The following is a 72,089-nucleotide window of genomic DNA, read 5'->3' on the forward strand; positions in this document are numbered from 1 at the left end:
GATAACATGTGTGATGAATAACAGTTATTACTTCCATTAATTAGGTTCATGTAAATCCATTATCCCGTAAAAAATTACGCATTCATTATTTTAAATAATTATTACTTAGAAATGAACAAAGTTTAAAAAAAAAACAACTAAATTACAACGACAAACCAGTGGCTGCACGTATTGTATTTGTTTTCACAGAAAGAACATCGAAATAACGAATATCGCACCTTGGGAATAAGAGTGTGCTAACTTAAAAATGTCTAACATCTAATGAGTTAAGTTGACTAACCGATTGACTAACGAATATCGCACCTTGGGAATAAGAGTGTGCTAACTTAAAAATGTTTAACATCTAATGAGTTAAGTTGACTAACCGATATTGTCTAATGTACTTTTTTGGGTAGTAGAATGTTCGAACTCTTAAATTATGATTTTAAAAGTTCAGTATTCCCTTGGCTAAATGCTTTAATGTATTGGCAAGAATACTGTACCAAGTGGAATGGAACAATTTTCTTGTTCAAGTAAAATATGGGGTCAGAATTATTTTTATAATTTGCTGGAAAATTGTTACTTTTGAGTTGGTACACTCTTCTTTCAATAATAACATAGCTGATTATGATTTGGCACCATTAAAAATTATATTGTTATGCTATTGACACGCCACTTGTGTATTGTTGACACGAGATTTTGATTAACAAATTAGTACTTTTTTTATTTTTCTCAATTTTACTTTCGCCGGTTTTTGCACCGGAGTCTTCAATTGAAGTATAAGAGTAGTATTAATTAAAGTAATTAGAAGTACATAAGACGGATTAGTGAATTCGTATGAGCTTGCAAAAGATGAAGTTATTAATAAACCCATTAGAATTTAAAAAATATCACTTATCGCAATATACCTGAATTATCATTTAACATTTACTTTGTTAACTATGATAACTGAAAATAATACAAAATACGAACTTACTCCATTCTATTAAATTTTCTCTACGAAATGAATGTGAGACGTCACTGCTTGGTAAATCAGACACGTCCGTGTTTGTCGTTTTCAATAGAGATCAGCCAATGTCAAAGATATCAAGCGAGTCCGAGTTGGGAGAACGTAGAACACTATCCATTTGTCATATGTCGCTTTAGACGAAATCACCGAGTTCGAACCTCGACCAGCGTTAACTCGGTCTATAATTAACTTTTGTAGTGTTTTGCCTTCGGGCACCGTTCTCAATGGCTTGTATGGAGAAAAAAATGCTGATTGCATCACTTGTGTCTCTATAATTACTTTAATTAATGGACGGTTACGTAAGAAAGAAAACGAAGACGGAGGAATCATTAACAGAACCGAACCATATTCCCATTAACCTAGTCATTGTTTGTCAAATTATTTTAAAGTCAATCTAAAAACAAATTTATCACGATTATACTTTTAGCATACGATTTGCTTAAGTAGATATGTAAATCGGCACTTATAGTCCTTTGCAATAAAAATATTCTTTATGGTGTGAACAAATGTAGCAAAAACATAACCTTTGTTGCGAAAATCGATTATGTTTTAAATCGTTCCCAATTTTCTATATGGTAAGTTTGATTCTAGCACTTTCTTTATTAATTGGTAAAAAGTCCAGTACTATCTAGTTCATGGAGTTTTAAAAAGTACTATATTATTTCTTTCTTCGAAGAATAAACGGCGAAAAAGGTTGATACAGTTTTGCATGGAAGAAGATGGAAATTTGTTTTTATCTTGGATGGATGTTGAGAATGAAAATTTATGAAACGGTTACTAAAACAAAGTTTACGATACCACTCCATCCTTATCATGCCATCACTGCCACGATGTATGCCAAGATATATATATATATATATATATATATATATATATATATATATATATATATATATATACAGGGTGAGTCACAACTAACGAGACGGAAGACTACAGCGAAACGGTAAAATATTTTGAAAAATTTTTAAATGTGTAGTATGTAGGTTGATACAGGCTTAATTATCAAATACATTCAACCAATATCCAACTATTTAGAGATATAACCAATTTTATTAGAATTTCTTAAATAAGTTAGGAATGAGTCTTCGTTTAAAGCTTTACATTTTAAGAATTTTCCACATGACTCAGAACACTAGGTATAGGGAAGTCTTATAAAATTATTCCTTATTTTTTGCCGACAATTAGAAAATGCAATAAAATATAGAGTGTCCCATAAGAAAAAATATAACTTTGATACGCCGCACTTTATTGGGACGCCCTGTATATTTCAAAATAATTTTAAACTTGTAGCCCTTATCAACCTTCAAACTATAGATTTAGATTTTTTTTAAATCTTTTACCGTTTCGCTGTAATCTTCCGTCTTGTTCGTGGTGACTCACCCTGTATATATATAACGAAACCCCTTCACTCTTAGGTGTCGGGTATAGTGTTTAGTTTGTTGCATGCACAATTATTTTCCTCTAGTGCTTGTTATTCTTTGCTTGGTTTCTTGCCTGTTCTTTGCTAATTCCTCTTGTCTCTAGAATTGAAGTTACGTTATGTCTTCATGGGCCTGCCCCTTGGTGTCTTCTCGTTTCTCATACTTGTTTAACTGGTCTTTCTTGATTCATTCTTATTATTGTCAATACCCTCTTAGTTGGGCCTCTTCAATTTTCTTAATAATTAGTTGGACCTTAAGCTGTTCTCTGTCCAATCTGGTTAAGCCCATTATTTTTCTAAGAAACTTCATCCCTATGCTCTATATTTTCGATCTTAATATATCAATAAGCGTTCAACTTTCACTACCAAAAGTTAAAACCGGCACAAACACCGTCTTATAGATGGCCATTTTGGCTTTTTGGGATACTTCTTTTTTGAACAAAACATACTTTTGATTGAGTGGTACATCCCAGCAGCACTTTCTATTCTTGAACTTATTTTAATTTCTTCAATTCCTCTGTTCTCTGCTCGCACTCCCAAGTATTTATTGGTTTCGACTTGTCATTTCAATTTGGACTTGAGTGTATTTCAAATATCACAAGATCGTCTGCATATGCACACTCTGAGATCCATTGTTTCTTATCTACTCTGGTGTTTGTGGAGACTTTTTGATTCTTAAATTCTTCAGCGTTTTGAAGAATAACTTTTGGTTAGTGTGGTAGTCTTCTTTCATCTTGTTTCCAAATTTTTCCCAACTTTTCTGTTTCGCTGCTAGTACCATTTCTTTGACTTTGGTTTTCTGCTGTTTGTATTTTTGGTAGTTGCCTGTTGTTTCGCTTCTTAGATAATTATTCTAAGCTATCTTCTTGGTCATTCCTTTTGCTTTTATTTCCTTGTTCCACCAGTTTGTACACTATTTACTTCTGTTATTTCTTGTTATTTCGCATACTTGTTTATCACCGCTTCTCCTTTACTACTTTCTCTTTTTGCCTATGTTTCTCTTTTTCTTCTTCCATTGTTAAAAACTATGAGGGGTCTGGACGTATCCATTTCTTTATCAAACCAGATCTTATATTAACCATACACAATAACTTAATTCTTTTTAATCCCACCGCTGTCATCAGTGTTACACTTTTTGAAAATTAACAATATTTAATACCAACTTTATTACAATACTTTAACTTACTGACAACTATAAACTTTAAAACTAAAAATACAACTACTGTTCTAAACTATCAAAAACATCTGTTTATATATATTTTCTGACGTTCCAAACTTCACTAGAAAATTTCATGAATTTTCGATGTCATCTTGAATATTCTCGAACTACTTTTTCGTCAAGGGACTTCTTCTATGTATGATAGATCTTCGTAACAATATGAAGGTAGGCCTGACATCCATAAACTATAAATACTGCAGTAAATATTCTTCACCTGCGAAATGTTCAGTTTCATGTCCTTGTTTTCAGGGTGCACTCTTTGCTTTTTTTCATTCTATGGAGAAGTTCTACATTCGTTACTTTGTCAGTCCATAAAATTTTTAATATGTAGCTGTAACACCACCTTTTAAAGTCCACAAGCTTATCTATTTGGGGTTTAAATGGAGTAGTGATGCGCATCATAAGGTGTTGCTTCCAGATAACACCTCTAGCCTCTCCTACTCAATTCCTATTCTCACCTCCGAGAAGTGTGATACGGATCACACGGATGAACTCCGGTAAACCTGAGCAACCCTACTGGAGACTGGGTAACCAACGCCAGTGGAAGGTGGGGTCAGGGCTGACGAGAAAGGGAAAAATGGTCCTCCGAAAAGGTGGTTGGGCATGAGGCTATCTCCCTCATCCCAAAAAAACCATATTGTTACGAAATCTCGAGATAGAAAAGCCGGACTGAATTTAAGACGACGACCCACGCACCGAACTAAGGACAATGATTTAAAGATCAGTACTTGGAATGTAAGAACGCTGTATAGGACAGCGGGACTGAAGCTGCTGCAAGATCAACTCCTAAAATATAGAATAGACATTGCAGCCATTCAAGAGATGAGATGGAGAGGAACCGGCATTATGCAGAAAAAAGAACATGATATATATTACAGCTGCAACCCGAACCGACATGAGTTCGGAACCGCGTTCCTAGTATCAAAGACAATCAAAAAATTTTATTATTGGTTTTAAAGTCATAAATGATCGGTTATCTATCCTTCGAATAACAGAAACATTTTTCAACATATACCTGATCAACACCCACGTGCCAACCGTGGTAAAAGACGAAGAAATTAAAGATCAATTTCATATTTCATATTTCATTAAATTATCTATTATAAGTCAGTACAACGTGTTTTCACTTCTATTATTACTACCCACATTGCAAAAGAAGTATTTATGAAATTTATTTCAAACAATCTATATCATCGAATTATTAACTAAAAGATAATCCACCTCTGGGCAACATATGTACACACATAGTACACATAACAGAGCTCATAAGATCGGGCATAGGGCGGAATGCACAAATATCAAAGATAGCAAACAACAACAAGAGCAGTAACCATTGACTTTGATAGTCGTTCCCCTTTGCCCCTTTTGCTGCTGTAACATGTAACAATTATGCTGAAATTTAATCATTCGAGTAGCGATTATCTTACGCTTCGTGATCACAGTGTACGTCGCGAGGAATGTCCAGACCAGAGCTACGATTAATACAATGCAAATTGTTGACGATTACACATACCGCTCAAAAAATATTCATCAAAGAGAAACACTCCATTGGCAACAGCCCTACGCATAATTCGATTTCGAGTGATACTGCACCAAGAGAAAAATTTTACTGTTACCGTTAGAACTTTAATATTAACCACCTAACTTGAGCTAAACTTCCAATATAGCTAAATCAATTTGAAAACTGATTAAATATCAGAAATTTTAAATGATTGGCTAAGACATAATTACAGGAAAAATACAAATCAACATATGTTGGGATATAATTAATTACAAAGTAAATATTGCAATAAAGAAACTTTAACGTTATAAGAAAATAAATGAATAGATATTAAAAAATGTGTTAATAAAAGATTATTAGCCAAAATTAACGGATGGAATGCTGGAGGCTTATTATATCAAGACACAGAAAAGTAGATTTAAATTAAAGATGATAAGTTTATACACAAGATGACAAAAAATCAATGAAATAAAATATACATTACGCGAAATAAACTAATAAAATGATATAAAAATATACACAAAACACTTTTAAAAATTAAAAAAAAAACAAAAAAATTTATAAAATAAATTTTTATTGTTCTTGTATTATACACTGTGTGTCAGCCAAATGGAATAAATTAGCTAATAAATAAATAAGAGAGTATTCGAAAAAATGGTCGAACACGTCGATTAGTATTTATAGTTGCGAATTTTTTTCCATACAAACTTTTTATACAGGGTGTATCAGGCCAATACCAACTTGCTTATTTTAAACAGAACACTTATATAAGATTATGCAGAAAGCTGTGTTAATTTCGACGTCCAGATGCGTACGAAAATTTTTGGGAGATACACCGACATACCAAGTCACCTAGGACTCGATAACATGGAAAGAGTCCCACCAGAGCTCAATCCTTTTGATACCGTAGGTATCTGAAATGAGTGAATTTTCCCCTTAGAGGGAGTGTGAGCCGTATGGCTAAATCTGGATAATAATAATGGGGATCACCAGGGCACATCTGGAGCCGGCGCTGGACGTGACAGCATGCGGGACGTCGGTGGCAGGGTGCTGAGGAGGCGGGCCCCTGTCATACAATCAGCTACAGCCCAACAACAAGAAGAACCACAAATGAACTAAACAACAACACGAGCTCCACTCGCTGAAGGTGCTGCGCTGGAACATCAGCCGGCGCTCATTCAAGCGGGACGACCGAGGCAGCGCATGAAATGGACTGTGTCTATTAATGAAAACATTTTGCGTTTCTATTACAAGGTGACGAACCTCGGTCGAGAAACGATCAGCTATCGACAACAACTGTATGCCGAATTTTACAGGGAGTACCCAGAGATTCAAGTATCTGAACAGCGAATAGCAGATCAATACCGGGTAATTATAAGAAACAATCTTATCCCAGAGGCTAGCGATAGCATCAGAAGCGAAGTCGAACGGGAGATTCATAACCAAGAGCTAGTTGTGGATCAAGTCCATAATCAAATCCCTAATGAGCAGATTCCTGAGCCCATCATACAAGAAAGTCAACCTGTTAATACGCAGCAGGACAACAACGAGTTGCACGATAGTCTGGTAAGAGAAATGGCACGTGCCGTACAAGAGTTTAATGGTACAAACCCACTTAGCAGACCACCGCTACCAAAAATAAACTCTTGTAAGAAACTAGGTGCGCAGTTACAAATTATGAACACTGAAGTCCTACCCAATTATATCGTGGAAGCCCATACATTAGAATATTTGCATATGCTGATTTATTGTGGAGCAACAGCAATTGCTAATGTTATGGGCATTAAGATCAGAACACGACGGGGAACTAATATCGGAAGGACTGAAAACAGAATTGCACCCTGGGAAAAAAGACTGCTGAGTAAAATTGAATTATTGCGCAGGGATATTGGACAAATTACAGAATACATCCGAGGAGTAAGAAGTCGAAAAGTAATTAAAAGAACTGAAGAAATAATTCTGAACACTCCAAGACACTCACAACATGATCCAGAAAACAACACAGCTCAACACTGCCTAGACACATTAAAACAAAAACTCTCCGTTTATTCAGGTCGCTTAAGGAGATAAAAAAGTTAGTAACAACCGTAAATGCGACAATATACTTTTTGAGAATGCAGAGAAGGCTTTCTATAGAAAACTAAATTCCACCGTAGAAAATGTAAATAAATCCTACCCAAGCCAAGAAGAAATTAATGAGTTTTGGGGAAACCAACTTTCGACGCCAGCTACTCATAACAACAATGCTGGATGGATTGAACAAACGACGAACAACTGTCAACACTACAGTAATATTCCTTATGAACCTTTTACCACTGAAGAAGTCTCGAACATTATCAAAGAGCTTCATAACTGGAAATCTCCTGGACCAGACGGAGTTCAAAACTTCTGGCTAAAGAAGTTTTGGAGTGTTCATGAGCTTTTAACAGCATTTATTAATAATATTATTTCTAATTCACAGGAAATACCATCATTTCTTACTCAGGGAACCACTTATCTAATACCGAAGGATCAAAGTAATACCCAAGATCCAGCAAAGTACCGTATGGCTAAATCTGGATAATAATAATGGGGATCGCCAGGGCTCGTCCGGAGCCGGCGCTGGCCGTGACAGCATGCGGAATGTCGGTGGCAGGGTGTTGAGGAGGCGGGCCCCTGTCATACAATCAGCTACAGCCCAACAACAAGAAGAACCACAAATGAGCCAAACAACAACACGAGCTCCACTCGCTGAAGGTGCTGCGCTGGAACTCACTCAAGCGGGACGACCGAGGCAGCGCATGCAAGGGACTGTGTCTATTAATGAAAACATTTTGCGTTTCTATTACAAGGTGACGAACCTCGGTCGAGAAACGATCAGCTATCGACAACAACTGTATGCCGAATTTTACAGGGAGTACCCAGAGATTCAAGTATCTGAACAGCGAATAGCAGATCAATACCGGGTAATTATAAGAAACAATCTTATCCCAGAGGCTAGCGATAGCATCAGAAGCGAAGTCGAACGGGAGATTCATAACCAAGAGCTAGTTGTGGATCAAGTCCATAATCAAATCCCTAATGAGCAGATTCCTGAGCCCATCATACAAGAAAGTCAACCTGTTAATACGCAGCAGGACAACAACGAGTTGCACGATAGTCTGGTAAGAGAAATGGCACGTGCCGTACAAGAGTTTAATGGTACAAACCCACTTAGCAGACCACCGCTACCAAAAATAAACTCTTGTAAGAAACTAGGTGCGCAGTTACAAATTATGAACACTGAAGTCCTACCCAATTATATCGTGGAAGCCCATACATTAGAATATTTGCATATGCTGATTTATTGTGGAGCAACAGCAATTGCTAATGTTATGGGCATTAAGATCAGAACACGACGGGGAACTAATATCGGAAGGACTGAAAACAGAATTGCACCCTGGGAAAAAAGACTGCTGAGTAAAATTGAATTATTGCGCAGGGATATTGGACAAATTACAGAATACATCCGAGGAGTAAGAAGTCGAAAAGTAATTAAAAGAACTGAAGAAATAATTCTGAACACTCCAAGACACTCACAACATGATCCAGAAAACAACACAGCTCAACACTGCCTAGACACATTAAAACAAAAACTCTCCGTTTATTCAGGTCGCCTAAGGAGATAAAAAAGTTAGTAACAACCGTAAATGCGACAATATACTTTTTGAGAATGCAGAGAAGGCTTTCTATAGAAAACTAAATTCCACCGTAGAAAATGTAAATAAATCCTACCCAAGCCAAGAAGAAATTAATGAGTTTTGGGGAAACCAACTTTCGACGCCAGCTACTCATAACAACAATGCTGGATGGATTGAACAAACGACGAACAACTGTCAACACTACAGTAATATTCCTTATGAACCTTTTACCACTGAAGAAGTCTCGAACATTATCAAAGAGCTTCATAACTGGAAATCTCCTGGACCAGACGGAGTTCAAAACTTCTGGCTAAAGAAGTTTTGGAGTGTTCATGAGCTTTTAACAGCATTTATTAATAATATTATTTCTAATTCACAGGAAATACCATCATTTCTTACTCAGGGAACCACTTATCTAATACCGAAGGATCAAAGTAATACCCAAGATCCAGCAAAGTACCGCCCAATTACTTGTCTTCCAACTTTGTACAAATTGGTCACATCCTGTGTGGCCTGGCGTATCTACCAACATTGTGCTCTGAACAATATTATAGAGCCTCAACAGAAAGGATGCGCTAAGGGCTCCATGGGCTGCAAAGAACAACTTATTATCGACTCAGCCATTTCTAACCAGGCATACACCAAAAAAAGAAACCTTTTTACTGCCTTCATTGACTACAAGAAGGCTTTTGATTCAGTGCCGCATAAATGGCTTATAGATATACTGAAAATATATAAAGTCGATGATAATCTTGTGACCTTTTTGAAGAATATAATGGCAGAGTGGAAGACTAAAATTCACCTTCAAATACCGGGTGAAATTAATATCGAAACTGAAGATATCCCTATTAACCGGGAGCTTTTCCAGGGGGACTCGTTGAGTCCACTTTGGTTTTGCCTAGCAATGAACGAACTATCTCAGCTGCTGAACTCTACTGACTCAGGTTTTAACATCAAAAATAACAACACTGTTGTAGCGAAGCTTAATCATCTGTTGTATATGGATGATTTAAAATTAATGGCTTCCACTCGAAACCACCTAGATGAGATGCTAAAAACTGTAGAAAATTTCTCAATTGATATCAGTATGAATTTTGGACTAGACAAGTGCCGTATACTAAATATAGTCAGAGGAAAGGTTCAGCCCGGAGGTTTCGATATGCAAGATGGCCAAAACATCGAAGCAATGGGTGAAAATTATATGTACAAATATCTAGGAGTAAAACAAGCGCGGAAAATTGACCATAAACAAATGAAAACTGAACTAACTTCGGAGTTCGTGCGAAGAGTAAGACAACTAATTCGGTCATATCTTAATAGTAAAAATTTATTTAAGGCATTAAACACGTACGCCTGTTCCTCGCTGAGCTACTCATTTGGTATTATAAAGTGGTCAAAAACGGATATAGAGGGTCTTCAGCGGAAAGTAAGAACACTTCTCACAAAGGCGCAAAAACATCATCCACGCAGTGCAGTAGAGAGAATTACCGCGGTATCAAGGGGAAAGAGGGCTTATGGATATAGGTGAGCAATTGGATAGACAAATTGCTAATTTAAGAACTTATTTTCAGGTACAGGCTGAGTCATCTACTTTACATCGAGCAATTTGCGCAGTAGATGATACAACGCCGCTTAAACTGAGGGAACAAGAATAAACCACCTGACTAAGCAAGACAAAATGCGCACCTGGATGAGTAAACCTCTGCATGGGCGACATCTTAATGAGATCAGCCAAGAATATGTCGACAATACAGCGTTGAATTATTGGTTGACATCAGGAAAGATGTTTCCCGAGACTGAGGGTTTCCTACTTGCCATTCAGGATCAGGTTATTCCAACTAAAAATTACCTGAAATATATTGTTAAAGACTTCTCCAAACCGACCATCTTCCTTATTATCAATACGTCCCTGATAGAATGCTTTAAAATGACAACTACAAGCTATACTGGGACCGCACTGTGTTTACAGACCAACCATAATAGACCCGATCTCATACTAGTTAATAAAATTACTAGACAAACAACACCAATAATTTACGTGTTAAATACAACGAAAAGATCTCCAAGTACAGAGATCTAGAAATACAAATCAGGAGACAATGGAGAATGGAACGTACCCAGACGATACCCATTATTCTTTCTACCACTGGAGTCATCCCGAAGAGCCTCCTAGAAAACATAAAAAAGCTGGGTCTAAATGAACATCTATATAAGATTATGCAGAAAGCTGTGTTAATTTCGACGTCCAGATGCGTACGAAAATTTTTGGGAGATACACCGACATACCAAGTCACCTAGGACTCGATAACATGGAAAGAGTTCAATCATCAGAGCTCAATCCTTTTGATACCGTAGGTATCTGGGATAAGTGAATTTTCCCCTTAGAGGGAGTGTGAGCCGTATGGCTAAATCTGGATAATAATAATGGGGATCGCCAGGGCTCGTCCGGAGCCGGCGCTGGCCGTGACAGCATGCGGAATGTCGGTGGCAGGGTGTTGAGGAGGCGGGCCCCTGTCATACAATCAGCTACAGCCCAACAACAAGAAGAACCACAAATGAGCCAAACAACAACACGAGCTCCACTCGCTGAAGGTGCTGCGCTGGAACTCACTCAAGCGGGACGACCGAGGCAGCGCATGCAAGGGACTGTGTCTATTAATGAAAACATTTTGCGTTTCTATTACAAGGTGACGAACCTCGGTCGAGAAACGATCGGCTATCGACAACAACTGTATGCCGAATTTTGCAGGGAGTACCCAGAGATTCAAGTATCTGAACAGCGAATAGCAGATCAATACGGGGTAATTATAAGAAACAATCTTATCCCAGAGGCTAGACGCGATAGCATCAGAAGCGAAGTCGAACGGGAGACTCATAACCAAGAGCTAGTTGTGGATCAAGTCCATAATCAAATCCCTAATGAGCAGATTCCTGAGCCCATCATACAAGAAACCACTGGAGTTATCCCGAAGAGCCTCCTAGAAAACATAAAAAAGCTGGGTCTAAATGAACATCTATATAAGATTATGCAGAAAGCTATGTTACTTTCGACATCCAGATGCGTACGAAAATTTTTTGGAGATACATCTACATACCAAGTCACCTAGGGCTCGATAACACGGAAAAAGTCCCACCAGAGCTTAATCCTTTTGATACCATAGGTATCTGGGATGAGTGAATTATCCCCTTAGAGGGAGTGTGAGCCGTATGGCTAAATCTGGATAATATATCTCATAAAGAAAGCCAGTTAGTAAGTAAATATATCTCATAAATAAAACTAGTTGGTAAGTAAAAGGTGTCAAAAGTATTTAACGTTTATTATCAATCGAAAGACTACCACGAGTTTCTTAATTATCATTAAAATCGATTCCAAATAAAGAACAATAATATTTACAATAGTCATAAATACTGTTACTCATAAATACAAAACAGGATTCTTTCTCATAAAAATTAAATTTTTTCTGTCCACAATCACAGCAATCAAAATTAAATAATACGACCGCAACAGCCTGTGGCTATTTTTTTCTAAATGATACCAGGAAAATAATACAAGCTTTTGCGTCAAATATAAGTCTGGTGTATGTTTATTGACAAGAACTGTTTGAATTGTTCCGAGGGTATTGTTTTTACCCCTTATATGTAGCCAGAGCCGACTCTTTTAAACTTAACAATGGTGTTATGGTCTAACTTTTCTACGTAATTTCCATTTATCACTCCCAACATTATTTGTACGCTTAAACAAAGCCACTCCAGTCATTTTGAAAAGATATTTGGGAATGTCTTTTCCATTATAAATTAAATTCCCAGAATAATTAACCTCTATAGCGCTCTGTAATTATTATTTGTGCACTCACCGGCTAAATGAGCACGTCTAAAATGTTACGTAATTTAATATATATTTTGTATTTAAATAAAGAATTTTTTATGTAAACAATAGAATCTACTATTTCGGTATTAGGGCTACTGTAATACTTCTTCATGAGGTCAAGTATTTCAATAATAAACACTTAACAGATTTTTCTTGTTATTTTGCTATCTCCTTTCGAAGATTGACGATTCAATTGGCTGTAGTTACATGTGAACTAACATCTCAAAGATTTCGGATGATATTTCTTCTTGTATATGTACGTGTGTCTGACTCTTATGTGTATATAATGGTGTTACCACGTGACACTTTAAGCATACCATGCGGTATCATCACATTTAGGTAGCTAAGTTTTTTGCGTAGGGCGAAGAAAGCGTGTCTGAAAGTATTTTCTCAGTTGTTTAGATGGTGCTAAATATATCTGTCAAAAGGCTTAATAGGCTATTGATTATGTACTTTAGGAAGAAACTGCAACGTTAAAGGGGTTTTATTGTTTCATATAGTAAATGGACTCTCAAATATGAAAAAACCGCGGAGTGCTACCATTTAAAAGAACGTGTCTTTAATAAAGAGGTGAGTTTGTTCCTATACACTTAACCTCCTTAAACTATGTACAGCGAAGCTATTTTTAAGGAAGCAATATTAGAGGAACAACAGGGCATATCAATAAACAGAAAAATCTTGAACAACATAAGATTTGCAGACGACACCGCTGTTTTTGCAGATAGTCTAGAAGCACTGCAACGCTTACTAAATAGATCAAGTCAGTATAAAATATGAACTACTAATGAATGGTAAGAAAATGGTAAAAGTGCATGATTATTTCTAAGCAACATACAGTAGGAAGACTAGATATCGAGGAAAAACAAGTAGAAAGAGTGAATAACTACAAATATCTGTGAACCTAGGTAAATGAAAACAATGACCAAGGTAGAGAAATAAGGACACGCATTGAAATTGCAAGACAAGCATTTATAAAAATGAAAACAATGTTTGTTAATCGAGACCTTCCTCTGGAGCTGAGGATAAGAACCTTAAGATACTACGTGTTCTCGACTTTGTTGTATGGAATGGAAAGCTGGACAATAAAAGGATAATATAAAGAAGAAGGGTCATTTGAGATGTGGTGTTACAGAAGGAATTTAAAAATACAATGGACCCAACGAGTTACAAATGCAGAAGTGTTAAGAAGGCTACAAAAGGATTGCGAGGCCATAAAGCACATCTAAACAAGAAAGCTGGAATATTTAGGCTACATTACCAGAGATGCGAATATATTATGGCTCATAATGCAAGGTATAATCAAGAGCAAAAGATCCATTGAAAGACGAAGAATTTCCTGGCTAAGAAACCTAAGAGAGTGGTGTAGCTGCAGCTCAGTAGATCTTTTCAGAACAGCCGCCAATAAGGTACGGATAGCTATGATAATGGCCAACCTCTGATAGGAGAAGAAACTACAAGAAGAAGAAGAAGATTTAATTCGTGTTTAAGAAAAATAACTGCAGCTATGCATCTTGGAAATCATACACTCACCGGCAGGAAAAACGGAGCACATTTTTAAAATAAAAGCCTGAACTCATCGGTAAATAAAACGTGCCTCCCATTATTTACAGTAAAATGAGTATGGTTTCTGACAAACTAAAGCCGCGTAACTCGATGGCGCCTGAGAAGTTGTAGGCCTGTTGCAGGTCTGCGATTGCTTAAATTTGCTTCTCCAAGCCTTCGTCTAATTTTTCGTTCACTTACGTTAGTATTTCGGACGTATTGAAGTTGATTTCGAATTTGTACAGCCATGGCAAGACGATCTCGTAGACTTTGTAAGAGCATGAAGTGATCATCACGGGTACTAGTTCTTCGTTAGGGACCGGTTCCAGATCGTCTGCGTAAGCTCCGGTTACCAAGAAACGTGTAAAAATACGGTGCACAGTACTATTGGATATTTGATACTTTTCAGCAACTTTTTCCCTCTTGAGCAACGCAACAATAGCAGCCGCTGTTTCGGGATTTATAACCATAACTCTTGAGGTTAAATCAATGCAATTTAATTTCAAATTGTGTTTGATACTTGACTCGACTTGACAGTTAGACAATAGAATATAAGAGCTACCTTTGCACTTTTAAAAGTGATAAGAATAGTATATTCTTTATTTCTAATTTTTTATTAATTTGTTTTGGTTAGCACTTAAGTTTTATTAGAAATTACTTAAAACAGTTTATTTCGTTTGTGTTTGCATTATTACAATAATAAAAGTTTAAAGAGAATTAAAATTTTAAGTTTTTATTATGAAAATGCTCCATTTTTCGTGCCGGTGAGTGGAGAATAGGATAAAACTCCTCTTCAACTTGGACCATTTCATCATTTGTTTGATTATGTTATATTTATAATGATATTTATATTATATATATATATATATATATATATATATATATATATATATTAATGTACTAATGCACATAACTAATGCACTGTTGTAACAGCTTCTCCTCTAAAAATATGTGATGATTAGGATTTTCTCTATATACATTAGAACATTAATGTTGTGTTGGTTTGACTTTTTAATGATTTTTTTATCCACCAAATTTTATTATATTTTAATGATGTTACTTACCTCTTTCTTATAAAGTTTTATGAAGGGTCAAACTAGGTGAAAAAACATATCTTATAAAAACAAAAGACAGAAATGAAAAACTAAAAATTATGCGGAATAAAACCAAACTAAGACCAACGAAGCCAGAAATATACATTAATGATGATCTAATGCACGAAGAGATGAAGAAACAACAGGAAATACGGAAAATTGGAAAATTAGAAAAACTTAAAGGTAAGAACATCCGAGTTGGCTATCAAAAATTAAATATTGACGGGGACATATGGAAATGAAATAAAGAAAAAAAAGAGTTGGAAAAAGATAAACAAGGGACGTCAAAAAACTGATACTACAAGAAATATCGGATACCCAACAAGAAACAAAATACGAAATTGCAAAGAAATAGGATATGAACTCTCAAGAAAAAATAATGAAACATACGTACATAAATAAACATAACAAAAAAATTAAAAAACACGAGCAAGTAAAAATAAGTACGTGGAATATTAGAACAATGCTTGAACCAGGAAAAATTCAAGAGATTGTCTCAGAGCTGGAAAGATACGGAATTGATGTTGCAGTAATTCAAGAAATTAGATGGGCAGGTCAAGGAGAAATAAATAAAAAAATTACACATTACACTACTCTGGGCATGAAAAACAAGGTCAATATGGAGTTGCATTTATAACTACGGGAAAAATACAAAATAATATTATGCAATTTAAACCAATAAATGAGCGCATGGCATACCTGAGAATTAACGCCAAACCATTTAATATACCCATCATAAACGTATATGCCCCAACTGAAAGTGCTGTAGAAGAGGAAAAAGATAACATTTATGAGAAACTGGAACAAGAAATTGAGTCTTTACCCAAAGAAGACACAATTCTGGTAATGGAAGATTTTAACGCCCAGATAGGCAAGGAAGACTACATTAACCAAGTTGCAGGTAAATACACATTACATAAAAAAACAAATGATAATGGTCAAAGATTATGCAACTTAGCAACTAGCACCAATATGATTGTCAGTAGTACAAAATTTACACACCCTGTATACCACAAAGTAACATGGATCTCACCAGACCAAAAAACATGGTCCCAAATAGACCATATACTGATCACAAAGAGAAAGCAAACATCGATAACAGACGTGAGAACATACAGAGGTGCACATGCAGACACAGACCATTTCATGGTTACCGCAACGTTAAGACAAAAAGTCAAGAACGTTAAAAAACAAGACAACAAAGGACAAATGGTACATAGAAAAACTGAATGCTACAGATAGAAGAATTAAATATGCAGAAGATATAAGCAAAAAACTCAAGGAATACTGTAAACATACAGAGGATGTTGAAACAGAATAGAGAAATATAAAAAAATGTATAAATGAAACAGCTTCTGAACATGTAGGGATAAAGAGAGAGAACAAAAAAGAAGAATGGTATAATCAAGACTGCCATAACATGTTAAAAAATAAGATAAAAATAAGACAAAAGTGGATCAGAACAAACAGACAAGAATATAAAGAAGAATACAACAAATTAAGGACAGAATGTAAGAAACAAATAAGGAAAATTAAACGAACCTGGTTAAATGATAAGATAAATGATATAGAAAAAGAAAACACAAACAGAAACACAAAAGCATTTTATAAGAAAATTAGCGAGCAGAACAAAACCTTTAAAGGAAAGAAAAGGCATGAAAGATAGAACTGGAAAAGTATCAGAAAATGACAAAGAGTTTAAAGAAATCTGGACTGATTATTTTAAAGAATTATTAACAGTACAAGAGGACCAAGACTTAAATGAAAACGTGGAAGAAGAGACCGCGATGATAGAAACCGAGCTAGAAAGACCAACGAAAGATGAAGCTGAGGAAATTATAAACAGTAGTAGCAAAGGTAAAGCACCAGGTATAGACGGTATAAATATGGAACTTATAAAATATGGTGAACGTGAACTCAGAGAAAAAATATACCAATTAATAAAAGTCATATGGGACAAAGAAAAGATGGCAGAAGAATGGAACAAAGGATAAATTATCACAGTCCATAAAAAAGGAGACCAACAAATGTGTAATAATTATAGAGGACTGACATTATTAAACACAGCGTATAAAATCATGTCAACCTTAATACAACGAAGACTGGCCGAAGCGACTACAAATATCATGGGACAGTATCAATGCGGATTTCTTAGGGGAAAGTCAACAACAGATGCCATACATACGGTAAAGCAAATTATGGAGAAAGCTTATGGATATAAAATAGAAATTGAATTGCTTTTTATAGATTTCCAACAAGCATTTGATTCAATAAACAGAGCGAAATTACTTACAGCTATGAGAGAAATAAGAATACACAACAAATTAAGATGATTAATAAAAATGACAATGAGCAAAACTGTAGTAACTGTAAAAACACAAGAAGGAGACACAGAAGAATTTGTTATAACTAAAGGTGTACGTCAAGAAGATTCATTATCTGCAACTCTGTTTAATCTTGCCCTGGAATATATAGTCAGAAAAATCAACAAAGGTACACTTAGAACGAGAGAGGGACAACTAGTAGCAAATGCCGACGATATTGTGTTAATAACAAAGAACAAAAAAACAATGGAAAGTATGTTAAAATATTTGGTAGCAGAAGAGAAAGTAATGGGCTTAGTAATAAATCAAGAAAAAACAAAAATAATGAGATTTGACAAAAAATATGAAAACAAAAGACTAGATTGGGAGAATATATATTTGAAGAAGTAGAAAAGTTTAAGTATTTGGGAATATTAATAACAAACAATGGAGAAAGGGGAAGGATAATTACAGGAAATAAGACATACCATGCAAATAAAAAACTTCTAAAAAATAAATTACCCAGCAAGAAATCGAAAATGAAGATATATAAAACAATAATTTGACCGACTATGATGTATGCTGCCGAAACCCTTAGCATGACAAAAAAACAAGAGGAAGACCTTAGAATACAAGAAAAGAAAATACTAAGAGCAATATTAGGACCAATAAAAATTAATGAAAACCAATATAGACAAAGAACGAATCATAAACTACTAAACGAAATAAAAGAGAGTATAGTTTGTAAAATAAAACAGCAAAGGGCAAAATGGCTAGGACATATATGGAGATCAGGACCATCCACGACAATATTTTCAATATTGGAATGGACACCAGCTGGTAAAAGAAGACGTGGAAGACCAAGATCTACATGGCTACAAGAAGTAACAAATGATCTCAACAGGGCAGGCATACGGCAAGGGAGAGAAAAAACCAGAGATAGGAAACAGTGGAGAAAAATAACAGGAAAATTTAAAAAAAGAAAATGAGGACTGATCTACCTCGTAACATAGATCTAGAGAGCTTAAGTGGCGTAACCCCGTGTGGAGTGTTTAGCCACAATATACTAAATATAATGCACATAACTAATGCACTGTTGTAACAGCATTTGCTCTAAAAATATGTGCTGATTAGGATTTTCTCTATATACATTAGAACATTAATGTTGGTTTGGTTTGACCTTTTAATGATTTTTTTATCCACCAAATTTTATTATATTTTAATGATGTTACTTACCTCTTTGTTATAAAGTTTTATTGAAGGTTCGATCTGTTTAAATTAAAACATAAGTGTATCTTTGTTAAAGAAAAGATTTTAAGGAAATATAATTCATCATAATTCATTCTCTTTCTGTAAACTTTTGAGTGCAGTACATAATTCATTTTTTGATTAATTCTAATTTGAGGAAAACTGAAATTTACACTTAAAGTGGACATTTAATTTATTTAATGTTCACATTCAAATCGATTATGATATCGGGCGTTATTAAACAGACGATTTTATATTGTTAATAATTGGATGGGATAAAATTTATGAGTTTTGACATTTATGATGAATTTTGTCGTTTGAAAATCGTTACAAATCGAATTTTAGCATCGACCTTTTATTTTTCTGTTTGTTTTACCATCCTTTATTGACACATTTAATTTTTAACTTTATCATTTTATGTCTGTATTGTTAGTTATTATTCATATAGTTTTTAATTTAAACCTGCTTAGAGTAAATATATGATGACTAGAAACGAAATGATCGAGAGTAGTGAATCGATGTCTTCTCGTGACACTAGTTCCGTGGCGCTTGCCTCAGCATTTTACTGCAGACAAAAAAATGTAATAAAACGGAAGCTTTACTTTAAAAACCCGAAAATAGCTTATAACCGCGTTTTACTTATCAATTAATATTAAATATCAAGGAGTTTCTTAGATAGTCGTATTGTTTGCTATATAATATAGCTTAAATGCACCAGTTGTTGGCCATGAGTGAGTTATTGGCCCCTAATATGTTTTGATTAAAATTAGTAAAATGTTGGTATTTTGTTAAATCTGACTACTTTTTTTTAGGTTTGGCATCATGTCTGCTAGAGAATGACACATCTAGTTTCAAGGTAACCACCATGTTTTAGTCAGTATTCCACGTTGATTAAGACACTATTCAGTGTCGTTACTTTGCAAGCGATTCTTTGTTATTTATCTAGAAAAACTTGTGTTAGCCGAAAAGTACTATATACTGAAATTCTCTTTCTACTTTATGTTTTATGTTATTGTGAGAATAAAGTGTATGTCCTGTCCGAAATTTCATAATGAATCTAACGCTATTTATTCAAACAACATAAATTTTAAGGTGGCCAATTACTAACGCATGAAATTATCAATATATTTATTATTGGCTATCTAGGCCAATAACTGAGACATTAGTTTTTTGTAAGAATCTAGGGATTGACATATATTAATGACTAGTGTTTTGTGTGTGGCCAATAACTAATTATTATATTTTTTTAGCAACTATGCCAAAACGATCTAAAACTAAAAACACTTATAGAAAAAAGTATTACATAAACTATATTCAAAAAGTGTTATACTTAATTTAAAATGTTATGAGTGAGCTAGAAGCTCACTCATACCATCATCACTCAAGAATTTTCAAAATTCCCAGAGCCACCATAAGTTATCGTAAAAGTGAAAAATTTCACAACAAGATAACGCATGGACCAGATCCATTTCTTTCGAAGAATGAAGAGAAAAAACTTAAACTCTGGATTTTTCATTGTCAAAGTAGAGGATTTCCTGTTCGTGTTGACGACATTAAGGACTCCGTTAAAACATTTTTAGAGAGTAACCCTATAGTGAATCTATTTGTTGAAAATAGACCAGGTACAACATGGTTATCTGAATTTTTAAAGCGCAATCCCAACATTTCCCTAATTACTTCAGAACGAGTGACATCAGCAAGTTAAAACAATAACCAAAGAGACATTACCAAATGGTTTGACAACATAAAATCTTATCTAGATAACAAAGCAATTAAAGCTGTTCTTCAAGACCCAACAAGGATCTTTAATAGTGACGAGACATGCTTTTATTTATGTCCCAAAAATAAAAAGGTTTTGGCTATGAATGGTTCCAGAAATGTCTATGAAATTGAACATAACCCAAAGGTTAACTTAACAGTTAAGTTCACATTTTCTGCAAAGATCTATCCAAATAACACTAAACATTTCTGCAAATATACCTGTAAATACTACAAATAAATCTATTGCGACTTATTTAGTATGGCCAGATACTCCAGCACGAAAAGGCAAGACGCAAACTCAAAAGCTTTTATTTGTTCCAACTTCATCAGATAGAAGATATACAGAAAAAGAAAAAAATTAGACAAGGAGCGTAAAGAAGAACAGTGAAAAATCGAATGAAAGAAAAAACAAATTATAAAAATAAACCAAAATAAAATAAAAAGCTCGGATAATAAAAAAATAATAAAATTAGCTAAAACTTTAAATTAGTCTGAAGGAGAAAGTAGACAACCCATAGAAATGACCTCAACAAAACTAAAAAAATATGTAAATGTTCACTTTCCTATTGCAAAATATCAAAAAAAATCAAAACAGCATTAAAAGTGTCCACAACCTCTACACCAGGAAAGTAGAAGTACACTATTCAGGTTTTTGAGCTTCCACTACCTGAATTTGTTAAAGTTCCTACACCAGTTCTCACAAAAAATCATTAAGCCCTGTAGGCGAGCGGTTTACCCCTATAAGCAGAGCATCAACCTACTAAAATTCTTTTTGCATTTCTAATGCACCAAACCTTTTTTATTCGATTCTATATATTTTTCCAAGATGAAATGTATTTTTTTTTAATTTTTACAAGTGGGCCGGCAATTGTTATTAACAAATAACATACAAAAAAGCAATTTTACCGAATTGCTTCGGAATCAATTTTTTTAGGTGTATCTCATCAAAATAAACACTTTTTCTCTCTTAATAATTTTTAGAAAAATGCTTCCTTTTCGAGTTATTTGCATTTTTTTGTTGAAAAAATGCCTTAATTAGTGATTTTTGGGATTTTTTTTTCTAAAAAACTACTAAATGAATTGCAATTTTACAAATAGCTTTATAATCTTTAAACCGTCGAGTACAAGTTAGAATATTTTGACATGGATAAATGGTTTCTATCTCGCTAAAAACGTGGATCCAAATATTTCGAATATGCCTAAAAAAATTACATTATTATAGCATTGTAAAAAATTAATTTTAATTGTTTTAATTATAATATGTCTATATAAAAATAATTAGAAATATCTTTTTTTTTAATAAATTGTACGTAATATTTGTATTGAATTAATTTTTTAAATTTAACCAAATATTTCCACGCGCCGCACGCCTGTATCGCCGCAACCGCTGTACACACTATTTGGGTCCACGTTTTTAGCAAGATAGAAAAAAAATATCCTTGTCAAAATATTCTAACTTGTACTCGACGGTTTAAAGATTATAAAGCTATTTGTAGAATTGCAATTCATTTAGTAGTTTTTTAGAAAAAAAATCCCAAAAATCACTAATTAAGGCATTTTTTCAACAAAAAAATGCAAATAACTCGAAAAGGAAGCATTTTTTGAAAAATTATTAAAGAGAAAAAGTGTTTATTTTGATGAGATACACCTAAAAAAATTGATTCCGAAGCAATTCGGTGAAATTGCTTTTTTGTATAAGTTATTTGTTAATAACAATTGCCGGCCCACTTGTAAAAAATAAAAAAAAATACATTTCATCTTGGAAAAATATATAGAATCGAATAAAAAAGTTTTGGTGCATTAGAAATGCAAAAAGAATTTTAGTCGTTATATTCTGTTTCTAAGCGTCTTTTGAGGGGTAAACCGCTCGCCTACTGTAAATAACCAAAATAATATTGATATTTTCAAGCATTCACCTACACCAAAAGCGAATTTAAGATTATCTCCAAAAAATATTTCTCGCCCACACAAACGAAAATTATTTGATGATAATACAAAACAGTTCTCAACGAAAATTACAATTCTGTCTGATAATTTATTATCAAATATTACTTTACACTTTGAAAATTGTAACTCGGTATCAAATATTCTTTCGCCAAACTTGGGGCCAATAACTGGTGCTTTTACCCTATGTGTTTCATAATTTCACATTCTCAGCAGATACTTCTTTCTTACTCAGTCTGAACCATAAAATATTTTGAAGTACTACTCTTTTTTATAATATATATACATATATATATATATATATATATATATATATATATATATATATATATATATATATATATATATATATATATATATATATATATAAATCATTTAAAGTGTATAATATACAATATTTAATTCTTTTCGATATTCTTACTTTTATTTTGATGGACTTGCTCTTGATTTTAGATAACACAAGGAAAATAACTAGCCCAAAAAACCCATTCTATTAAATGATAGCAGACGAAGCAGGAGACAATTAATAAGATGTGCTATTAAAAAAATATTATATTATATTCGAACTACGCAATCTTAATGACTACGAGCTGTCTGAAGTTTTAAATGAAAATTTGTAAAAAAATATCTGAGGCTAATTTATTATACAAACAGCAGAAGTCCCATGACTAATTTTATTTGGGGAGTTATCTCGGCGTCGAAAGAATAAATCAACGTTCTCGTCGGCAATAAAAAACAAATATTTTGTATAGGTAATTTAGGGTTATTTATTATGTTTTATTAAATATTAATCCAAATTTAGTCTTCGTTTCACGTACCATCTCCCATGCTGTGACCTTTTATATTGATATTACGTTGCGTTGTAGGTTTAACATATTTTTCTTAATTATTGAAGAATAGTTTTTTAATTGACTTCATTCCAACAGTTTATATAAAGCAAAATAATATTATATATATTTGGAACTATAATTTTATAGTTAGGCTAAACAAAGAAACCAACAGCTAAAAAATGAAAATAATGAAACGAAACAGGAACTAAACATAGTGAAGATGAAGGTGGAGCAACTCCAGATAGAAAGAAAAGCTAACAATGTTGTTTTACGAGGACTGCCAATGGATACAAATAACCCAAATGAACTTAGCAAGACCATAACTAATTTCATGGATTGATTGACATTACAGTAAAAATAGAAGAAGATTACAAATTACGTGACACAACATGGCGTGTGCAAGCAAAAGACAGAAATGGAAACTGAAACTAATACAGAACAAAAACAAACTAAGAACAACGAAACCAGAAATATACATTAATAACGATCTAACATAAGAAATTAAGATATAATATACGGAACGTAAAATTATAACAATCCAAAGTATCTAGAGGTAATGGATTTTCTAAAGATTTATGTCATATCGACTCGAACGGTATAAATAATAATTATACAGGATGAAGCAGTAATTGCGAAACTTTGGCTTAAATGGAAAATTTAATGAGGTTTTTGTTGATTCCGTTGATGACCCTGTATAATTATTGTTTAATAATTATACAGGGTGTTAATACCAGCCGGCTTACTATGACTTTTGTATTTGTAATTCTATCTCCCGGACTATTATTCTTAATGATAAGTGCGTTTTTGCAAAACAAGTTGAAAATATCTGTTTTTGAGGTTCTGTCAGATTTAATAATTTTTGGTTTATTAGAGAAGTTTAAATGTCATTAGTTTTCATTATTTGTACGATCGGTACTGTCATTCAGCTATAGTTGTCACGATGGTTGACAGTATACCTGAACGCGTGGAAATGATTTTCATATTTGCCTCCCAGAACCAGCGTTATTTACGAATAGCTCAAATATTTCATGAAAGGCATCCAAACAAAAATGTAAGTCACGTGTACGTCCGCGATTTAGTAGAAAAGTTTACAGAAACGGGATCAGTGCAAAATAGTGGAATAGATTCATCATGTGATAGAAAAAATCAGCAATGACCTAGAAGGCAAAAGATACTGTAGTGCAGCCTTTTTAGATGTAAGTAAGGCATTTGATAAAGTATGGCATGAATCCTTACTTTACAAAACATAATAAAACAAAACTAACCATACTCCTTCTATAAAATTATCAATATGGGTATGTGAAACTTTTAAGTCAAAATAAACGCAACCCTTTCCAAAAGTTTTCCTATATCTGTAGGAGTACCACAAAGAAGCCTACTGGGGTCAACCCTGTACTTATTATTTACTGCCGATCTACCTGCATCAACGCTAGTTGCAACCTATGCTGATAACACTGTTATTATGGCATTACATACAAGGCCTGAAACTACCTATAGAGGCTTACAAATTGCTCTCGAAAAATACAAAACTGGTTACAAAAACACTCAAAATAAATTTTCAAAAAAAAAATTATGCTGATGATAGGGTATTAGAACAAATATTAAAATAATAGAGATATGATCTTAAAGAAAATGTTTAAAACTTAGTAGGTCGATTTTTTTTAAATTTCATCTCAAATTGAAGTTACTAATAGTAGCTCCTCTCTGGTATCCTTAAAAACCTACTAAAATATTTGATACCGCAAATTGTGCCTATTTCTCTTTTATTCTCATTGCAAATTTTTATTTAATTTTTTATCTGGTCAGTCAGACCTTAATTGATTTGTTTTATTATCGGTATATGTCCGTATCCATATCCAATATAATTCAATTCAACGTCGTGGATTTATCCACTTAACGATCCGACATTGTCCATATAATTAATAAACATTGTTTTGTTTGATTTGATTTACTGAATACATAAATATGTAACGAGGTCGTCGAATCTAGTTTCTTCTCCCCAGTGAATTCTAAATTGTCAGGACCTGGGGGGCTACCAACTACGTCCTTAGTCGATGCAAGATCGAAAGGGTCCTAGAAAAGGTTTCAATTAACATATCTGGCTCACCCTTTACTTCAAATATGCTCCAGGCGCTGTCTGAATATAACGTCCCTAAACCCTAGATAAACTCTGTGTTTTGCAACGTTTCTTGGTCGAATATCCATGAAATAAATAGATTTGTGTTTAGTGCGATAAAAAATAACCACAAATAAATTAATATGCAAAAAATTACATTAAAAAAGTACATTTATTAAACATGGATGCAGAAAAACAAGAATAGAATAATAAAAGAGATGCAGAAGAAGGTCACATAACAGAATAAAACCTATGTACATGGAATCAATGCTATAGTTTATTTTTATGAACGAGAGAGTAATTAGCATAATTTTAACTGGTAGCTCCGACCACTCCATGGGCGTGCTCAAGATTAATTGAAAAATTACTTTGAATAATTGTAAAAAATAAATGAATTATTTCAGTGTTATAAAGTGTTATGTGTATGTAAACAAAAGTGACCTCTTTTATCACACACTATATTAGAACTGACTGGCCTACATTAAAAAGGGTTTTAAAAAATTCACATTTTTTTTAATTTTTAAAAATTACAAAAGAGAAAAAGAGTTTTTAAAACCGTCTAAGGTATGTTAAATAGATGAATAAAAATATTAATATAAAACTTACAGCTACTTGTTACAAATCCAAATCAGATTCAGAAGATGAACTTTCAGAACCAAGATTTATAATAACTGGCTCGATCATTTTATCAGTAATATTGTCCAGCTTCCACATTTTTTCCTCTTCTTTAATAGTGTGATTTACTGCCTTTTCCCAGTTTTCAGGTTTTACATTATTTACGGCCTCCAAAAACAACTGTTTAACATCATGAATTTTAAAAGTGGTATTTTTTCTTGAAACTTCACTCTTTATCTGTGATCATACCAGTTCAATCGGGTTTAATTCACAATGATATGGTGGGAATCTAAGTACTGTCATTACACGATTTTTGGCAATTTCATCAATTTCGTATTTTTTAAATTTTTCTTTATGAAGGGCACACAACGAATAAAGTTCCTTTCTTATAGATCCGGGATGGTACGTAATATTTTTTGAACTCAGCCAATTCTGCAAGTCTTTTTTTAACCACTTGGTTGTGGGCAGTCCTTCTATAAGTCTGGAGTGATAACTTGCATTATCCATTACTATTACACAGTTCTTAGGAAGAAGATCTATCATTCGTTCGAACCATTCTTGAAAGACATCAGCGTTCATGTCTTCATGGTAGTCATCGGTACGAGTTGATTCAAAAGTTAATAAACCACCTTCAACAAAACCGTCTGAACTGCCAATGTGTACTATTATCAGCCTGCGTCCCTTTCCTGATGGTGGGTTTAAACCAGTAGATAAGTTATTTACAAAAGCGTGCCTTTGACTTGTAACAGTTTCATCCTGCCAAAATTTATTTGGTGTATGACCCTCGTTGATCCATGTTTCATCAAGATAAAATATTTTTTTTTTTGGTTTTTCATTTCCTTAATGGTTCTTAGAAAATGTCTTCTCCATATGACAATATCGCTTCTTTCTAATAAAATAGACTTTCTGGGATTCTTTTTCCAGCGGAAGCCTATTTCTTTTAAAAGTTTCCATAACGTACTTCGACTCATTTCTGGGTAATCCTTATCATCTCGAACTGAGACAAGAACTTTATCCAATGTTTCAAATTCTTGTCTAAAGAAGAATTCATGCACTTTCCGTCGAAGTCCTTCTTTAAAATGATATTCTATTTGAAATTTTGGTTTCCCTGGAGCATTACGTGGCATTTGAAAACTACCACATTTCTCTTCTTTAATAACTCTGTAAATCGTAGATTTCCCAACACCAAGTGTACTGCTAACTAACTCAACGGTCTCATCAACACTTTCACATAAACGTTTGTCTGTAAATGATTTAAAACAATTAAATATTAATGTTTTTTCATTAACTGTTAGAGGACCAATTTTTCGGCGTTTACACGGCACTTCCAAATTTTCCATAACACTAGTATACACAATAAACTGCACCTTGCAAGTGAAGTACCTACTTTTAGTGAACTGTTAAGAATTTTGAATACGCCACTTGGACCTTCCTATATACAAAATGGAAAAACCCACTATCACATTTTCTGTGGAATAAGTTTAGAAGGTAATTATCTAGTCAATTACTGTCGTAGATTCCTGGAATTAAAGAATTAAATGTTTGATTGTTGAAACCCTTACTTCGTGGAATGCACTCATTTCAGATAAAATAAAACGTTTTATTTTATCTAAAGAATTAAACTTTATTTTGAAAATAGGCAAAGAATTAAACTTTATTTTGCAAATAGATAAAATAAAACGTTTTATTTTATCTAAAGAATTAAACTTTATTTTGCAAATAGGTAGGTACTTATTAAACTTTTATTGGTTATATATAACCAATAAAATAAACATCTTACATTTCTTGCAAATTCATTAGTACCTGTTAACCTCGATCACTCCGACACTGGCAACCTTATTTAGGGATTAGTAATCCTCACAACTATTGTATTCTATTCTGCTCCAACCTTTATACCTGGTGGTCATACTCAATTTAAAATTGTTTTCCTATATACTTCTGTAAACTTGTTGACAAATATCTGTTTTTCATTGAGTCACCCGTATCAACAGTTTAGGGATTTGCATACATAATTTATTGTTTTATTACTCTCTCATACATAAAAATACACTATAAATGCGCGAAATTAAGAATTTTCGGGCTTATTTCCACTCGGCTACTTACGGTAGTGTATACTCAACTATACAATGCCAAGAACTGGGTTTCAAACACTATTGATTAATTCAATAAAAAATTTGAAATATTATGTATATTATAATTATAACATACGTTGCCAAGTTAAGGGTTAAAAGGTTAAAATTATAGTTTAATATATACCTTTCTGTGAAAGGACGACAAGTGCAATTGTAATCTTTATAAATGGCTATGGAATTAATCATTAGGTAAAGTAGAAAGCCGGCTATTGTTTGTGAATAAGTTCCTACAACTGCACACTTTTATTGTTTTCAACAAAGGACAGTCAGAATTGGTTTTGCCGGCCTTGAGAATTTACCCAAATTGAAAAAGTATAATTTTAGATAGGTACTAAGACTGATTTTTACCACCCCTCCTCTTAATATTTTGTTATCCATTTTTGTATGTCAGAAGACTTTTTTGAATCATTACCAAGCAATCGTGAGCATGTACAGATAGCTATAACAAAAAATTAACATTATATTAAGCTATCGTTGTATACTATTTTATTTATTTTACAACAAACACATTTTACAGAATAAAATGTAATTACAAGTAGGAATTTTACATTCACATCTACAGAGTGGCCCAAAAGTCTGGAAACGGCCAATTATCTCGTAAATTGCTATTCATAATAATTGTACAAAATTTGAGGTACATCTATTTTGGGATACGTAGATTCCAAATTTGATATTTGCAATGTTGCCAGATTTGCCGTTTCTCTTATATTATTAGTAACTTTGGTTTTTCAAATTCATCACCCTGTATATTTAGTCATTATTGGAATTTCCCATTCAATACGAGTTCAACCGTATGTAACACTTATGATTTTATGTAGTCTGGAAGGTCTTAAATATATAAAACAGTGCAAAATGTGTAGATTTTAATAAATTTAAATATATAAATGTAGAATGCTGTGATTTTGACATTTGTTCACCATTTACATTAATAACTAAAACTGACAGTAGTTGTGTTTCGAAAAGTTCTACAAGATAAATTACTTCTCTAAAATGGCCCTTAACGAAAAAGAACGAATTACTATTCTAATGATGAGAGGGTATGGTGACAGAAAAAGATCTTATTGTGAAGCAGCCAACTTGTTCAATGATACTTTCCCAAACCGTTTTCCTATTCATAAGGCGACGGTACAAAAAACTGTAAAGCGATTTGAGGAATCTGGAGAATTAAAAGATAGATACCGATCAGGTAGACCGAAAAGAGAGAAAAGTCCCAATTCACAATAGTTCTAAAATTCAAAAAAATCTATAAAATATAAAATTCAATAGATTTATTTTCATCATTTTTCAACTTACTGTTTAATATTGATTTATTATATCGAGGCCATCTTATACATCAACTAGTATCAAAACTTTTACTTCCAGTAAATTTAGTAGATAATTGAGAAACAAAGTTCTTGGAAAATATGATTAAAGTATTCTAAAATTCTTGGTTCAAAATTTTCTTAGCATTCTATAGATCTACTTAACATTGCCGCTGACAACTCTTTCACATAAAGTTTATTTTCTGGCCTCGGGAAATTTGCTTATACTCTGAAGCTTCCTTAAAGGAACTTTTGCATCGCATTTAAGGATTATTTTGATAAGGCTTTACTCTTATGGCATATTTATCTTACAGTTCTTCCTGAAAATATTGGCTTTCTTCCTAATTGCCGTATTTTTATTAGTTTATTCTGTTTTTTTTTAAGTTTAGAACCGATATTTTAAGCTTTATTGTTTAAATATATATATATATATATATATATATATATATATATATATATATATATATATATATATATATATATAAGAAATACTTGATATTAGTCTGGATGTTAGTGACTGTCGATATAAACAAACAAACAGTTTATTAGAGCTGCAGTCAGAAGGTTGGCCGGGATGTTAAAGAAACTCTTTTGACTTTCTGTCTAGCTTTCGGAATTCTTTTATTCCTTTTTCAAGACGCTGTAATATAGATAAAAAGAATATGTAAATATTTACAAAATATCGCAATTCGTCAGTGCAACTTACTAGTCGTTGAGATTATTTATAATAAGCTTTAACCATCAACATTAATAACACAAACATAAAATAATGGACAAAATACATTCTAAAATTTTGGTAAGGATAGTAAAACTTTGTCAATTCTATGACATCTTTTGATGGTGTGTTTTAACGCTGATACACAGAGAACAGAAAGAAAAAACAATTAAAGATTAAAATGTAATTAGGTGTTCTTAATATTGTATTTCTTTTTAAAAACCAAGAGGCCCATACTAGGTAATTTTTAATTTTTAATTTTTTAAACCTGTCTTAATAGTTATCATTAAGAGAGAGAAAGAGAGAGAGAGAGAGAGAGAGATAAAAAAGAGACTGGACCAGTTTTTAAGTATTTGTGATCCATACCAAATGAATTTGGTAGTAAATTATATGGGTAGAAAGTTGAATTTAGTTCTAGCTAATGTTCATTTTGTTTGTATTAGAAGTCATGATTCGTTTTTTGAAGAGGATAGCTATCATTTTTCTCTTAACTCGACAATACAGTACATACAATTTCTGCTACTGTATAATCTAATAATATTAATAAATTAAAATATAAATATATAAATAAATAAAAACATATTAATGATGTAATTGATGCTGTACAAACCTTTTAGGATAATATGTTTGAATACATTGACCAAGCAGTACCTAAAAGACAAAAATCTAACAATTGCCATGTTAAATGCAGTTTTCCTAAATATTTCTCTCAAGATTTAGTTAGTAAAATCAAATAGAAAAACAAGCTACATAGGCGAGTAGGTAAAAAGAGGAAATGTTAATGTCGAAATTAAGAATTAGTACGAATCTCTTAGAAAGTTAATTAAAATACAAACAAAATCTGAATATATAGAATATCATCACACTGTAGAGAGAAATTTAATGTCAACATAGACCCATCTAGTTTTTGGTCTTTTGTGAAATCTAGAAGTAGTTCCAGGGGTTTACCATCTGAAATTAAGTTTGACAACAATATTTACACTGGTTTTGATGGAGCTGATAATGATTTTGCACAATACTTTAAGTCAGTTTATAACATATCATCTGATATGAAGGTACCTATGTTTTACGGTATTTTAGAATTTGATGAGATAACTGAAGAAGCTATTAGAGCTAATGCAAAGATATTAAAACCCAAAAAATTTATATGAAAATAATGTCTTCCTGCTTATATCTATAAAGAGTTTATTGACTATCTTGTGGAACCATTAAAGGTTATATATAATCTAGCTTTAAAAACTAATAGATTTCCTACAAAAATAAAGATACCATTACATTTCGTATTTTTAAATCTGGTAATATAAATTATGTAATAAATTACAGACCTATTAGTATTTAAAATTCTCTTGCAGAAATATTTGAATTTATCTTATATAAAAACTTATTACAACATTTTATCAATTCTTTTGAATCAATATCAACATGGATTTCTGTCAGATAGATCTACGATTACAAACTTATGTATATTCACACAATCTGCTGCAGATGCCATAAACACTAAAAAGCAAATCGTTTTAATCTTTACTGATTGCGGAAAAGCATTTGATAGTGTTAATCATGGTTTGTTATTAGAAAAACTGAGCCTTTGGCCTTTTAAGTAATGCTGTAATGTTTCTGAATACATATTTAACAGATAGAAGCCAGCAGGTTAGAGTTGGTAATGTTTTCTCAGGGGAACATTTGGTAACGCTAGGGGTTCCTCAGGGCAGCAACCTAGCAAACCTCTTATTTGCTTACTTTATAAATGATCTTTTCAAGTGTCTCAAATTTTCGTCTTGGTTAATGTTTGCAGATGATTTTAAGATATTTAGAGTTGTATAAAATCAATGTGATTGCCAGCTATTACAACTTGACTTACATGCAGTATCTAATTAATTTTAGATAAATGAAATGAGTCTAAATGTTGATAAGTGTTCAGTGATAACCTTTACACGTAACCGGAACTTTATAAATACATATGACTTACGATATCAATGATAGATAATTGCCCAAAAAATCAGTGTATAAAGATCTTGGTGTGAATTTTCAAACTAAACTAACCAAACTGCAAACAAAAAAACCAACTTCGAATTTCAAGTACAAAATATTTATTAATTCATTTAGGTTCAAAAATTAAAGTCGATCAAAGTTAGTTCAATACAATCACAATCAATCACACAAGAATAAGAAAATCACTGAATATCACAGAATATTTCGTCAAATACGACGTTTTTAGTCCAGATGGATTAAATAAATAAATAAAAAATAAACTTATTATAAAGTAACATTGTGGCGTATTCCCAAAAAAGTGGAACAGTAGGCGGTAGTGTAGACTAGCGCGGAGCATCATACTGTTTTCTGTATTTTTTAAATTTAAATAATATTTAAATATAAATTTAGTTAGTTAGTTAGAGTTCTCAAACCGACTTCTTTTTCTTAAACGTGGCATTTTACAATCTAAAATATGCAAAAAAAAAGTTACTTCCGGTTTTACTTCCGTTTTTTATTTAAGAGGGGCGGAGTCTAACAATCATATTGTTTCCGTTTCCTAATGTAAATCTTCCTAAAAATCCTAAAAAACCACTATCGATTCTCAATTTAAAAAAATTGGCGTCAATACAGTTTATTTTTAGGATTTTTGGAACATTTACACCAGGCGACGGAAACGATGGATCGTTAGACTCCGCCCCTCTTAAATATCAGCAAAACTTACATCAAAACTAAGGTAGCTTGATATTGCCTAGGTAAAGTTAGTTAAGTTAGGTAGAAGTGCTGTTTCTGCATTCGTCCGTAAAAATAAAGTATACTCCCTTTATAACGAACACGGTTATTACGAGGTTTCGCTTATAACGAGGTACATTAGATGTCACGTGAAATTTCTATTGAACTATAACCCTTTATAGCGAGGTAAATTTGCTTATAACGATTGCAAAACGTGTTTTTTACGTTTTGGCCCAGCCGTAGCTATAAATAAATACCCTTTTTAACTGCGGGCCGCCCGCAATAAACTTTTTACAATTTATGATTCTTAGTTGGAAATGTAAAATTTATGATTCACAAGTGTCATTGTATTGGGTTGACCATTCACACCTAATAATATGGGTCCTAATAGACAAGATGTGGAAAGTGTTTTAAAGGTTGTCAGAAACTTTATCCAAGGACAAAACGCAAATGAAGAAGCATAAAACTGTTTCACATCTTTAGAAAATAAGATAGATAGAATACTGGACAATTTAAAGCAGTCAAAAATGACAAAATAACTTTATACGCTTTATACATATTTACAGAATACAGATTTTTTGTTTTAACATTATATCATTGACAGTAAAAGTAAACAACTCTTTTTTGTTTTAATGCATTTCATTGACAATAAAAGTAAACAACTTTGTTTTAAAAACGCCATTCAAACAATATTTATTAGCATCTTATATTGCTCCGAATGGCTTCACTATAGAAAGTTAATGTTTTAGAAAACTACATATTCATATGTATGCACAATATTATTGTTGTTGGATATAACGAGATCCGCTTATAACGAGGTAATTAGCCTGCCATTTCAGTTCTCGTTATAGAGGGAGTCTACTGTACTAAATTAAGTACAAGAAATGTTTTCCATAGTTAAGCTTCGTATATTAGTAGTTAACTTTATGATTTCATCTTGTTTTGGAAGAGTTTATTGTTGATTTTTTCTGAGTTTCAGGTCATTGGATGCGGAACACAGTTGTATAATAACATAAACTCATAAGGCACAGACAATATAAAAGAAACAACGAATAAAATAGTGGTAGTACTTTATCCAAACCATCAATAATAGTGTTTATAGTCGGAATTAAACAGTTGGACATTCAACATTCATAACACATAATAAATAATGTTTCGGCAATCGGCTATACCGACAAGCAACACCGATGTATCGGACTCAAAAGTTCCGACAATGGCCATCCATTTGTTTTGGGGAAAACACATTAAAATATAAATCGAACGAGGTATATGAGCGAGAGACACAATACGTGGTCCAGAAGAAACGGCCCTCCTGTTGTGCTCTGTCTAATCTTCAAGGGTCAGAAAATTACTTACAGTGCCGTCAAACGTCAACAGTTCCCTTAAAAGTCACCGAAATAAACTGGAACCTCCTGGAATAAATGGAAAATTTAAATAAATTATATATATATATATATATATATATATATATATATATATATATATATATATATATATATATATATATATATATATATATATATATATATATATATATATATATATATATATATATATATATAATTATAAGAAGCACAAGACACCGCAAAACAGAATTAATCTTAAAAAATTAAAGGCAAAAGCGCAGCTTACTATAACTCAACCTAAAAGCAATTCATGGCATAAGTTTGTATCGGAAATAAATAACATAACTAGCTCCAAGGAAGTCTGGTAAAAAATTAGAAAAATTTGTGGTAATCGGCAGAGGACTTTTATTAAACACTTGAAAGTACAAAATAAAACAGTATCCAAAGATAAAGATATCGCAAAAACGTTCTAGCGGATTTTTACGAAAGCCTCTCAAACCACAAAAATCCACGTGCAGATTCTTCAAATTCATCATCTGATACCTATACTTTTCCTAATAATGAAAATCCTAACGTAGCAATTAATAGTCGCATTACTTTTCAAGAACTTAATTCAGCACTTTCAAGCTCTAAAGATTCTTGTCTTGGACCCGATAATATCCCAACCATATTTCTAAAACATCTTCCAGACTCAGCCAAATATCATTTACTTGACATGTTTAATTTCATATGGGCGCAACAGCATTTTCCTTTAATATGTACTAATTCCTACGTCCTATATGTATATATAACGAGTTTATTACAGCTGCCGTTTCTCGCAACCTAGCTTCCAACGCTTGCGATCGTTCCAGTCATCTACTTGTAGACCGCTATCTTCCATTGCACCTTTTACTTCTTGTCTCCACGATCTTCTTGGTCTTCCCTTTTTCCTGCGGTTGGTGGGGATCCACTGTAACATTCTCTTTGGCCATCGTTGATCATTCATCCTTTCTACATGGCCATACCATTTCAGTCTTTTGCATTCTATAGTTTCCAGGACGTCAATGTCTATGCCCATACGCTCTGTTATTTCAGTATTCCTTACTCTATCTCTTCTAGTGAGTTGGCAACATCTTCCTACGTCCTACTCCTTTTAAAAGATAAAAAATCCAATCAGGACAGGCCAATCTCAATTACTTGTTCCATGTGCAAACTTATAGAAAAAATCGTTAACAGTAGATTGTGGACATTGAAACCAAATCGATAACTGATTACTGAACAAAATGGAATTAGGCAGAATCAATCAACGGCTGATAACATTCTGGAACTCGAAAGCGATATTATGAAATCGTTTGCAACTAACAGAAAATGTACCGCGATATTTTTTGACGAAAAAATGCCTTTAAAACTGCCAGGAAACACAGGATTCTAAAAACGTATGAGTGGAATATTCGGGGACACTGTTTATCGTTCATCAACAATTTTTTAACCAATCGGACTTTTCGGGTAAGAGTTTCCAATTCGTGCTCGAAAACTCATCTGTTCTTAGCCCAATACTCTTGCTAATTGCGATTACTGATATTTTGAAAAACATAGGAAAACCTCTAAAAGCACGACTGATTTATGTTGACGATTTAGTGGCATTTACCAAAGGAAAAAATATAGATAGTATGACAAAATGTTTACAAAGCTTTATCAATAAACTGGAAACATGGTCTCTGAATACTGGCTTTAAATTTTCTACTACAAAAACAAGAGTCATGGTTCTTGCAAAAACAGCAAATGTAACTACTCCATCAAATCGTACGTTATACGGGAAACCAATAACAGTAGATCCTCTTATTAAATTTTTAGGAATGCATTTAGACAACAAACTGACATGGCGAGAACATATAAAGCAATTACAATTAACTTGTCATAAGAGAATAAATATTTTAAAAACATTATCAGACAGGAAATGGGGATCCGACCAAAATACAATATTATCAGTATACAAATCGTTAATCAGTTCTAAACTCGATTATGGATGCATCGCTTATTGTTCTGCCAGAAAGTATATTTTAAAATCTCTAGATACAATTCATAATAATTGTCTAAGAATCGCACTACGAGCATTTAGAAGTACACCTATTGAGAGCATATACGCTGAACTTGGTGACCCATCCCTTTACTACAGGCGTATGCAACTGACATCAACACATTCATCCTCGGTATATTGTAATCCAGAAAAACCTATTTACAGAAACACCTTCACAGATAAATATAACGAACTTTTTAATTATGATGATAAAATAAGAAAACCATACTATGAAAGAATTAGAACATATTGTAAGAAATTAAACTTTGATTTTCTTGACATATTCGATCCAAATATCACCGATCCTCATATCCCTTGGTCAATCAATATTCGACAGTGTCATGTATATTTGAGCAAATATAATAAGTCGAAAATACGTCCCTCAGAAATAAAAACTATTTTCGTATCAAATATACTTCAAACTTATGAAAATTTCTCCAAAATATTTACAGATGCTTCAAAATCTAGCAATGGAGTTGGTGCCGCCTTTGTGATGAATTCAAGTAAATATATCTATTTCATTTATCTCCCCACTGTAGCATATACACAGCCGAATTATACGCTCTTTATCGAGCAATTAAGTTTATTGATGATACCAATATCGTCAAAGCGGTGATTCTTTCTGATTCTCTGAGTTCGATTACTTCAATTCAACGAGTATATCCTAAACACCCAATTGAAAAAATGATCAAATCAGAACTTCACACATGTCAAGAAAAAGGAAGAACAGTTGACTTCATATGGATTACTTCTCATGTGGGTATCCCCAGAAATAAAGAAACAGACTTAAGTTCGCGTAGTGCAGTGTCTAGTGTGGACTCAGAAATAATATTAAAGTGCGGTCCAGAAGACTTAAAGCTTTCTATTAAGGCAAAAATCTTAGAAGTCTGACATAACGAATGGCAAATATCAATGTCTAAACTACGACAAATTAAATATACTTTGTATCTTAAGCTGGTAACTGTTACCAGGTGAAGTCCGTTTAAAGAGGTTTACCCTCCGGACGTTGGCTCTCACGTGAGGCATGGTTATGTGTTGCCTGAAGTTAAATCTAATAAAATACTAAACATCACTCACTTAAACAACAACATGTACATTTTTTGGTAACTTAAATTTTTTGTAAAGGGTTGTACCCTAATATTTTGGTGGCTCAGGCATGTTAACCTGCTTTTTAACCTGATGATAGAATTATTATTCCGAAAACGTTTGTGTTTTTTAATGTAGCCCTTTTAAGGGTTTTTTTAAATATACCTACATACAAAGATTTAAACCTCTATTTGTGGTTTGTACTACAGTCGTTTGGGCCTTGTTTGTGAATGTGCGAAATATATGCTTCTTTCCAACTTTTTGGGATTTCTTGCCCATTTATTCGCTACTCAATAAAACTCAGATCCACATTCTGCATCTCCGTAAACTCTGGTATCTTTAAAAGCTATTTATGATTTTTATTTATAATGAGGTAATCAAAAATATATCATATCGCCGAAACTGTTCACTACGCTTTTGGAATATATATGTAAAAGGGCAAAACTGACCGACAAGGGCATAAACATAAACGGAGAAAAGCTCAGCCATCTAAGGTTTGCAGATGATATTGTACGAATAGCTGATAGGATAGATGAGGCCAAAGAACTTTTAAATCAGCTCTACCTTTCCTCGCTAGAAGGGGGATTGAAAATAAATATATCTAAAACCCAGATGATGACAAATCTTGTAGTCAGCGAAGATATATGCGTAGGAACAAGATCCATAGACCAGGTAATGGCCTATAAATACCTAGGTCATGAGATTCGCATAGGAAAAGATAACCAAACCGTTGAGCTTCTCCGTCATATAAGACTGACTTGGGCAGCCTTCGGCAAGCTGAACCATATTTTCAAATCGTCTGATATACCAATATGCCTTAAAAGAAAAACGTTTAATCAGTGTGTTTTGCCAGTGTTAACTTACGGTGCCGAAACATTGACCATGACAAGGAGAACAGTTCGAAAGATCCGTGTGTGTCAAAGGGCGATGGAGCGTGCTATGTTGGGCGTTTCACTACGAGACAAGATCCCAAATCGCCAGCTACGACAAAAAACAGGAGTGGCTGATGCAGTAGAGAGAGTAGCAACACTAAAATGGAACTGAACAGGTCACGTGGCTCGAATGACAGACAATAGATGGACAAAGCGGATACTGGAATGGAGACCAAGAGATGATGCCTACCGAAGTAGAGGTCGTCCACCAACACGTTGGACTGACGATCTAAAATGTTGTCATAGGAATTGGATGCAAGAGGCACAAGATCGAAATAGATGGAAAATTATGAGGGAGATCTATGTCCAGCAGTGGATAAGCGAAGATTGAATGATGAATCAAAAATAGATTTTAGATTTCTCATATATTGATGCCAGCCATATATGTGGATATCTTTATGTTGATAAAACCTATTTAGAATTTTCAGCCGGTGTTTTTCACATATATCTTTTAATCTTTGACCTTTTTTTTTTCTTTTTTTTTTATGGCAAAGACATTAGTCTATACCAGTTGCAATAGATTCTCCAATCAGACAAATGCACAACCCTATCCCTAATAGAAAACTAACTGATAATTAATAGCAGAATATACGACAAGTCAAGGAAACTTACAAGGGTCACTTGCTTCTCGTCTAGGGGCCCATTAAGACATTCTTAGTAGACAAACAAAACTGGACCACGGATAAGGTGTTATAACATTTAGGGAAAACAAAGGATACAAATCTAAACTTCCACACGGTCATGAAAAATTCCATGCTCGCGTACAAATTCTATAGAACCGTGCATGTGTCTGTCAAGAAATCTATAACGATATTATATATTTGTTGTGAGCCTATAGCCAGTAGCGACTAATCTTTGTAGAGAGAGTTTGAATGCTGTTGAAGCTTAGGACATTCAAAAAAGATGTGATCAAGAACACCCAGTTTTCCACAATGTTTGCACTTATCATCTTCAATCACATTTTTTTTATATAAATGACTTGGATAGCACGCATGTCCAAAGCGTAGTCTATTCATGGTGGTTATATATTTACGTGAAGATTTAAAATTCTTAAACCAAGTAGTTTGTGGAATCACTGGTTGTAAAGTGGTGTATCTTGTATGGTTTGTAAAGCAGTAAAGATCATCTTTGACCGTTAACATTTAAAATTTCTTCTTTATGTTATCCAACTATCAAACTATTCTTATTCTATCCTGCTCTTGCATTGAAGTCTCCCAACAGTATTTTTTCAGGTTGATTTTCCACTTCCAAGGAAAGTTTCAATGTGGAGTTTGAAAAAGTCGTCTTTTTCAGCCGATAGAGAATCATCATTGACACAATACACTGCTATTACTGTTATTTTATGTCCCTTGATGGTAAGGTTGTAACTACAGTCAGAGCCTGTTACATTCTATCTTTGACTGTGCTCTTTAATTTGCAGTGGGCTAAGATGGCATAGCCCTCTGTAAATTCGGCTTTTAATGTAACATTCACCCTAGTTTCTTTTAACACATAGTGGTCTTAAACTTTCATTCACATAAAAATTGCACAAGGAATTATCAATGAAGTTCTTTGATAATTCTTGCACAATGTTATATTTGGTTTTGGTTTAAACGTTTTATATGATATAAACTTAATTATTTATACCACCATCATCATCTAATTTTTTTTCTTTATACCTATATGAGGTCAATTTTTCTTATTCCATTTCTCTATAAGTTCTTTTCTTGGAACATACCAATATTAATTCAAAGATCTGCATTTTCTAACAATCTCTTATTGTATCTTCTGTTATTCTTCTTTCCTTCCCTGGCTAGAAATTTGGTAATAACGAATTCTTCGTACTATATAATTCTTATTTCAATATTAAACGTGCTCTAATTATCTTTGTATTAACTGTTCTTGTCACTTGACTCATATTAGCATTATGATCAATGAAGTTCTTTGATAATTCTTGCACAATGTTATATTTGGTTTTGGTTTAAACGTTTTATATGATATAAACTTAATTATTTATACCACCATCATCATCTAATTTTTTTTCTTTATACCTATATGAGGTCAATTTTTCTTATTCCATTTCTCTATAAGTTCTTTTCTTGGAACATACCAATATTAATTCAAAGATCTGCATTTTCTAACAATCTCTTATTGTATCTTCTGTTATTCTTCTTTCCTTCCCTGGCTAGAAATTTGGTAATAACGAATTCTTCGTACTATATAATTCTTATTTCAATATTAAACGTGCTCTAATTATCTTTGTATTAACTGTTCTTGTCACTTGACTCATATTAGCATTATGATTTCTCCAACATGCATTCATTAGTTGTTCTTCTTTATTTTTAGTTGCTTGAGACTAATTTGTATAGATTCTAAGTCCCCTTTGTAAACAGCTCTTAGTTTTTATCTGGCATGGAGTTTCTCTGTCTAGATCGCTATTTATACAGAAATTTGATAATCTCCTCTCTTCTCTTAATATATATTGCCTATAGCTCAACACGTTTGCTGCGTATATTTTGTAACGTACTTTTCTCAGAACTTAAACTACTTTTTGTCAGAACTACAGTTTTTTTTATCTATGTGAAGATTGTAAATATCATTATCGAAACTTTTCTTGGAGTGAAACCTGTCAATAATGACGTGTCGCACACAGATGGCAGCAGCATTACAGTACAAAATTTTAACTTCAATGTGGATGTCGCCGATGTATGATATGTCATTTTATGTAATAAATTGTACATTTTCCAAAAAAAATTCAATATTACAATGGTAAAGTAGTTTATTAGTCCTTCAAAAAGCAATTATAGCACAATCCAACAAAATAAAATGTAAAAACTGTAACGATGAGTCCAAGCCATCACCGTTAAACCAGCGTGCGCGCGAACCAACCCATGAAGTAGGAGTGTATCGACAGTAGAAAGGGCAAAACTAATTATACAGCTCCGCTATATAAACCGCAACATTTCCTCATAGAGACAGAATCGACAGGTGTTGACTGAAGGTTCTCTTCTTCCCTACCCCGGCTTGTGGACGTGTTGAGTTCACAAGTTGTTCCGTCTCCCATACCGCCGCTATCCGAAGAGCGTGTTGAGCTCTTCACTACCCGTACTCTGAAGCAGTCGTGTTGAGACTGTCGAGGAGTGTCCTATTAACCCGAATCACTTAAGGGACATGTTGAGTTCCTTTCCTTCCTTTGTACCTATCGTCCGCTGTTATTAAATCGATACAACGTTACCGTAAAATTTCAGATACACACTCGCTTGCCGATAAGACTAGTTCCATATGACAAGGTCAAGCTTAATTTGAATAAATAGGCCAGGTACTGAGAAGACTAAACCAAATTGTAAATATGTACATAAGATTTTTGTCAATTTAATTTAAGGAAGACAATAAAGTTTTATTTTTATTTTGAACTCTGTCTCTGACTGTCTAAAAGCTACCCGGATAGTGACTCCCACGAGAGGACATCACAAAACGAAAATGACATTCTAATGAAACCAAAAAATGAAACAAATCGAAACAAAATAATAAAAAATATGAACACTCCATTTAGGAGTCAAGGACTCTCTTCTAACTTTTGTTTTTATGGCACATCTTACAAGGTCTTCTTAATAGTCTTACAGCCGCGTTTTTTGTAATTATTTTGCTTGGAAAATGATCATGTTTTTTTTTAGCTGCAGTTCGTGGTGTTCCTCTGATTCTGGTAGCAAGGCTTTTATTACTTGGAGTCTACATTCATAATAGCTTATTTTCCCCAGATTACTTGTTATATAGATGACCAACATTTAGTAAAGCAATTTGGAATAAGTGCATTGCTAACTTTTTGTACCATCTAATGGTTTTATGTGTGGTTGGATAGTATGCCATCATTTGGTCCTGGCGGTCAATCCCACTCAAATTCTTACTATATTTAAGGATTAGCAGAGGCTTTGACTTGTCATTTCCTCTTTTATCCTTTACGTTTACTAGAACATTTTCAAATATTTTTAGATTGTCGTGTGTGTATATTTAATTAAACCAACCAAATGTATTCTTTGGTCGATGATATGGGTTACGGAGATTAAGAGAGAAATTCTGTATAGTTTCATTATGCATTGAAAAACTAAAAAAAAAACATTAAATAAAAAAATATTCAAAACATTTAGTGTAAGAACTAAGAAAAAACAATACAAAAAATTAAAATTGAAAGAAATATATTTTTATTTTCGAATAATCTAATTACATGTTTATAAAACCGACAACGTTGTAAAAGCATTTATGGCCTCCGAATTTTAGACTGGTGACTCCCGCTGAGAAACACAAAGATTCATGATATTTACCCATTTCTTGCCTTAGTTGCGATGGTGGAATCTATCAATCTATAATTAAGCCTATTTCCAAACCTCTTTTTATAGTATTTCTCACCGTGTTGAAAATTAATTGCTTCTCTTCGCGTTGACAAGATAGAAGAACTATCTTCTCAGAGATCGCGGCTCTAACATGGTTGGTAACTGTTAACTTACTTCCTTATATTTATACCCCTTCATCTCTTTTACTATCATTAGTCTTAACTTTAAATTATATAGCCAATTTTCTTTTTTATTTATTTAGATAATTTTTTTAAATTGATATAAAATGGTTCCTCTGAAAGCTTGATTAGAAATGAAATTATAACAAATATAAGAGGTTTTCTATTCGATTATTAAATATATAACAAATATTTTTTTCTTGCTTGAATAGATAGGAAAACAAATCAGTCAGATATTATCATCTATTTTAACGAATGAAACATTTAGGTCTTCAATCATTTATGGCGATTCTTCATTGTTGTATGACAATACTATGTATAACAACTTTAGAAATTTTGGTCAAAAATTTTTGTACGGCATTTAGAACTTGGTAGGTAATAATACAAAATTAATGACCTGCGACCTAATACCGTACAAAAATATTGATATAGTTTATTTCACGAAAAATGGTTGAGTGCTTAATGATTGCAATAAAACCCGACCGCAAGTACCCCAGCTTAGTCAACATTAGTTGAGCAGGTAAGTATTCAGGTAAAATTGAAGCTACTGTGGAGTGTCGTTATCTTGTTTGTATAATAAATTCCTGGTAATATAAAAAGGATTAAAAAATCGTATAAAATTATAAAAACGATTAGAATACATTTTATTTCATAAAGTTGTAAACATTTTAACAGTGAGTTTCATTATCAATGGTTGATCTTCTAAGTATTTCCTGGAATAATTATACAGGCTCCCTCTATTCTGTATAATTTGTAAAAGTATATAAAACCGATGAGAAATTTTTAAATATACATTTTGTTTCATTTAGTTGAAAGTGTTACAAGTGTTACCAGTGTTATACCTATTTATACCTATAAAACAGCATTATGTGGCGTCCGTGGAAAAACATTGATGGTGCTTCTTCCAGTGTTCCAGCAAAGAAAAAAATGTATCTGCTGACGCTAGAGAAATTGTAAAAACAATATATAGTTCTTTACTTACAAGAAGACTTACAGCTAATACTGCTGCCAGTGAAATATCTGATTTAACGAAAATACCTCTAACCACAGTGAAAAGAATTACATCAAATCCCATTAAGTCAAGAAGGAAGCGTAAGGATGCCGGTTCTACCAAATGTATTGACGAAAGTGATAAGGACTTAATAAGACGAAAAATTTACACAATGTACGAAGAGCAACGGATACCTACATTAGATGCTTTAAAACAACGGCTTACTAATGATGATACACAAATAAACTGTAGCGGCATTAGTCTTTGGAGGATTTTGTCTAAAATGGGCTTCAGATATCGTACAATTGACAAAAGGCAAGTGCTTATGGAGTCCCATCGTTTACAAAAGTGGCGTACTGAATATATCACTTCCATAAGAAAGTACCGTACAGAAGATCGACCAATAATTTATCTGGACGAGACATGGTTTGACACTCATGAAACACCATCCAAAGGATGGTCCGATTCTTCCAACAGGTGTCAAACAAAAGCTCCATTAAACAAAGGGAAAAGAATAACAATTTTACATACAGGATCAGAAAATGGTTGGGTCCCAAATGCCTTATGGCTTTCTGCAAAGAACATTAAAGACTCCTGCGTGGACTACCATGAGGATACAACGGCAGAGCTTTTTGAGCAATGGTTTAAGCATTGTCTTATACCTAACCTTCCTTAAAATAGTGTGATAGTAATGGACAATGCAAGATACCACAGTCGTCAATTACGTAAGTCTCCAAATGCAAATAACACGAAAATTGAAATTCAAAACTACCTGTTAGAAAACGATATATATTTTGAAGAAAGTTATTTAAAAAATGAACTGTTAGAAGTGTTAAAATCATTTTCTATTAAAAAAGTATATGTTTGTGACGCATTGGCCGAGGACTTGGGACATACAGTGTTACGGCTTCCGCCCTACTATTGTTTATTTAATCCCATAGAGCATATGTGGCACCAACTAAAGTCAAATGTTAGGTCACAAAATGTTCCGACTTTAAGTGGTAGTGTAGTCGAATTAATAAGGAAATGTGTTGATGATATCTCCCCAGAAAGTTGGAAAAATTCAGTACGCCATGTAATGAACGTAGAAAATTCATATGTTACTTTGAATCACATAATTAAACCAATTGTTATTAATCTGGAAGAGGATAGCGACAGTGAAACAGAATTGAGTATTTCTTCTTCTTAACATGCCATACACCAAAGTGCGTAGGCGACTATCTCATTACTAGAATACTGTTCTTGGCGGCGTGACATAGCTCGCCTGTATTGTGTATTCCTGTCCATTCTTTAATATTTCTTAACCAGGATAATTGTTTGCGGCCGGCTCCTCTCCTACCTTCGATCTTCTCTTGTAGGATTAACTGTGGTATTTCATATTTTGCTCTTCTCAATATATGCCCAAGGTAACCAATCTTGAGTTTTTTAATTAATTCAAAGAGTTCTCTTTCCACGCCGGTTCTCTTAAGGACGTCATCGTTTCGAACTCTATGCACCCAAGGTATGCGCATCATTCTTCTCAATGACCACATTTCAAATGCTTCAAGTTTGTTGATAGATGTTTTTTTCAAAGTCCACGTTTCCATGCCATAAAGCAAGATGGACCATATGTAGCACTTGACCATTCTGTAGCGTATTTCGAAATTTAGGTTTTGATTACATAGGAGCGGTCTGAATTTCACAAAAGCTTGTCTTGTCATTTGTATTTGGGTTTTTATCTCTTGTTGTGGATCCGATTGGTCATTGATTGTGGTGCCAAGGTATTTAAAAGTTTTCACGCGTTTTATGCGATCGTCACCTATGCATATTATCGGATTTTCTGGAGGGTTTCTGCTAATGACCATATATTTCGTTTTCAAAATGTTGATGTTGAGGCCATATTTTTTACCTATGCTATTCACCCTATCAAGTAATAACTGCTGATCTTCCAAACTATCAGTTATAATCACTGTGTCTTCCGCATAGGGTAGGTTGCTAATTGGTATGCCGTTCACCTTAATGCCTAATTCCGTGTCTTCTAATGCTTCCGCAAATATATTTTCAACATATGTATAAATTAAAAAGCATCGGAGAGAGTATGCAGCCTTGGCGGATACCTTTCCGGATTTCAAATTCATCCGTATATTGGCCTTGATCAATCCTCACCTTTGCCATTTGGTTCCAGTATAGATTCTGAATAATTCTAATTAGGTATTTAGGAATTTATAAATATATTTTGGTTATTTTGGGTATTTTTTTTTGTAAATATTAACTTGTATATATTTTTCTATATTTTTTTTTCAATTCATCTATTTTTTGTACATTATGTATTCGTTTGTATGTATATACTGTAAATAGAACTATTATTACTGTACATTTTTAACGATATCCGATTAGGAAGAACAAAAACTTTTAAACACGCCAGTTTTTTGCTGACAGCCTGTAAAAAGTATGAAGGAAAGTACCTTTCTGAATTTAGATCCATATACTACAATTATTCACGTAGAACAAAAAAACCACTTTCTTCATGTTAAAAATTGTTCAATTATCAAGTATATTCACTTGAACAACCTGAAAATACCATATGAAATAATTTGATAAATTTTTATAATCGTGTATTACAGAGCTACCAATGAAATATATTAAATAACAAACTTTCTGAAGTGCGAACCTGTGTACTTCGGTAGTTTATTGAGAGACTCTTTTATACACAATAGGATCAACTCAGGTAACCATTAAGCACTCAACCATTTTTCGTGAAACAAACTATACCAGTAGCAGAGAGAATCTTTGATTTTCGGAAAATTTTGACTCCAATCTTGGTAATTTGATACAGTACGGCATTCATATATATATAGTTTGGGATCGTTATTAAGATACCCTTTTTGGCAGTGCCGTACATATCGGATGGTACAGGGGTGAGAAATCTAGGGCGCAACCCTTGATTTTAACCCCCATTGGTGGAGGTAATTGAAAAATGTACGGCATCAATGCCAAATGATTACTTAATGCGTAAAAGAATTTTTGACAACTATGTCGTCAAACAGTTGTGGTTCTTGCAAATGTTTATAGGTAACAGTTATCTGTATTTGGGAACAGAATTGTTGTTTTTTCGGTAAAATAATGATTTCATGTACGGTAGTCCCTTTTTGAAACTAATTCATAGCCAGTTTTAATAAATGGGACAAATTAAAAATTTGAAAAAAAAAAAAAAATAAAATCAAAAAACCAAAATTTGAAAATTGAACATATTTTTAAAGTACTCTGTGGTATATTTTATGTTATGTTTTAAATACTGTTGCTGTTATTAGTTATTTAAAAGTAGAGAAATAAACAAAAACCAAAAAAAAACATTTTTAACTGATGGATTTTGCCCAGCTGATATAGTCAATTGAAATGTTACATTTGTTAGGGCTTCACGTGCATTTCTTAGAGGACGCAATTTTATTCTTTGGATATATTGGGAAAGTATCATAAAATAAAAAATGTATAAGTTGTAAAGAAAAATACCTAAAGATTTTGGAACAAATTTTTTTGGGCCTTATAACTTTTTTTGTGGTAATTTCTTGAGGGTTTTTTTAATAGAATAATTTTTACTACAAATTTATTTCATTTCATTAATTTCTCTGGATTTTACGGTGCTCTACAGGAAATTTTAGTTAATATTATTTGTAGAAAATTAAATTATCTAAACTTTATTTATATTACTTTTTAGTGTAAAACGAAAAATAAAAAAGTTGTTAAAAAAAAATTTTTTAAATCATTTTACGATCAAATAACATAAAAGTAATATTATAGAGGGTTTCCCAAAGAATTATTTTTATTACAAATAATTTCAATAATTTTTCTGGGTTTTACAGCGCTCCGAAGTTAAGAGTTCTTGATTACTCGTAATAATATAATAAAAATGAACCATTAGGCTTAGTTTTTTTATTATATATTTTTTTATTCATATCATTCTAAAACAATTTATCATTTTCTTAACATTACTTCTTTCAAATGCTTCATTATATTTAATTTGCAAACAAAAAAGTAAAATTTATACTTTTGTCCATTTAAAAAGTGAAACAATTTTGTTAAATATATTTTAGTTTTTTGTTAATAAATAAATACAATATATATTAAACTCTGGGGGTACTACCAGCCAGGCCAAGGGGCACTTTGAGTCGCAATGTTTTAAGGTATATTGAAACGGCATTGTTACAAGTTAAACAATTTATTAAAAGAAACGTTATCAAACATTGTTTTGAACGTACAAAATATGGAAAAGTAAGAACATTAGAACATCAAAAAAGAACTAATGAACTAAGAAACATTATTAACTAATAACTAACAAAGATCTTTACTTAACCGTAATTCCTTCAAAGTTGTAGTGAAATCACCGTCGAATCTCTTCGAGATTTAGAGAATTTGGTAAGTCTAGCATGAATACTTGATTTTTTGCAAGTTTCTGTATCCTCTATGTGAGGAAAATAAAATTTATTAGAATTTCCCCTGCGCCGCAAATATTTGACAAAATATTCAGAATCAGATATTTTTTCAACAACATTTCCAATATCATAGACCACTGTTGTTTTCCGTTCAAATTTTACTAATATGAAAGTGTCTTTTATGAATTCCTCGCCGGATTCAAAAGATGCAAGACTTTCATTGTCATCCGAGTCGTCACAAAAAACACTCACTTCCGATTCACTGCAAGAGTTGTCATCAAAAACTTTTTTTTTATTTTTTGGATTTTTGCTTTCTTTGGTTGTTCATCCCTATTATTTAAGAATTTTTGCTTCTTTCTTAGATTACTGTCCTCTTTTTCTGTTTTTACTTTTTCTTTTATTTTTTTTTCATTTTTTATTTCTTCCAATTGCTGTTTTTTAGGGGTTTCTGTATAGATTCTAGATTTTCCTTGGTTTGCTTTAATTTTTCTTTTTTTATATATTTTTTACCTAGTTTTTTCGCCCTTTTACCTTTCCACCTCGTCTCTTGAATGCCAGCAATTTGTACTCAAGTGCCTGAGATCGACACTTATTGAAGAGGTCTACCCTATAGTTGGAATCGTTCCACCTGCTATCAGAAGACAGGTCACGCCAGAGATAGAACGAAAGAAGCAGAAGACGGATCGAAGACACACCTTGTATGACCACCAAGTTTAGCCAAGTAGACTAAGATCTCGGAAAATAAGATCTCGTCAGCTTCGTCACATTTTGCCACTACCTTTATTCATTCATTCTCCATTCATACACATCCACACTCCATTCATCAGCAAGGAAGCTCCTTGTCTCGTTCCAGGTAGCGCGTAGAAGACCCTTATCGCTCCTAGTACGGCATCATTCCCAGACGGGCATTTCCTTCTTCCCCACAGTCTGACTTACGTCTATCTAACTCATACAGTGTGACCCACTTCTCTAGCTTTAACTTCCAGCATCTTTCACTCTTACCCTTGCTGTTGGTCCAGCTGTCTTTTTTTCTCTTCCTTTTTCTTGATCACTGCACGGATATAGCTGTGTATGTTAGTCCAACCTGATTTATTTTCAATCATTTCTCTCACTGTAATAAAATGCACACCTGTCTCTCACTCCATTCTGTTCCTTTCCACTATCCATCTGCTGCAATCTAACATAGTATGTGATACAGTGTCCGAGTATCCACAGTATAAGCATTCATCTGTGTCAGCTTTCTGAACCTAGAAATGTAGGCCCTAAAATATCCGTGTCCTGTGAGCACCTGCGTCAGGAAATATTCCAGTTGCCTGTGGCCACAGTCCACTCAATCTCTTATGTTCGGGATCAGCATTATCGTTCACTGTCCCACATCCTCCGTGTTGTTCCATTCTTTTTGCCATCTTTCAATTAGCCTTTCCCTTTCCTGTCTTCTCTTGGTCACAGTAAGGTTTGGCTCTTCTCCCATAAAGCTCTTTTCTTTCCACTGCCAAAACATGCAATGGCACACATCCAGTGATGGTCCACAAGGCTGCCGCAGACACAGTCCTAGTCCAGAATAGTCACCATCTCCTATCATGCATGGAGATGACAGAGACCTGCACAGAAGAAGAGCTACTTTTAGCGAATGAGAGGGCCACAGAACCATTGGAAACACAAAATTGGAAACACAAAAGTTGTTGGTGTTCCGGACACGGAAATTAAATAAGTAAGTAGCGTCATGTCCTGCACGATGTATCCAACAAACCACCGGCGTAATCAAAGTACAGTATTACCCCACGTCCGACTACATTTTTCTATATAGACCAGGATCCTTGCTGTAAGGACTGCCCTACAAGGTAATATATTGTTGCCCGTATCCGGCCACTTGGAGGTCGTAATTGGTGATACCTATTTTATAATTTAATATGTCCACTATTATTTCTATTAACAGTATTAAAATTGAATATTTTTATTACATTTTTATCTGACACTATTCACTTTAATTGTAGTCAATTTAAATTAGGTATTTGTAAATAAAGATATTTATATTCTATTTAATCACATCGATTTAGTCCAGAACTAAGGACTTATAGTCATACTTTTTCTTTTAACTATATTGAAATTCATGTAATATATTATAATAATTTATTCATATAATTCATATTTTTATAAACATATGAGCGGTACACTTTCGTCAGCTGTTTACATTGCTTCCAACAAAACTTTTTAAACGAACGGAAGTCATTGAAATACGCCCATTTAAAACCAATTGCAGTCTATGGCATACAGTCTTCATTGTACGAGATGCCCGATATTCACTCATTCAAACGATTCATTTCATTTGTTGTATCATTGTGTTTTGTTGATTCATAAGTGCTTAATTCCGCCAAAGCTTTTTCGATTTCACGTTTTCTAATTTCGAGTTGTAAATTTAACTTGATATTTTTTAGTTTTACCCACAATGTTTTGGGAATCGCCTGTAATAATTTTTGTTTTCAGTTGTAAATATCTGCTTACTATTCTTGAGTTATTGTAATATATTTTATAGAAATGGCTTTATTCCCTTTTTGTTTTTGTACCAGCAATTTATATTTTTCTAATTTGTGGTTTTAAACACTTCACATACTTCAATTGCAAAAAGTAAAATAGCCGTAGGCTGATTAAAACTTTGAACATATACCAATTTTAAAGGCATTGCTTCCTACATTAAGAACGGCAATAATTCGAGTATATTGCTATAATTCTCAGGATTACTCTTCGTATCTTCTAACCGTATTTCTCTTGTCCGTAACAACGTATTCCGCAAAAAACAGATTGAATCGTAGATAGATGAGGTTACAGATTGTCTCTAAATTGATGCTAATTAAATGAGTAACAAACCGTTGCAAAATCAGTTAAGCAGAAGTGAATAGTTACAATCGCATTTGAAGATTTACTTTCAATCTTGTAAAATGTCTCTCCTCATTGATTATATGTTTTCAACGTAAAAACGAGATTGTTTTTATATAAAGGGTGAACCAAAATTCAGCGAGACGTTGAATTTTGCCCTATTTAGATCAATCAGTGTTGACAACGAAAAATCAAAAGAGCGTCACAGCTTTTTTATGGTTATGAAGAATAAGTACTATTATTGTTAATAATAATGTGCTACAGAAAAGAACATATTTTAATTTTCGATTAACATTTTAAAAATACTATTCACATGGTAACTAAAATTTGTCATTTTTTTACAAAAAATAAGTAACAGATGTGATTTAATTTCACTAACTGTAGAACAATTTATCCAAAATTGATAAATTAGTGATCTTAAATTGCTTAATAATTAATCTCCTTATTATAAGCTGTGTTGTGAACATAAATTATTTACCAGTACATTTAACCATAGACTACAACCCCTGCGCAGAGATCATCGGAAAATATCAGGCAGGATTTAGTCAAGGAAGATCAAACATCGACCAACTATTCACGGTTAAGCAGGTTTTAAGTAAAGCCTGGGAACATGACATATATGTCTATAATATTTTCGTCAAATTTAAACAGGCGTATGACTCAATATACAGGGCACACTTATACAAAATATTAACATAATTTAAAACACCGTCCAAACTAGTTGGGCTCCTACAAATGACGATGAACGGCCCAATATCTTAGATACAGATACAACTTGAGATGAAAGGCCCATTTCAAATAACACATGGATAAAAACAGGGTGATGAGCTGGCACCAACATTGTTTATTTTAACACTGGAATATGTACGTAGTAAGAAAAACATCAGAAGGTAAAAACACTTATCAATAAATCAGTCCAACTAACAGCATACGTAGATGACATAACTATCATGAGCAGAACCAAAGCAACAGATGATAATACGGATACGGAACTTAAATCGCATGCTAGACAAACAGGTCTGTCAATATACACAAAAATGATTAAAATTCTAGTACAAAGCCCATCGAAGAGAACAACACGACCCTACCTAATAATTGACAACATAGAAAAAGGAGATAGTTTTATCTATTTAGGAGTCAACATCACAAAGGACAACATTGACGAAGCAGAACTTAGCGGAATAATTTTACCAATACGCCATACTTTGCTATGAACCAGATATTTAAATCACGAGACGTACATTAATGAACTGAGATTCTAAAGGAATCTACAAGACTATATAATCCGACATATAGTATCCTATGGATGTGAAACTTGTGTATTGACTTAAAACTCTCTAAAATGTATGGACGTCCTTGCAAAAAAGGTATCCTGACGAATGCTAGACCCTAGGAATGAGAACAACAGGTGGAGATTCAGATACAATTATGAAATTTATAATATATATACAAAACTACTTTTATCTCAGTATATCTGCCTACAACGTCTTAAATGGACAGGCCATGTATTTAGGATGGAAGAAAACAGGCTTCCAAAAAGAACTGTTGAATACAAGAATGCAGGAGAAGAGACCGAGAAAGCGATGGGAGGATGATGTGGATGAGAACGCAAGAAATCTCCTTGGTAGTCGATCGTGGGTAGGAAATTATGGATAATATAGGAAATAGGGGATAGGATCGTGAATAGGAAAGGCATTTTTACTCTTGTAAGAACTTATTCACGGGGTATTAATTTGGTAGTAATGCGTTTCAAATAGCGTCCCCTACTCAAGTCAACCTCACCTTGACGTTGCTGAACCCTGTTATCACAAACAAGGCTCTGATGACCAAGTATCAGCGGAATAACTGTAACAACTGGAATTAAGGAAATTTAATTCCATTAAGAGTAAGTGGTGCCGCCCGTCATTTCATGGGGTGTTGGCTGAACTGAGTAGGCCGCTTAACCTTGGTTTCAACGGTCGACATTACACATTCTTCTTCATCAACCTGTCTGGCCAGCGTGGTGGGATATGGCCATAACCTCTAAAAATCTCGATTTAACAGAGACACAAAAGCTACCCAGGTGGATAGGAACTTTATTCCACAATTCCGCACCGAAGCAATAGCCTGCCACAAGGATTTTGGGGGAATGGCAAATCGACATTGAAGATGAAGAAGAATAAAAGATGAAAAATTCTACGAACTAGAAGAGAAATTGAGGAACATGAATTGGGACATAATGGGACTATCAGAAGTTAAAAGAAGAGGTGAAGGGTATGTGGACTTACATTCAGGCAACAGGCTCTACTACAAAGGCAAAAAAGATGGTTTCTCGATCAACAAGAAGAGAAAATTACAAATTCAAATAATTTATTCAGGATTACATACATGATCTTAAAAATAAATTCAAAAATCAGAATAAACATTGTGCAGATTTATGCTCCAACTAAGAAAGCAAATGACTATGAAATAAATATTTTTTATAAAGACCTTCAAAAAGCTATAGCCAACAACAAAGAATCTAAAATAATAATAAAGGGAGATTTCAACGACAAAATTGGAAGAAAAATTAAAGACTCCCAAAAAAATATTGGAAATTTCGGATTCGGCACAAAAAATGTAAGAGGAGAAAAACTTATGGAATTCCTGGAAGAAGACAACATGTATGCTATGAATACCTTTTACATAAAGAAACTCAACAGAAAATGAACATAAATCGTACCTAACGGAACTACCAAAAATGAAATAGAATATTTTCTCTCAAACAACAAAAGAATATTTAAAGATGTCACAACAATAAACAACAAAACAACTGGTAGTGACCATCGTATAGCTAGAGCAAATTCCGAAAGGTCTTAGCAGCTAAGTATAGATCAGGCCCCTTACATAGTTAAGACCAAATTAACGACATTAACAAAAACATACATAAAAACCTTCTCGAAGCCGGACTGCAGGTCGCAAAGAAAATAAGAACTAAATAAGACAAAATAAGCAACAAAACTAAATAACTAATGAAGAAAAAAAGACAGACAACTACTAGAGGAAAACAAACGCTACACTCAAGCATACGTAGAACTTAATAAAACAATTAAAATGACTAAAACTTAGCATAAAAAAATGGAACGAAAACTTAATAGAGCAAGTCATTGAAAACAACAGAGGCCTAAAATATCTAAGACCAACACTGGGTCTATAAAAAATCATACAAAATCATCAAAGATAGTCGAAGACTTCTACAAAGCCTTATACAGCTCGCAAAGCCAGCCTAATAAATCAACAAAAGAAAAATAAAAAACGTAGGATCAGAGGTAATACCAAATCTATGGGGATTCGAAATAGAAATAACTGTAAAAGAACTAAAACATAATAAAACTCCAGGACACGACGGTATAATAGCCAAGCTCTTGAAAACAAGCAAGATAGTAACATTCCGTATACTAATAAAGCTACTTAATAGATGTCTACATAATAGCAAAATCCCTAAATACTGCAACGATAGTCTAGTAGTACTCTTACATAAAAAAGGGGCATCTGTCACCTAAAGAATTATGGACCTATATCGTTGCTCGGCCAAGTATACAAACTGGTTATGAGAAATATTAACAACCATCAGTTGACTTGATAAACAACACAATAAAAGTAAAAGAAGAACTCACCGACCCTATTGAAGCTGACAATGGAATAAGACAGGGAGATTTTCTGAGTCTATTGTTCAACCTGATTATGGATGAAATAATAAAAAAAGTAACAACTAAACAAGGATACCAAATAAATGGGAGAAACACAACTTAAAATAATATGTTCCTACTGCAGACGACGCAATACTACTCTCTCAAAGGGAAGATGATTTACAAATTATGCTGTACCAATTTAATATAACAGCCAGAAAATTTAACATGTTAATTTCCCCAAAAAAGACAAAATGCATGGTTATACCAGCAAATTTACTAATAAGATGTAAACTGGAGCTGGAAAGTCAGATAATAGAACAAGTGATGGAGTTGAAATACCCAGGCATTACATTATATAGCTACGGAAAGCTCGAAACTGAAGTGGAAGTTCAAGTGAAATAGAGCAAACAAAGCCGCAGGTTGTCTGATTGAAACAATATGGAGAAATAAAAATATTGGGAAAGAAATGAGAGGCAGAATTTATAAAATAGTAATCAGACCAATAATAATACGCGGCAAAAACACGGCATGATACAAAGAGGACAAAAACAGCAGAGATGAAAACACTTAGATAAATTGATGGTAAGACACTATGGGTCAGAGCTAGAAGTACAGACATACGACATAGATGCAAGGTGGAGAATATCAAGAGCTGGGTAAGAAATAGAAGAGTAGAATGGAATGATCATATAAGCCGAATGGCAACAAATAGAGTAGTAAAGACGACAAGAGACCGTTCTCATATAAGAAGAAGATCAGTAGAAAGACCACGAAAACGATGGATCGACAACTTACTGCAGGCATATTGAAAAAGAGACAGAGTCATGTCTACATAAAAAGAAGAAGAAGCAGAAAAAGAAGGATGACTTACAAAATAAATAACTATCAACCGGTTAAAAAGTCTGGTTTTCGCAAAGGATATAGTACATCAGACCGTCTGCTGACAATGAGAACACTGATAGAGAAGGCAAATGAGTACCAACTACCCGTATTTCTTGCCTTCATAGACTATGAAAAGGCATTTGATAGTATCGAGATGTGGGCTATAGAACAAGCTATTAATAATTGTGGAATAAATTCGAGATATAGGCAACCAATACATAGTAGATATGAAAACGCAACTATTATAGTACAACTGGACGAAAATACAAATCCCATCCCCATTAAGAGAGGAGTTAGACAAGGCGACGTAATATCTCCAAAGCTTTTTAATCTATCTGTAGAAGACGTCTTCAAAACTACAAATTGGTCAACATATGGCATCAACGTTAATGGCAACCAGTTAAACCACTTCAGATTCGCTGATGATATCGTGATTATAGCGAGCACATTCGAGGAATTACCAATTATGATGAAGGAACTCGCGGACAGCTCCCAATACGTCGGCCTTAAAATAAATATGACAAAAACAAAAACAATGATCAACACAGACGGTTCCAGTTGTATAACTATAAATGGCAGTGAGATAGAATAAGTCCAGGAATAGGCTAAATTCTGAAACTTGATTATTAAGAGGAAGACCACAGATGGGTGGACATCAAAAGAATAGCCGAAACAAATAAGAAGTATGTTGCTCGCGATAGAGATCGATGGAAGGAGTGGGAAGAGGTCTATGTCCAAAAATGGACAAGAGAAAACTAAGAAGAAGAAGAACTCACCATATTTCAAATTCTGCTTTACAACTACAATAAATAATAATGTATTAGTAAGTGAACACAAGAAATAACATGTTATTAGCTGTTATTAATTGTAGTTGTCAAAAAACGATTTAAATAATATCTCAAGGATAACTTGCTTTTCTTGTAAATTTGTAAAGACTGTAAAAATACTAGTTTCAAGTTAATTTGGAGATGGTAAATGCGCGATTAAATTAAAAATTTAGCCCATTTATTACCGTTAATACTCTCATTGTGGTACACCTTTGAATTTGGGATATAAAAGCCTTTTGTTTGTCTTAACCTTCACATAATCCATTTAATGTTTCCATTGTAATGACGTCACAGCGCCCTTGATGGCGTCAAAGATTCCATGTATACATCAATTGATATTATTATGTGTCCAATTGACATTCCTAATTTTCAAATAAAAATATTCATTAATTCCTGATTTATACGCTACTAAACAGATCTTGGAACACCCTGTATAGTGGTATTTTTTTAATGTGAAGCTTGGAAAAAAAAAACTAAATTAAAAGCAATTTAATGAAATTAAATATATTAAAAATAGGCAACTTAATATGGACTGATTTGATTGTTTGTAATATCTAGAAAGACAAGAAACCTGACTAGTATTTGTAGAAGTTGATTAGGATACAGCCAAAAAGAAAGTGAGGGATGAGAAAGAAATATGCAACTATCTATGGGCCTTATGAAAGAATGTATTTTTTGTTTAAACCATTCTTTTATTTTTCTTTGACTTTTGAGAAACTTTTTTCTGACTTTATTTATTTTCTAAGTAATCAGGGATGATATGATAAATTATCTTATAGAACTCAAAACAGTGTTAAGGTAGGTATTAATAATCGTTTTAGTATAATTTAAAAGTCCCATTTAATAATTAAAAACGAGTTCTTTCAGACCGAATTCTTCACAGCAGTCTACCTATCAAACACTCATCTCAAAGCTACACAATATCTCCCTCTCCTTAGTTGGTCATTTATATTGATGAGTGTACATGTCCTTTAATAATGCTCCGATGGGACTAAAATATGACAGAATATAATGATGTATGGAAGATTATATAGAAACAAATGAGATTTAGGCTAATATTCATTTTAGATTTGTTTATACCTCACGATCTGAATAAATTATTTTTGATATATAAATATATATATACATATATATATATATATATATATATATATATATATATATATATATATATATATATAATTATATATTTTTTTTCTTGGGTAATATGTCAGGTTCTAGCGATCTGGAATTAAAACAATTCTATTCACTAGTCACATAAAAATTTCGCGAACTGATCTTAAGATACTAGAAAATAGAATGTTTTTTTATTTAAATTAACGTGCATGTGACATCTATGGTCATTAGCACGAGTTACGATGTACATGGTAATATCATATAAATTACAAAATGATGTAGTTAACATTTAACATAAAGAGAAAATAATAAAAACTTGTAACATAACATTTATATTTTGTTGAGCAGGTGACTTTTCTCGAGGAATTTGATAACCTTGTTGATTTGATCTGTGCTGTTTAGAACCTCTTTGAGGTTAGTACTGATATCGAGCTGTTGGCGTATTTTGGCATAAAAAGGGCATTCGATAAGTATATGAATGATTCGGAGAGTCGTATTGCAGTGCTGACATTTTGGTTGTGGAGATGATGCCATCAGGTAGCCATGAGTTAGACGGGTATGTCGTATACGCAATCTCCGTATGATTGTCATAGTTTTTCGAGATAAACTGGAATAGGTAAGAATGTTTACTGAGGGTTTAATTTCATGCAGCGCTGAAGTAACATTATTCCAGTGAATCTGCCAGGTGGATAGTTTAAGCTTCTTCAGTCTAGCTTTGAGATCGTTGCAAATTTGTATATTGATAATGGTGTCCAATTTAAGATTCATTTAGTACCAGACATATAGACGAAATATCCATAGTCAAGCTTGGAGCGGATTAATGATCTGTAAACCTTTAGTTACGTAGTTTCTTCCGCGCCCCAATGATAATGTGAGGGTGTTTTGATTATATTTAACCTTTTAAGGAAAACTCATTTAAGTTCCTCTATGTGTTGTTTCCAGGTTAATCTTGAATCAAATATCAGCCCTAATATTTTGCAATTATCAAAAACCGGTAATTTGAAGTTGATAGTGATTTCAGGATCAAAAGAACAAATTCTTCTGCTAAATTTAATAACTTTGGATTTAGAGTATGAGAGGGTAAGTCCTAGAGGAGCACTTTGTTTTATAGGTTATTTACTCCTAATTGTAGAATTTTACTAGTAGTTGCGTTGGATTTACCATGACAGTACATTATTAGGTCATCGGCATATAATACGCATTTGATTGGTGGAGCTATATTTTTACTTAACTTGCTAATCGAAAGAATGAATAAGAATGAGCTTAAAACTGAACCTTGAGGAACTTCATCATGTTGGATGTGTGGAGAAGAAAGGAAATTATTGACAGAAACCCTGAACGATCTAGATGTTAGGAAGTTTTTGATAAATGCATATATGTTGCCAGTAAGGTTACATCCAAAAATATCAAAGAGAGTTGCTATCAAATCTTGCTTGCAATTTATTGCGTTGGAGATATGGGTTTGGAGTATTACCAGATTATCTCTTGTGGAGCGCTATCTTTGGAAGCCAGATTGTTCCTTAGAAATAATCTTGTGTTTTTCAAAGTACCATAAAAGACGTTTGTAGATTATTTTCTCCATTAGCTTACACATAGTGCATGTGAGAGAGATGAGCCTGTAAGATTCTGGAAAGATAGTTGGCTAATTTGGCTTGAGTATTGGTATAACAATAAATTTGCTTCACTGAGATGGAAATTTATGGGAACTTCAGATTATATTGTATAAATTAAGGAGTTTATTAAGAGCAAAATTAGACAAATGCTTTAGGAATGCATAAGGAATATCATCAGGCCCAGCTGCACTGTTTCTACTATTAGCTAAGGCAGATAATAGCTCATGGATAGTGAAAGGAGAATTAAGGGATCTACTATATTCAGATGATGTCAGATGATTTCTGTGTGAATATAAGTGATGATGAGTTAAAGTAATATTATTAGTTTTATTCCTGAACTTCTCTTCGAAATGTTTGGCAAAAGCGTTAGGAATAAGTTCATGTGAACTGATCTCTATACCATTTGAAATTAAACGAGTAATTGTATTATTAGTTTTTTGACCTTGAATTTGTCCTCGTATTATTTTCCAAAGTTGGGTAGGATTGGAGGTTTCGTTGATAGATGATACGTAATCTTGTCAGGATGATTTTTTACTTTTTTAACTATGTGTTTGGCTGTGGCTTTGAATTTTTTGTAATTTATTAGATTTTCAAGGCTTCTATATTTTTGGTACTTATTTAAAGTTTTTTTGGATAGACCAATCGCCTCTTCAAAAGAAGAGATCCACCAAGGAACTGCTTTATGATTTGGAGAGAATAATGTTTCGCCAATGTGAGTCTTTGCAGCTGAAAGAATAGTGTCTGTTATTGACGTTAACAAATAGTCTACATCATTGATTATTAGATGATCATGAGCGAGCAATAGAGTGCCAACAGCTTTTGAATACTCTGGCCAGTTAGCTTTATTTAGGCACCAATAGCTTTTGACAGAGGCAGTCCCACTACAGTTGTTTTAAATTATTATAGGATAATGATTGCTATCAAAAAGATCGCCAGCTGTTTGCCAGGTTAAAAAAGGTGAAGATTTAGGGTCAATTATACTATGATCTATAGCAGAGAAAGATTCAGAGGAAATATTAAAACGAGTATTGGATCCCGTGTTAAGAAGACATGAGTTTGTGCAGCTAATAATATGGTTAACTACTTTTCCCCGTCCAAATGTTGATTGAGAACCCCACATACTGTTATGTGCATTGAAGTCTCCTGTGAGTATAAATGGCTGTGAAAGTTGAAATATAAGGTCTAGAAGCTCTTCTTCTTTTAGAAAATGGTTTGGGAGAATATATATGGAGCAGATGGTAAGTTTATTAGGGCAATACGTAGTTATGGTAATTGTCTCACGATTCGTTATTAAAGTTAGAATTTTTAGGAAGATTTCGCTGGACGCAAATATTGACGCACCTCCACTAACTCTAAAGCATTTCGTCCTAATGAAGTGGTATCCTTCAAAGGATTTAGGATGAGGAATATTAGTTGTATTAAAATTAATCTCTTGGAGACAAAGAAAATCTGGAAGGTAAATTGATATAAGATATTGAATGTGTTCAAGCCGCGGTTAGTATCCGTCGCAGTTCCATTGTAAAATAGTGAATTTAAAAACTTATTTAGTTAGTAGAAAGAATATACCTTGTACTGATTACGTAATTTTTAGAAAAGATCGATATCATTGCAGTTAGAGTCACATGAATTATTGGACGTAAGGCTGCTAAGTTCGTCAGAGTCTATAGAATTTAATGTGCCTTTTAGCTTTTTCGTTATTCTTGTAATGCGATTTTTATGTGATCTATCGGAGACAGTTTGGTATATTTGTGTAAGATCTTCCAGGAGAGAATTAATGTTCGTGGTGAAATTATGAGCTTCTTTGAGAGGATCACTACTCCCAAAGGAATTTTCTAGGAAGGCAATTATTTGTAATGCTGATAACGAAAATTTGTCTGGATTAGCACAAATACTTGAATGGGCAGATGGATTAATTTTACCAATAATTTCTTTGTCATCAGTTTTGTTTTCTTTTTAAGAGCTGATTTAGGAGTTGCAAAGGTTGTTGTGTTTGGTCTGTTATTAGAGTTTAAGTTTAGGGGGCTATCGGTAACCAGTAAAGAAGGTGATTCAAGACTTGTGTCAGTAGAATGAGTTCTTTTAATGCCAGAGTTAGAAGGGAGAGATACTGGTGTTAGAGACTGTTCATTTGGGATTGTTATGTCAGTACGTGGGTTATTTGAATAGATTTCTTCTTTTGAGAAGGGTGAAAGAGGAGAAATACTAGAGGTAGGATCAAGTGGGATTTGGCTAGAAGTTGTATTTGGAGAGGGATTGCTAGATATTTCTTGAGGGTTAGGGCAGGAGTCTGCAGTGTGTCCAGATTGCTTACATAAAAAGCATTCAAGTTTGTCCGAAGTAATAAAGATTCTATAATTTATATTTTCATATGAGATTACAATTGAAGTATTTAACTCAAAGTATTCTTCATCTGTTATCACAAAGACTGAACGTCGAAAACTGAAGATGTGAGCATATTCGTCTTCCGGTGAACTACATCGGATAAGCGAAATAGGAGAAGCAAGTTGTAATCCAAGTTCATTTTTAAGTGCTTGCTCTATGAGTGCATTCGGGATCGAAGGACACACGTTAGAAAGTAGTAGCCTCTTTGCAGGTGTAATAAGTCTGCGAATAGATATTAGTTGAGTTCTAACAGAAATAGTCGGATTATTTTTTAGAAGATTATCTACTACCGTTACAGAAGAGAGATAGATGCATATACGCTGGTTAGAAACACGTGAAGCAAAGGTTATTTCTTTAGGGGTATCAATTTCGCCGATTGCCTTTATGTAATCAAATAGAACTACGTCTGGGATAGCGTTCATAACAATGGTTCTACTGGTTGGAGTTCTACTGGGACATGATGTTGCTGTTATATATTTTTTCTGTGTGATTTTGGTTATTGCAGCGGAACTACGTCGAGCTGTTTGTAATGATGCCATAATTTGATTTTAATATTTTGGATGACAAAATATTAAGTATGGCCAGAAACGACTGGCCTAATTTTATTGGTCGAAAGTATTTAAGTCATATCCAATTATCAATATTTACTTGATAAACAATCACATTAAACTAACAAGTTTTTAATAAAAGTACTATTAGTAGAATCCTGATTTTAACTCGTTGTCTTCTGAACTAGGAATGTCGAACATAGAATTATTGTTTTAATTTCAGACCGATAGAACCTGATATATACCCAAGAAAATTATTTTAAATAATATACGGTCGGTACAAAAACAAAAAATTATATAAGGAAAAAGACAATTAAGATTTGATTTCACGTATAGTGCATCTGTATATCCGCTTATACGTATTTCACCCTAAAACGGATCATCAGAACGGATATTCACAGACCCTCTGAACGTGAAAATAAATCTTTCCTGTCTTAAAAAGCAACTCTAACCTGGCTTCGTATGGACGCAAATAGCGACATCTGATAATAAATCCGTAAACTAATTTTTCGAAACCAAATTCAGATTTCTGCCTTAAAATCTTTAGACTTATTTCACGTATAGTGCGTCTGTATATCCGCTTATACGTATTTCACCCTAAAAGGGATCATCAGAATGGCTATTCACACACGCTTTAAACGTGAAAATAAATCTTTCCTGTCTTAAGAAGCAACTCTAACATGGCTTCGTATGGACGCAAATAGCGACATCTGATAATAAACCCGTAAACTAATTTTTCGAAACCAAATTCAGATTTTAGCTTTAATCTCTTCAGATTTATTTTCACGTTCAGAGCGTCTGTGAATATCCGTTCTGATGATCCCTTTTAGAGTGAAATACGGATAAGCGGATATACACACGCACTATAGGTGAAATCAAATCCTAACTATCTTTTTCCTTTTATTCCGGTGTACTCTTTATGAGTACTAGAAATCAATTCGCTAAGGATTTTAGCTTAGTTGAGGAGTGGAATGCAATTTTAGATTCCCCATGTCTCTAATAACATCTTTATCAACGTCTGTTTTGCCTTGCAATTCTTAGAAGGCACAGATTAAAGCAGAAATCTGAATTTGGTTTCGAAAAATTAGTTTACGGATTTAAAAAATTATATATATATATATATATATATATATATATATATATATATTTATATATATATATATATATATATATATATATATATATATATATATATATATATATATATTTATATATATATATATATATATATATATATATATAAATTGTTTTTGTAAGTATGAACTCTATTCGTTGTTTACTTACGATAAAATTAAACATACAAAAAACACTGACATTTAAATAACTAAATTTTAAACAGTAATTTTTTTAATTATGTTAGTATTAATTTGTATCATTTGTTTATCATTTCGTTGAACTTATAACTTAACAATAATAATTATTCTGCTGTTATTGTATGCATTTTAGATTTGAATGTCAAGTTTACGGTATATCAAGAGATAACAAAATAGAAACTAAAATATTTATGTACACCACTGTGTTGCAGGATTGTCGTCCATCGTCTTGTGACAGTAACACTGTTGCATAACATGCATCGCTGTGACACATCACAATATTAAACACAATATCTCTATTGTGCGACAGTATAAAGAACGTTCTGTGTAACTTTCCTTTAACTCGACATATGACACACCAAGATTGCTGGTATAAGAGATTTCGAGATGACCCTGGAGATTGAATAAATCAAATTCTCGAATAAAAGGGCCTATATAAAACAAATTGCTGAATAAATTACGTGTAGAAATGACAGTTTTAAATACACTGCAATATTTGTATCATACTGCATTTTACTGGTCTGTTTGCAGATATTGACAAAAACTAAAAAAATTTAAAAAAATTAATATGATCTAATATTATACTTCGTATATTTAGTAAACTTTAACCTTGCATATACACAAATTACTTATCATATTTATGTACTACTATACTCTCAAAAAGTCCATGATTCAGTAGGAATTTTGACAATTTAATTAAATCACATTCATACGTCTCAGTTATCCGATTCATATAGCACATAGTAATTATGGGTAAACCAGCTTCAGTTTGGGACGCTTCGCGGTAGATTTTAATAAACCTGTAAGTATTAAGGGCTTAAGTGAAGAGAATCTGCTGGGCAAAATATTTTTAATCCAGCCACCGTCTAACCAAATTTTTCAATATATGGAAGTACTTTTTAACTCTTTCACCACTGAACATGTTTGTAGTAGAAATTATTAAAAAAAGTATATAAACTATTTCAAACTGGTAACAAATTCTCGAAAATATCTTAATTATATTTTTTGGAAAATCTGGAAAACCAATATGACGGTGGGATCTATTGTCCCAGTAGTGTTTTTCCGTGGGACCATTTGTCCCTCTAAATATAGAATAGAAGCAAAATAAATTCAATGTTTTAGGAAGAATATTTACTTATTACGAATGGAACGGTAAAAAACATTTTTTACACAAAGGTAAATTACATGCAACACAAATTGTCTTTGTTCTAGTTTCCTTTTGTTGCGGCTACAAGGATAGCATCGTCTTCTTGTATCTCCTTCCGATGGTAGACGATCCCCCACATTATTATTTGATTTTTGACGTTTTGTTCTGGGACCACTTTTTGCACTAAGGCGTCTCTTTACCACAGCCTTTTCCTTACCCATTTGTATCATCTGTTCTGCAAGTGGCACAAGATATGAAATAAGAGGTATTTTCTTATGCTGGATTTCTTGATAAATAATCCAAGAGTTAACAATTGCCGTCATTATAAGTTTGTAAAAAACCTTCCTCCGCCATTTGGTTGATTTTCTGTCCAGGTCATAGGTTGATACTTTTTGATCTGCGAGATCAACTCCACCCATAAAACTATTATAAAAGATAATAGATTCAGGACATGTAATTTCTGCTTAATTGCCGTTCTTCAATGTACTGTTAGTGACACCAATTGCAGTAGAATGACAATTCGACATGAATAATACCTCCTTGGTATCCAACCACCTTGCAGCAGTTATGCCATCTTCAGTGACTAAGAATTCACTACTACCTCTATTCGCAAGTTTATTTTCGAAAACAGGAGTATTTTGTCGATTTTTCATATAAATTCCGACACATGCAAACGGTAAGTTTTGCATCAAATTCACACTTGTGAAAAATCTGTCGAAACAGATACGAACTGCTGGAGATCGGATACTTGCTGCCAGCTTATTGACCACTCGTTCTCCAAGGGTGCCCTCTGAGGGTGAAACTTCCTTACCTGCATATATATCAAAGTCATAGATATATCTGTTCTTGGCGTCTGATTTTTGCCATAGTTTTATTCCTCTTTTGATCGGTTTCATTGGAAGATATTGCTTGAGACTAGATGGTCCTTTGAATTTTGTCGTGGTCTCATCTATTGATTGGTGAGAACTTTCAGATCGAGCTTGTTGAAAGGTTTTTTTTAAGCAAGATACAAGGTCATTCAAGTAATAAGTTTTTGAGCAATTCTCTAGTTTTTGTGAAATAGTATAATACATTTTGGACAAAAGCAACTTACATCGCTAATAGACCGCTTTATAAAACAGTTGGTAAGAGATTCATTAGAAGACCAGTAATGATAAAAACTGGGTACACGATTATAACTCATTACTAACGTGCAGCCTAGAACAAGCATTATTTCATACATGTCCGTTTTTGGTATATCTTTATTCTGAATGAGTGATAATCTCTGATTCTTACAATTAGCTTTATGAACTAGTGGACTTCTGGGGAACAATTTTAGAAATACATCTAACTCCGTTGATGATCTGTCCAAATCTAACAAAACTACACCATTTGCTTCAGTTGGAATTTGTTTTTTAGGTACAAAGTTTTTTCAGGAGTTTTCCATGTAACTTTCTAACAAATTTTAACATTCTTGTTAGAATTATCACCTTGGTTTTGTGTTAGTTGAAAGTCTGTTGTGTTAGTTACCTTTGGTTATATTAAAATTTCGCTTTCGCTTTCATCCATTTCACTCATCTCATCTATTGTAATGTCATTATCCGACAACTCAAAGTCGCTATCTTCAGCAGAACCATCAAATGGCTCATCGGATTCAGAGGATATAGGGATATCACTCAAATGCCCAGCTATTTATACTAATTCTTTTTCTGTCAATGCTTTGCGGCTCATCCTAAAAAAGAACAAATCAACAAAACACGTAATAACAGCAAAAATGTAGAAATCATTTTAATATATTTCCCTACGATTGGGACACATAATCCCTTTTAATATTACTATTGGGACGTATATGTCCCACACACATTCTTATGCAAAAAACTTACATTTACAACAAAGAACCAAATGTTTTTATCTATAGTGACACTTACCTGTAACTGTTAAATCCACTTGTATATATAGAATTCGCTTTTCAAAGCGTCAGCAGTTTGATTTCTACAATAATCTCACTTTTATACTTCAGCGATACAACACGACGTGTACTATTTCTGCTGCCATAACTGAAAATGAATCTCAATATACGTTGTATTTTGTATTGTCTACCTCCACAAAGACTTAGAAACACTGAATACATCAACTTTTATGTATTTTTGGGAGAATATAGCCCAACAGTTATTTGGATGATCTGATTTGGACCTATGGATGATCACAGCACGAGATAAAATCTTGGCTCGGTGTCACTCATTCCATTAATCCCTCAGAAATTCGGCAAAAAGCTTTAGGATCTCCACATATAATGTAAATGTTATCTACTACTGCGTTATTTTAATCGCGAACACCCAAGATTTAAAGGATAAGCCATTTGGATGCGTTATTTACTTGAAGTACTATAGTATTCAATACTGTAAAACACTGAACAATACTTAAAAGAAAGAATATAGAGGTGATATAGTAAGTTGAACTGAATATGTAAGTTTACCGAATGTGTAAGGTCTTAAGAAAACTGTTTTAAGTTTCTCCTGAATTTATTAAAGTTGTACTAATTAATTTACAGCTTGTGGAAAAATAAACTAATGATTTTGAATATGAACTATTAATAAGATTTATAAAAATGTTTTTTACTAGGATGACTGATTAAATTCAGTTTTCTGTGGTAGAATCTTAATATCAAGCCTCTTGTACGAGGTGTTCCTATAAAACATGCAGACGAGCATGTCTACATGTTTTAAAATGGTTTTGTTTTTTATTGATAATAGCATCAACCCCTTTGGGTTACTAGCTCTACTATAATTAATACCTAGATACTTAAATATAAACAGTATGTTTGATTAATTATTAGATTCACAATTAGGTAAGAATATTTCACAATTTGTAAATAGGTTTACAAAACATTAACAGTTACAAGTTACAGTTTGTTTAAGACATCAAAATCTTTCAAGTAATTAAACATATTTGTAACAATGTCCTCGTATGACTGCTTTTATATGGTTAGGTATTGAGTGTTATTGTCTTGCACTTATATATTTAGGACAATCTATTAATATTGGTCTTACATTATTGTCGTAGTTACATAAGTCACAAATAGGGCGATTTAATTCGGAAATTAAGTAGCTATGAGTTAGTCTGCTATGACCTATATACGTAAACGGATTAGGTTCGCAAACAACTGGTCATTTAAGTTTATCTCGCACCAAGATTCGGTTGAGGGCTTTACGATTTGTAGAGTTGATTGTGAAAGATTCCATTAGTTTTCCCATTCATTTGTCACCTTTTTTTTAAGAAAAGATTTATAGTCGAAAACAAATATTAAGTTCACTAACACTGTGAGGCACTGTAGAGACACTGTGTATTGCTTCTCTGGCATGACAATTTTTTGTTTCCTTGCAGTTCAACGTTTGATAGAACCAATATAAAGCCTACTTGCTGCGTCACGTTGCTTAGTAAATGTAATTGTTCTTTTATTAAAATACCTATAGGATTACTTGTATATAACTGTTCTATCACATGTACTGCACTGAAATAGTCTCTAATTATGCCTCTTGCCTCCCCCAGATTCCACGTGGCAGACCCTTTACTGGTTGTGGGATTTGGCATAACATACTCCACCCACCTGGGGACTGTTTTCGTTCGTTTTAGTATTTGCCATGTCTATATAGTTGGAAGGATGAGTAGCCTTAAAACACCACTCTGGCTAGACGGGTTGGTGAGTTTTAGATCAGCCGCCCAGTCTGGGTCAGACGCTGTTCGTAGCCGTCCATTCTGGATCAGACGCTACTGATTTGATTCTATATTAACCCTATAATCGAGGGTTGCCACTTCCGCCATCCGCACCGTACCGAACATCCGCGCCGTGGCTGCCGTTGTGGACTTCATCCGTAACTCTGAACAAGGGACCCTAAACAGGTACTAGTTTCCCGGGTTAGGAAACCCCCCGAATCTGCGGAGGGCAGGGATTGAATTATTTTCCCTGATAGGACTATCTTCAAGAATTTAAAGAGTTCCTACCCGCTACACATAAAAAAAATTGAAATACAAGAAATTATATTGTTTATTATGTAGAAGCTCACAACTTACAATCAAAAACGAGGAATTAATTTACAAACAAATGCTTAAACCAGTATAGTCCTATGGTTTACAGTTATGGAGCTGTACTAGTAAGAGTAACTACGTTTGCCTTCAAAGAGTCCAAAACCTAATACTAAGAAACAAAGTCAACGCTCCGTGGTATATACGCAACAATGATCTACAACTGGAACTTCATATAGCAACAATCAAACAAAACAAGAAATAAAGAAGATTGTCAAAGTTCACAAAAAGCAACTCACCAACCATACAAACAGGAAAGTGTTAGAAATGGTAGATAATTAAGACCTAGTCCGTATGCTCAAACATACCAAACCGGGTAGTGAACCTAGCCACAACAGTAAAGTGTGCAACAATAATTATTAGATTCTAAGGTGAACCATTGGGACTACCTAGGACAGCAAAGTAGCAGATTAGGTTAAATTAAAAATGTTGGTTAGTCTTAGGATTAGGTGCATTGTTAATTTAATAAATAAAAAAAATACTTGTCCCAGATAAGTTTATTAATTATCACTAGGCCTCCTTAACCTATTTTACACGTCATTTTGCTTTCAGTTACTGTGATGTTTTTAATGCTAAGATTAATGTTCTTGGGAAATTCTATGGGATAATTTTAATAAAGTTGAACTTTTGCCATCTTTTTGCATTGTTTCAAAGAGAATATTTTTGAAATGTCCCTTTGCATTTATCGCTGTCAGGATACGCCGAGGTTTGTCAAATCACATTGAAGTTGACCTGATACATCGAGTTAGAATCTATGGAGAAGCTATGAGCATATTAACGTGTGTATTAAAAACGGCGTAGGTAGGCGTGGCTAACGATGATACCAATATGGCGGTGGGATCATGGCCGGACTCAATAATATTAAAACTACTATAAAAATATGACTAGTTATTCAGAAGATTTAATCATAATCTAAAAAAGTGCAATACATTTTTAATAAACTATGATTTATTTATCCCGCGGTAAACACTAAAAACACGATATATTATACATAAAGATAAATTAATACAGTAAAATACTATTAATTTATTCTCTGAAGTACGGGCCATTACTTTGTTTACATATTCGTATACTACCCTGTAGAACGTTATTCCTGAAGATTTTTTATTAACATTGCTTCTGCTACTGCAACTACGTTGAGAACAAGAAACCATTATTATGCACTATCACAATATATTATTACAGTTTCTATAAAAGTATTATAAAACTAAAAATATTCAAAAAACAACAAACGTAAACAAACATATACGATCTGTCAAAAGTGTAAAAACAATCTTAACGATATGGCCGAAGTGAGGTCGTTTTTAGTCACGTGATGCCCTCTCCATAGATTCTAACTCGATGACCTGATACTACACTCTACATGACGAGGACGCAACTGCCCCTTGTTTACAGCAAAATAAACATACATACATATTTCCTATTGAATAACAAACAACAAACAATTTTTCTGTATCCACAAATCTCCATACATACTTCTCTGAAACTTTGACAACTAAAAAACTATCATGAGCTATTATATTTTAAGAAAATTTATAAAAAAGTTACTATGCATAAATGTGAGCTGAATAATCTCATAAAACTTAAAGTATTTTATCTTTAAAATCCTATTTATTTGTTTTCCAAAATTTTCTATATTATTTCACCTATATTCCAAAAAGCGATCGTCTAACACAGAATTAAATATTATTCTTTTAGTATAAAAGAAATTTTTACTTTTTTTTTTTCGATAACCCTATTACTGTCCGTTTAAAAATCTTAATTATACATTAAAATGATCAATGTAGCGTGGGGATACAAGGGAACAAAGGGGTCACATTGAAAAAAAAACAACAGTTTGGCATCAACAAACGAGCGAAGTTTATTAATTCTAATGAAAGTTTGCTGTGGATAATGACGGGTATTTTAGTAATTTTAATCACACTTTTTGTTCGCTTTACTCTTTTTCTTTTGGAAGATGAACATAAAATTTGTTAATTATGATAAATATTCACAGCTTTTTCCTGGGAGAGCCATACAACTGAGCGGAAGTCTGTATTGTTATTCTGGGGGGTTTGCTGCGTTTGTATTAGTATTTAACCCTTGCCTTTCAGCTCCGTAACTTCCTGCTATATTCCTGCTGCCCCTTGGGAGAATGAAAATGCCAGAGTCCTGCCAGCATCAAATCCTTTCGCTCTCACCTTGCTGCTTTTTCCGTAAATACCCTATACTATATTGCTCTCTCTACCGGAGAACTTTGCCGCGCATCTTAACAGTTGTTCTTAACGAGATCATTTTTTCAGAAGTTGTCAGTAAACTTTGGAAGTTAGGATAATGAAATAACGTCATCTTATTAAGTAATAGTTCAGGCAAATTAAAATTTGGATTTTTAGATATTAAAGTGCATTATACGAGGGGCAAGTGTAATATTTAATTAATAAATATTATAAAATATATTATCTCCATCTGAGGAACAACAAAGACGTAGGCAGGAAAGATTCTGTCTTTATATTACGATAGATATCACAAATATATAACATATAGATACTACGTATATGATCCGATAGTATTTATTATTTGATGGATTTGAAACGTGTCTTATATTATTTGTTATATGACTAGTTATCATGATTTTAAATGATATATTAAAGCTGACTTATATGTAATCAAACTTTGTCTAGGGCAAAAGAAAACATCAATGAGATATATGTCAACAAATGTTTTCTAAATTAATTTAGATTTTAAAAACTTTCAAAGGTTGCTGCTGTTGAGGATATTTAAACCGCTGATAAATAAATGATACCAGTTTTGTCACATTTTTGAATTAATATCAAAAATAGCATTTTGTGTATTCGATACAATGTAAACAAAAACCTTTCATTAAGACTATCTCTTTAAGGCTAAATAATTAAAGTTTAGAAGGTCCTACTCACTAACTAACTCTGACAAAAGGAACAATAAATAAGAGTGAGTTACACAAAACGCTATGGAAAGCTAACATTGAAGAAGAACAGGAGTGAGGGATGCAGTTGAAAGAATAGTTATGGCTAAATGGAGTTGAGCTGGACATGTTACCAAGTTGACGGATGATAGATGGACCAGAAATATTTTGGAATGGCGATCAAGACAAAAGTCATATCGAAGCAGTCTTACTTAAACTTAAATTTTTATTAAACCAGTGATTTGTTTAAAGGAAAATACTTAGAAAACTACTCCCAAAAGGCCAGTGGTGAAGGGTCAGTATAGTTTAGGTTACAAACAGAGAAGATTACTTTACAAATCGATGCCGTAGCCAACAAAATCAGATATCCAACTCAGGTTTACATATGTAATATCTACATTCCATCTTCTTCTTCTTCACGTGCCATCTCCGCGACGGAGGTTGGCAATCATCATGGCTATTCTGATCTTAGATGCTGCTGCTCTGAATAGTT

The 72,089-nt window shown here is 33.1% G+C and overlaps 1 protein-coding gene across 1 annotated transcript; it reads left to right on the forward strand.

Annotated features, from left to right (window-relative positions):
* Positions 1-17,633: 17,633 nt before the first annotated feature.
* LOC140451691 (uncharacterized) lies at positions 17,634-37,249 on the forward strand. The gene is made up of 3 exons (XM_072545534.1): positions 17,634-17,868; positions 35,878-36,861; positions 36,909-37,249. Exons 1-3 carry the CDS (start codon positions 17,634-17,636, stop codon positions 37,247-37,249), a joined length of 1,560 nt encoding a protein of 519 aa, XP_072401635.1.
* Positions 37,250-72,089: the final 34,840 nt, after the last annotated feature.

Source organism: Diabrotica undecimpunctata, chromosome 10 (genome assembly GCF_040954645.1).
Source record: "Diabrotica undecimpunctata isolate CICGRU chromosome 10, icDiaUnde3, whole genome shotgun sequence".
Lineage (NCBI taxonomy): Eukaryota > Metazoa > Arthropoda > Insecta > Coleoptera > Chrysomelidae > Diabrotica > Diabrotica undecimpunctata.

Coding starts and splice junctions, on each gene's coding strand:
- LOC140451691 (XM_072545534.1), top strand. CDS start 17,634: ATGACAATGAGCAAAACTGTAGTAACTGTAAAAACACAAGAAGGAGAC. Junction 17,869..35,877: donor GAACAAAAAAACAATGGAAA/GTATGTTAAAAT, acceptor TGAAAAACATAG/GAAAACCTCTAAAAGCACGA. Junction 36,862..36,908: donor CGCCTTTGTGATGAATTCAA/GTAAATATATCT, acceptor GCATATACACAG/CCGAATTATACGCTCTTTAT.